The 72,089-nt window shown below is 36.5% G+C and overlaps 1 protein-coding gene and 2 long non-coding RNA genes across 5 annotated transcripts; all 3 read right to left on the bottom strand.

The window, feature by feature from the left end:
* Window positions 1–5,361: 5,361 nt before the first annotated feature.
* Window positions 5,362–9,874, bottom strand: LOC116874437. The gene is made up of 5 exons (XR_004383997.1): window positions 9,795–9,874; window positions 8,991–9,126; window positions 8,393–8,529; window positions 7,083–7,136; window positions 5,362–5,421 (listed from the first exon to the last, which is right to left on the bottom strand). It is a non-coding gene; the product is annotated as an uncharacterized LOC116874437 (long non-coding RNA).
* A 203-nt stretch (window positions 9,875–10,077) lies between these two features.
* On the bottom strand, window positions 10,078–16,979 carry LOC116874438. Of its 2 annotated transcripts, XR_004383998.1 has the most exons (4): window positions 16,905–16,979; window positions 15,594–15,694; window positions 11,469–11,566; window positions 10,078–10,165 (listed from the first exon to the last, which is right to left on the bottom strand). It is a non-coding gene; the product is annotated as an uncharacterized LOC116874438 (long non-coding RNA). The 2 variants fall into 2 exon arrangements; XR_004383999.1 differs by lacking the exon at window positions 15,594–15,694.
* An 8,256-nt stretch (window positions 16,980–25,235) lies between these two features.
* RIPK2 (receptor interacting serine/threonine kinase 2) lies at window positions 25,236–55,966 on the bottom strand. 2 transcript variants are annotated; one of them, XM_032869082.1, is made up of 11 exons: window positions 55,667–55,966; window positions 51,826–51,979; window positions 49,408–49,563; window positions 41,689–41,846; window positions 40,749–40,798; window positions 39,759–39,920; window positions 34,141–34,226; window positions 29,182–29,265; window positions 28,213–28,306; window positions 26,432–26,587; window positions 25,236–25,855 (listed from the first exon to the last, which is right to left on the bottom strand). In XM_032869082.1, the coding sequence occupies exons 1-11, from the start codon at window positions 55,837–55,839 to the stop codon at window positions 25,518–25,520; spliced, it is 1,611 nt and encodes a 536-aa protein (XP_032724973.1). In that variant the 5' UTR covers window positions 55,840–55,966; the 3' UTR covers window positions 25,236–25,517. The 2 variants fall into 2 exon arrangements, with proteins under 2 accessions (XP_032724973.1, XP_032724972.1); XM_032869081.1 differs by having other exon boundaries at window positions 29,182–29,271.
* Between the last annotated feature and the right edge of the window lie 16,123 nt (window positions 55,967–72,089).

A 72,089-nucleotide genomic window follows, 5' to 3' on the forward strand; every position in this document is an offset into this window, starting at 1 on the left:
AAAGAGGCAAAGAATCTGTCATCAGAAACCTATAAAGTACTCATGAAAGCAATTGAGGAAGACACAAAGAAATGGAAAAACATTTCATGCTCATGGATTGGAAGAACAAATATTGTAAAATGTCTATGCTACCTAAAATAATCCACACATTTAATGCACTCCCTATCAAAATACCATTTTTTTTCAAAGAAATGGGACAAACAATCCTAAAATTTATATGGAACCAGAAAAGACCCCAAATAGCCAGAGGAGTGTTGAAAAAGAAAACCAAAGTTGGCAGCATCACAATTCCAGACTTGAAGCTTATTACAAAGCTGTAATCATCAAGACAGTATGGTACTGGCACAAAAACAGAAAATAGATCAATGGAAGAGAATAGAAAGCCCCAAAATAGACCCTCAACTCTATGGTCAAGTAATCTTTGACAAAGCAGGAAAGAATATCCAGTGGAAGAAAGAGTCTGTTCAACAAGTGGTGTTAGGAAAATTGGACAGCCACATGCAGAAGAATGACACTGGACCCCTTCCTTATACCATATACAAAAATGGATTCAAAATGGATTAAAGACCTCAATGTGTGACAGGAATCCATCAAAATCCTTGAGAAGAACACAGGGAGCAACCTCTTGGACCTCAGCTTCAGCAACTTCTTCCTAGAAATATCGCCAAAGGCAAGGGAAGCAAGGGCAAAAATGAACTATTGGAACTTCATCAAGATCAAAAGCTTTTGCACAACAAAGGAAACAGTCAACAAAACCAAAAGGCAACTGACACAATGGGAGAAGATATTTGCAAATGACATATCAGATAAAGGGCTAGTATCCAAAATCTATAAGAACTTATCAAACTCAACACCCAAAGAACAAATAATCCAATCAAGAAATGGACAGAGGACATGAACAGACATTTCTGCAAAGAAGACATAAAATGACCACCAGACACATGAAAAAGTGCTCAACATCACTTGGCATCAGGGAAATGCAAATCAAAACCACAGTGTGATACCACCTCACACCAGTCAGAATGGCTAAAATTAACCAATCAGGAAACAACAGATGTTGGCAAGGTTGTGTAGAAAGGGGAACCCTTCCACACTGTGGGTGGGAATGCAAGCTGGTGTAGCCACTCTGGAAAACAGCACAGAAGTTCCTCAAAAAGTTGAATATAGAGATACCCTATGACCCAGCAATTGCACTATTAGGTATTTACCCTAAAGATACAAATGTAGTGATATGAAGGGTCACGTGGACCTGAATGTTTATAGCAGCAATGTACACATAGCCAAACTATGGAAAAAACCTAGAGGTCCATCAACAGATGAATGGATAAAGAAGATATATATATATGTGTGTGTGTGTGTATACATCTGTATGTATATACATACATACACAGTGGAATACTATGCAGCCATCAAAAAGCCCCAAATCTTGCCATTTGCAACAATGTGGATGGAAATAGAGGGTATTATGCTAAGCAAAATAAGTCAATCGGAGAAAGACAATTATCATGTGATTTCTCTGATATGAGGAATTTGAAAGTGAGGGCAGGGAGTTATAGGGGAAGGGAGGGTAAAAATGAAACAAGATGGGGACATGGATTTAGACAAGCCATAAGAGACTCTTAATCTCAGGAAACAAACTCTGGGTTGCTGGGGGGTGAGTCAGGGGAGGAATAGGGTTGCTGGGATATGGACATTGGGGAGGGCATGTGCTATCATGAGTGCTATGAATTGTGTAAGACTGATGATTTCACAGACCTGTACCCCTGAAACAAATCATATATTATATGTTGATTAAACAAAAAAGATAGGTTAAGCCTCATAGAGAAGAAGGTTTTTAAAAAAAATTTTTATAAACATATAATGTATTTTTATCCCCAGGGGTACAGGTCTGTGAATCGCCAGGTTTACACACTTCACAGCACTCACCATAGCACATACTCTCCCCAGTGTCCATAACCCCACCCGCCTCTCCCGACCGCCCCCCGCCACAACCCTCAGTTTGCTTTATGAGATTAAGAGTCACTTATGATTTGTCTCCCTCCCGATCCCATCTTGTTTCATTTATGAGAAGAAGATATTTGTGCCAAGACATTGAACCCATTTTTTAGGAATATTTGCACATCCTTCTAATTACATTAGCTATACAAGAAACTTGTGAGTTCTTCCTAATGAAAAACTACTTTCAAACTGTATAACTTAATAGGCTATATGAATATAAATCCTGAAATTCTTTACTTGTTATAGATAAAAGTTTTTGTTTTACAGTTAATTAATGTGATGAATAAAATAGCATTATGGGGTCAAGAGATACAAACTTATAGTCATAAAATAAATAAATCATGGGGATGTAATATACATCGAAGAACAATCTCCATGATGTACTCTTGGTTTACTTAGAAAAGTAAGGAAATGTGACAAAACATTTGTTTAAGTGTTCAAGTTCCTCATCTTAAAGAATTTGCTGTATAACACCTAACCCTCAGGTTGGATGACTCATGAAGTTTGTTTAGAATGATTTTTAAAAATGCACTGGAATTGTCATCGAAATTTCTACTTTTCCTCATAGCCTTTTAATTTTGTCATCTTTCTCTTTCTGCTCATATATACATGCAGGTTTTTCTCTTCCTACTGTCTGTACAGAAAGAGGAAAAGTTGAGAGCAAGTTCAAAGAGATACCTAAGTGGAAATTTCAAAATTGATATAAATCAAGAATAGATCATTGATGTGGAAACCAGTGGAACAATGTTATTATTGTTTATATTCAGAAAATATCGGCAAAAAAAATACCTGACCCTGTGGACTAAACTGTGAGCTACTGAATAAGCAATATTTTTGTGGGCACTGGACTTCTGTTAACTTGTTTACTTTATGATTATAAAACTGCTTATTAATGTTCTCTTAATGAACTCCTTAAGATCAATAGTTATATCCTTGATATAGGTATGCATCCTTGTTTTAACAGGAACTTGTGAAGCACATGAGCAACTTGTTACACTGTCACTTTGACTATAAGAAGCAGCCCACACTTCCCTCCTGTATCAATATTGACATCTGTAAACAAGACTAATAGTACATATCAAAATAATAAGTGATTAGTCCTGTGAGTAGGCATGTGGAAATTATTTATTGTTTTTCCCCATTCTAGTTGTTAGCCAGAGTTTGCTTACCTGAAAAAATCACAACTAAAATGTGTGTTCTGTTTCATGGGATAAAAAGAATGTTTTAGGCACAGTGTCATGGGTTAACTCTCACAATACTTCTGTTAGAAAAGCAAGATCATCCCCATTTTTACTGATGAATAAAGTCATTCCCTGGGAGGATAAGCAAGCAGTGGAAAGAGGATTCAAACTCATCATCCTGACACCACTCTACAGGCTTTTTCTGCAATGCTTTCCTCCTTACCTCCTTTTCAAAGCTTTGTGTCCTTCCTCACAACACTTCTTACTTCCAGTTCTGAGCCAAAGCACTTATACAAATACATTCACAGACACTTGCTTATCCATAATGGGTTATTTTCAATGTCTTCTTTTGAGCATCCCCAAAGCTGATGGAAAACGCTGCTTCTGATCAGCCTTTTCTATGTTACATGGCCTTTCCTCTCCTTTTAACCTAAAGTAAGCCCACAAACATATTTATAGCACTGAAGGTCATTCTTTTCTTTACCTCTGTTTCTCCTTTCTACTTCCTATTGTCTCTTCTGGCATTGGAGAAACACTGGAGAGCATATCCTTACAGACACACTCTTTCTTCTTCTTCTTCTTCTTTTTTTTTTTTTTTTAGTATGACTTTTTAAAAAAAATTGATTGTAAAAAGCACATGATGAAAAATTCACCTTCTTAATCATTTTTAAGTATACAGTATCTTTACTATGTTCACATTGTTGTGTAATCTCTAGGAGTTTTATCTTACAAAGCTGAAGCCCAAGACCCATTGAACAACTCCCCATTTCACCCTCCCACCCCAGTCCCTGAAAACTACCCTTCTACTTTCTGTTTTCATAATTTTGACTACTCTAGACATCTCATATATGTGTGATCATACAAAATTAGGGGGTTTTTTTGGTGACTGGCTTATTTCACTTAGCATAATGTCCTCAGGGTTCATCCGTGTCACAGCATGTGATAGAATTTCCTTCTTTCTAAAGGCTATAGTATTCCATTGTATATATTTACATTTTCTTTATTCATCTATCAATGGGCATTTGGCTCCTTCCACCTCTTGGCTACTGTGAATAATGCATTGTGAATGCAATGAATATGGGTGTGTAAATATCACTTTTGCATCCTGCTTTAAGTTCTTTTAGATATATATCTAGAAGTAGGATTGCTAGATCATATGGCAATTCTAATATTTCATTTTTTGAGGACCCTCCCTATTGGTCCTACATCTTTGTCAATACTTGCTATTTTCTATCTATTTTTTAATTTTTTTGATAGTGGCTATCCTAATGGCTCATTGTGATTTGTTTTCCATTTCTCTAATCATATGTAAGTACGCACTACTTTTTTTTAAATTTAAAATGTTTTGTTTTTATAATTAAGTACATACTATGTGCTTGGTATGCTGTTAAATGCTTTGCATGCAATAGCTCATCACTTTTAACAACCATCCTATGGCCTAGTGGTATCCTTACTTTGTGTATGAGGGAACTAAGAATCAGAGTTTGACTAATTTTCCTAAGGACAGAGAACTACTAAATGGTGAAGTCAGTATTCAAAACCAGGTCTGATACCGAAGCTCACATTTCTAACAGCTGAGTTACTCCCTGCTTTTTGCCTTATCCATTATTCCCCAAGGCAATTCTTGGTGATGAACACAGTTCTACACAAAGGAAAGGGAAGGTAACATTTGTTAAGTGCCTGATTTGTGCTAGACACTGCTAAATGCTTTTAGATGCATACGTGTGAGTGTATTTTGGAGGGAAGTGAAAGAGGGAAGTCCTAGCATTTTACACATACAAACTTCTGTTTTGTTTGCATGGGTGTCATTACAAGTCACAGGACACAATGGAAAGAATGTTGAGTTTGTATTTCTTACTATAGCCTTTGTAAATTTGAAGACCATTTTTTACTATTAAATGTATTAAGAAATATGCAGGAATTCAAGATAAATTCCAATTCCAATTAAGGAATTGATTTTATCCCCGATATTGCCAGGAATATTGCCAGGAAGAGTGTACACAAACAATAAACTACAGGAAAGAAGTCTTTTTTTTTTTTTTTAATTTTTTTTTTTTTTTTTATTTTTGAGAGACAGAGAGAGCCCACGAGTTGGGGGAGGAGCAGAAGGAGAAGCAGGGTCCTCACTGAGCAGGGAGACTGACATGGGATTCAATCCTAGGGCTCTGGGATCATGACATGAGCTGAATGCAGGTGCTTAACTGACTGAGACACCCAGGTACCCAGAGAGGAAGAGTCTTAACTACAGGTAAAAGAAAACAAAAATATATGTTATAAAATATATGAGTATATAATATAAACAAAAATATATGAGTATATAAATATAGGAACTACCAATTAGCCTATCCTCTCTAACACTTGCTTTTAATTTCACCAGCCCTATTTTCCTGGTGTAAGTTGCCTACAACTGTTGCCATGTTGTCTCCCATATTCTACTCTACCCCATGGCTGCACTTCATGTTAGAAATAAAAACAGTGGGTCAAGAATTATAGTATTAATTTTGCTAACATAGTGATGAATTCAGAGCCATCTCTGACATTAGAGATGACCCTGAACACAAGAAATTTGAGTCACAGGAATCCATGACTCTTGACTGCCCATGGTAATATCTAATATTTTAACCCAACCTTCATTTGGTCATGAAAAGCATCAAGAGAATGGAAAACTAAAATTATTTTATCTGTGCCTTTCATTTAAGAAACATATTAACTCCCAATGCCGATTTTCTGGATTGAAATGCTTCGGGATGTATTACTGCACTATTTCAAATTGGTAACACCAATCATAAACAAAAACATCTTTAGGTAAAAAAGCACAAATCTTCTAATAAACTTATGAAAGAGGAGATAAAAATATCTCTTGGTATTTATAATATTCATTGAGTGCTGCCAACATTACAGGAATCAATAAGGTAGCTAGTTTTTTAGCCAAATGTGATCACCACAGCCTGTATCACTAATGTGTGGGGGCACTGTTGTACACTCAGTAATGTATTTTGTATCACAGCCTTGAGCGTAAATTCATGAGCCAGAAACAGTATGCCATATTACCTCAACTTTTCTAAATTTTAGAATAGCTGCATTGAAATCAAACTACCAAGTAAAATGCTGCTCATAGATATCCTATCTCATCATCTGGAATCACAGCCATCTGTGAAAAGCATACCCAGATTTATTGCTGCATTTCTACTACCCATTGTGTCTGTTCTCTTTATCAGAGTTCTTTTACTTTCTTTTCTTCTTCTGATTATTTCCTTCTTTCATCTCTATTAATAGTTCAATATCTCTTTAAAAAGATTTATTTATTTATTTACTTATTTTCTTAGTAAGTTATTTGGAGGGGTGGGGTGGGGTAGAGGGAGAGAGTCTTAAGCAGACTCCATGCTAGGAGCAAAGCGTGACTGGGGGCCGATATCACGACCCTGAGATTACGACCTAAGCCAAAACCAAGTTGGATGCTTAACCTACAGACCCACCCAGGCACCCCAATAGTTCAACATCTCTTAATTGTCCCTGAATGAAACTTCATTACCTCTCTTCTGAAGAAAAAGTGGCTTATGATGGTAAATAAGAATATATTTCAAGGGGTGCCTGGGTGGCTCAGTGGGTTAAGCCTCTGCCTTCAGCTCAGGTCATGATCTCAGGGTCCTGGGATCGAGCCCCACTTTGGGCTCTCTGCTCAGCAAGGAGCCTGCTTCCTTTCTCTCTCTGCCTGCCTCTTTGCCTACTTGTGATCTCTCTTTCTCTCTCAATCTCTCTCTCTGTCAAATAAGTAAATAAATAAATAATATTTAAAAAAGAATATAATTCAAGAAAACAAATGAAAACCACAGCTTTGCTAAGCGATTAGTACTTTATTTCTTATTGTTTAGTTTTAGTCCTTAATTTTTATGTATTACTCACCAGCAAGATTGTATAGTAAGCCTGGCAAAGCACTTCATAACACAGCAGCAGGTTCTGTTAATTATTTCAATGAGGAGATACAAAAGTTAAATCTAAAATGTAATGTGTGGGGCACCTGGGTGGCTCAGTGGGTTAAAGCTTCTGCCTTCAGCTCAGGTCATGATCCCAGGGTCCAGGGATTGAGCCCCGCCTCGGGCACCCTGCTCAGCAGGGAGCCTGTTTCCTCCTCTCTCTCTGCCTACCTCTCTGCCTACTTGTGATCTCTGTCTGGCCAATAAATAAATAAAATCTTAAAAAAAAAAAGTAATGTGTGTTGCAAAGAAGGTAACAGTTTTTGAGAGTCAATGACTTTCACATGAATATTTTTAATGAGGCATTTCAATAAAATTTTTATAAATGAATTTTAGTTAACAAAAAATTGCTCCTATGACATAGAATTGGTGCTATTGATATTTCTAGTTTATAAATGAGAAAACAGTAGTAAAGTTAATGGATATACCGAAGGTCATATGGTTTATAAGCAACTACATGCGATTTGGCTATATGAATAAGGATGTCATATTCCAAAGTCCAACATATCATACTACTAATGCTATATATATTTTTTGAGATTATTTATTTATTTGACAGAGATCACAAGTAGGCAGAGAAGCAGGCAGGGAGAGAGGGGGAAGCAGGCTCCCTGCCAAGCAGAGAGCCTGATGCGGGGATCCATCCCAGGACCCTGGGATCATGACCTGAGCTGAAGGCCGAGGCCTTAACCCACTGAGCCACCCAGGCGTCCCTAATGCTATATTTTATTATGTTATTTTCATTTAAATATTTTGTTATACAAATATTTCTTGGTTTTATATAGATATCATTTTTGTTATCCATATAGTTGTCCACCAAGTTAATGGATATTTTCTCTTGTATGTTTTTGGTCTTGCAGATAAAGATATAGTTGACATTGTCACACATATATTTTCATTTTTGTTAAATTTTAATCTTAGAATAAATTCCTAGATATATAGGTATTGGGTCAAGAATGATTTTTTTTTCAAGGGGCGCCTGCATAGCTTAGTTGATAGAGCTTGTGGCTCTTGATCTCAGGGTCATGAATTTGAGGCCCATGTTAGGCATGGAGTCTACTTCAAAAAATTAAGAAAAAAGTTTGGTTTTTTTTTTTTTTTCAAAGATTCTCTCTGCTTTTCTGGGGTTTATTTTAAAAATTTAATAAGAAATCATATAAATAATGCATTAATATATACTAGTTAAAAATTCTCAAGAAATTTAGTAAGGCATTCCTAGATAGTATATATTTTACTCACTCTGATTGGCCTTGGTCTTTCAAGCTGTTACATACATTAATCCTATAATTGAGAGCCTGACATAGAGCCAGTATCTGAAGGAATGATGATGAGTTGGAAAATGTCTTCCACCAGAAGATACATCATAGCTACCATGCCTTACCAACACAAAGAATGAGTAGTGTTATACAGATAAAATTTGAATTTATTGGTATATATTCGCAATGAATATAGTCATGCTTGCTATATTAAGATCCTTTCTTAAGAAACTTTTATAAGGTAGTTACTCATGGATTATTATTTACGTCTTATCAACTCAGACTTTAAGTTTTCTTTTTATTTTTCTTTTTAGAGAAGGAAGTGTGGGCGGAGGGGCAGAGGAAAAGGAAGAAAGGGAATCTTAAGCAGGCTCCATGCCCAGTGCAGAGCCCCATGCGGGGCTTGATCTCACAACCCTGAGATCATGACCTGACCTGAAACCAAGAGTCAAATGCTTAACCAACTGAGCCACCCAGTCACCCCCAGCCTTTAAGTTTTCTCCTCTGGAAAACCCTACCCAGAAAAACCCTTTAAAATAATGTTATTTCTCTTAATCATGAGTACTCCTCAGCTTACTCACCCTCGTGACAGTGATTCTTTCCTTTATTCAATAGATGATTGCCAAGTCTTCTAGATGCTAAGGATAGAGTACTAAGAGACAGACAAGATTTCGCTTTCCACAGAGCTTCTATAAGATTTCTTCTTCTATAACAATTCTATAATTGTTGGAGAAAGCAAATACAAAGCAAACAGACATTTTAGGTTTATTCAATACTATGGGATTATATGTAAAACAGGGAGATGGGACAGAGATAGTCTTGGGCAATGAGTTGGGGAAAGATGGCTTCTATCTCAAGATGCTAAAGAAAGACTTCTCAAAGTATGTGAGGTAAGATCTGAAAGTTGAGGGATAAGCAGGTCAGGAAACAATAAATACAAATGCCCTGGAGAAGCAAAAAGATTTGCCCAGTAAAACAGAAAAAAAAAGCCAGAGGGACTGAAATATAGTGGATGTGGCAGGAGATGCGCTTGTAGAAATTCTCAGGGCTGATCACATTGGGCATTGTGTGACACACTAAGGAATCTGGATTTTATTTTGTTTACAAGGGGAACCTGCCTTTGAAGGAGAACCAAATGATGTGCTTCGTTGTTTTAAAAAACCATCTGGCTGCTCAATGTCTTGTCCCAAGCCAATCTCTACCCCATCTTGTGAAGACATCTAGTGTGTAGCACACAGTAAGCACTGAAAAACTAAGTGCAAGTCATCCATTTTATGTTCAATATCTTCTTATATAATCTCTTTTTTGACTATCCCTTTTTCTCGTGTTTCCCTAACCACAGGGAAATTTCCAATTCAGGACAACTTAGTTAAAGCATTATTTACTGTTTCTGGGAGCCTTCCTATCTTCAGACTCTACAGCTTGTTTATCTCTGCTCAGTCTCTGGCCCAGGCTCGCTCTTAGGTGCCTCACAGAACAGGAATCTTCCCTAAGGTGCTGTTGTCCTTTGGGACTCAGCAAGAACTAGGCCCCTGCATTCCTTCTCTTAAAGCTGGGTGGAGATCAACATTCTCATGTAAATGAATATAGAAAATGAGTGCAACGAGCAAAATATTCTTGACAGTAACAGTTTCTATAAGATGCACATCAGATTTACTCACTTTGAAGAGAAGAGCAGAACAGTATGAATCACTCCACCTGGATCCTGCTTAAACGGCAGAGAAGGTGCCCTTTGATTGGGCCCACATACAAGAGCCTGAAAAATGGATGTGAAGAATGAGAGGTGTTAGCTGTCATCAGATGCTCTGCAAACACAACTGATATTTCTTATGTAAATATGTAAGGCAAGAAAAAGAGAGAAATTCAGATGGCACACATATTGAGGTACTTTTTTTTTCTTCTGAAAAATCAAAGACCACACAGGAACCAGACAGTAGAACTGGAAATCCCCTTGTATTTACCTTTTTTTTTTTTTTTTTTCCAAGTTGCTGAGTAGGAGTGAGAAAAAGGATGGAAAAAGAGCAGATAGGACCAAGTACTGTCTACTGAGATTTAATGCAACCACTAAATAAGACAACCAAAAGAAAATGAAAAATGGGAGCCAAATCCTATCTTACATGGACAGAAGCAGAGCTCAGTCATTACTAGCTAGAGGATGTATGGCAAGGTGGAAAAGACATTAAGACTGGAGTCTGAAAGGTCAGTCCTGAGCTCTACTGTTTACTGATATGACCTTGGATAAATCTGTAGGTCACTTTGAATGTGCTGGTTTACTCAATCTGAAGATAAGGATAATGATACCATTGATAGCAACAATTTCACAAGTTTGTTATAGCATAAGATAAGATTAGGAAAACTAATTTGTTATTATCATTTTAATAAAAATACCCAAGACTCAAATGATGGTGGGAACTGCTCCATCCTTCCTACTCATCATCTAAATTAGAAACATTTTCCCAAAATCTCCTTCCAGCACACCTACACCCTAATCTCCTCTTCTCTCTTTGCAATTACTTTGCTGAGCACCTTTGTGAGGGCCCATCATTATTCTAGCCAGTTGTGGAGTGGCCAAGCAAGAAGGGATCTGATTTTAAGGACACTGGGTAGGTGGTATGTATTAGCATTGATTTTTTACAGCTTGTTTTGCTGTGTTCATCAGTTGGCTCTTCTCCCTGTGGATTCATTCACTCAGCAGTTTTCCACATTTTCACTTTGTTTTGCAATTATCCTGACTGACAACTATTTGCAGTATGTGATGTTACTAAACAGTTTTCATGCAAACCCTGCTTTCCCACATCCTGGAAAAGATTGACTCTTTTAGAGTCCATTTAAAATGGGCCACATTTATGCATTAACTAGGGAAAGACAAACATGACCAAACAGAATCTCTATTTTAACATTTGAAATCCCTGAAATAGATTTATGGTAAAAACAAGACCAAGAGATAATCAAAAGGCTTGGCTATTGTTCATTAGTGACACAAAACATAAGAAGTTATTGATTTTCCTTAGCTGAGCTTTGAAAACACAAATAACCCACAGCGCATTTGATTTTCTTACCTGGATGCTATAATGATTGATGAGTTCAGTTCACTGACACAAGCATGACACTGTAATAGGAGTCTTTGAATGTGGCTTAGGGCCTTATTACCAAATGTCTGGGGGGCAGGGAGGGAATAAGAAAAGAAAGTTATTAGTAAAAAGAAAACTCATTATTGAGAATCTAGTTCATTTTTAGTGCTGATCTCAGGATATAGAGATTTGGAATGAAATGGACCCGATACTAAATAAACTGATGATCCCTATTGTTCATGTAGAGAAGTATTAGTGAACTGTAAGCCAATTAAAACCTAAAAGAAAAATAGTATCCACATCATACATGTTTACAAACATTTCTCTAGATTCTGTTCCCCACAATTATCTAGTGCTGAATTGATAAATGCATACTAGGCCAAACTCTACTCCCACGTGGGTCCTCATAATTTTCTTCTCTATTTTTTTCTAGATTTTATAGGAAATTGGGATCTCTATAAAAATGCAGCAGTTTGGGAATCAGATTTAGGGGTATCTAAGCTAGAATTTTTTCAAAGGCAGAAATAAAAGGTTAAAAAATAAAAATAGTGAAACAAGACTGTATGTTAGTTATTGTAGACAAAATCAATTCCTCATACAAGTCTTAGCAGCCAGCCTCCTCACATGAATTTGATATAGATGCAGTCTTAGCTCTTTGGGCAGGGAATTGGATAATTTAACTCAGGCCCTTGGAAACCATTCAGGTCACCAAAATGGTGACATAACCATGGCTGGAAAATTCCCATCTCAGCTCTGGTGACTACCTTGGCTACAAGCAGATTTGGCAGGGAGATCCCATGCCTGTTTTTGTGGGTCCGCAATAAGTTGCCATAGAAGCTTCTTCAAGGATGGTAGAGGAGACAACCTCTTTCTTCTAGACCCTTTTTTAAAGGGTTCACTTCATTAAGCCAGACCCACCTGGGTCAGTCTCCCTTTTGATCTCAGGGTCCTGGGATTGGGCTCTGTGCTCAGCTTGGAGTCTGCTTGTCCCTCTCCCTCTGTTCTTCCCCCTTCTTGTGCTCTCTCTCTCTTAGATGAATAAATAAAATCTTAAAAAAAAAAAAAAGAAAGAAAAAGAAGAAGAAAAAGGTGAAAACAACTCTCAGAGGACAGCAGAATGAAATGGGGACCTCAGACCTACTACTGCAAAGAACAGAATTCTGGCAATAACCTATATGAGCAAGGAAATGGATTTGCTTCTAGAGTCTCTAAAAAGGAATGTAGCCCTGCCTACATCTAGATTTTAGCCCTGTGAGCTCTGTAACAGGTGTCTTACACATAAACATAAAATACATCCACACATAAAATCATAAAGTCTATTTTCTGCCATAGTGTGCTATGCCAAATGAGTGCTAAATATATCAACGTGGTCATATCTTTTAAAAAGTATGTTGACAGACAACCAGAAACTGCAAGTAGATATGTATAAGGTAGTACTATTTATGAAATGACACAAATGTGGAAATATTCATATGTTGTAAAATTTTCTTAAAATATGCATGAGGCGATTCATGTTTATATCAGGACAGTTATTTATTCTAGGAAGAAAAAGGTGGTGATGAGAGGAAGATGGAAGAATGAAGCTTTAGTTCATTTTATACTGTTTTATTTCTTTAAAAAGAAGTCTGAAACAAATATAGCACCTAGAATGTGTGGGATATGGAGTCCTTGTTATATTCTACACATTTGAGATATTTCATGACTTGAAAAGGGGCAAGTTTTCTGGGAAGAACTAACATATTTAAGGAATGACCAACTGGAAGAAGTGGCAGAAGGTGAGAGAAGTGGTCCTTATTAGGTCCACGGAGGCATTTCTTGGGTGGAAGAGTATTCAGGTCTAAAGCCTTGATTATGGTATCTCTGTTGGGGAAATAACCAGATACCCCTTATTCTGTCTTCTTTTGTTTACCATTTATGTTTCAGTGCAGATCTCACTAGTGGAAGAAAACATGTTTTTCACAAAATCATGGAGGCCCAACAACAGTTCTAGATCTCCTCCTTAGTGAATAACATGGTACTGCATTCTGATTTTATTTATCAGTCTTAGAATCTGTGGGTACCACTTTGATGGAGGGATCCACTCTCAGCTTAATGCCAAGGCCCATGTCTGATTTTATAAATCTGAAGGCAGAACCTGAATTGAGGTAAGGGAATGCCAGAACATCTGCCATGTATCTTGGGAAACAGCCAACTGGCCTTCTCCTGGCTATCCTGTCAGTTCAACTTGTGTCTGTTTCTTCCTAATTTCCACATCATGTTTGGAACAGATTTTCTAGCTCCTAAGGCCTGACTATTTTTGGTAGACATGCACATTTTGGATAGTTGTTTTGGTTTTGGTTTTCTCCTTTATTCCTAATAAGATCTCCTTAAGGGCAAAAATGCTTTTTTCCCCCCACTTTTTTTTCTCTCTGAGAGGAAAATACATGCTTGTTGAAAGATAATTTTGTGAAGGTTTTGACTTAATTGGAGGTATTACTGGTGCTTCTTCGGATAGAACTAATTTTCATGGCTTAAAAGTACATTAGTAATATGTAAAACAAACACTATGGCCAGAAGATTTTTAAAAAGTACATATCTTACAAAAATAGCAAGCTCATAAGAAAAGCTATATTCAGCCCATGATGGTATTAATGTTGACTTTAGACCTGTAAGTACCAATTCAAAATGCTCTACACTTCATTGAATTTTCGGTATTGATAAGTCCTTATGAATTTCACCTGAGAGCCACTCATTTAATGCCTCAGAAAATGAAAGTTGGCATATTTCAGTAATTTTCTCAAATGGCTCCACACTGCTACAGTAGAATTGGAACCTAAATCCAACTTGATATTCAAGTGCCTTTTCCTTAGTCTGTTACTATGGTGTTTTATTTATTTGTTTGTCTTAATACCTATCTAAGATTTTGAAGATTTGCATTCAGGATGGGGTGTGGCTCCTCAAGGACAAGGGTACGCCTTGTTGGTCTTTGTTTAGCTAATGCTTAGCATGTGGCAGGGCCAGAGCCAGCATTTGTCAAATGAAAGGTTTCATGAGTGTCTTTCCTGGGTAACCTTGAGAAATCACTTAATCTTCCCAAGTCTCACTTCCTGATCCATAAAGTGGGCATAAAACTCACCTTATTTATGCTATAGGATGTTTTTGAAGTATATATTTGTTTGCTTATTAAGAACATTTTTATAGTTTTCCAAAATGGTAACTTTACTATAATATGCATAATTACCATTTTGAAAAAGATATATCTATATATTTGAAAAAAATACATGCACTTTGATATATTGATATGTTAATATTTTAAAGCTTTATATGTATCAATTATTATATATTTATATACCTGTATTAGCTAAATACAAACATAAAAAAGTGTATTGTTAAATCTTTTACCGTAAATTGTTACATGAACGAACAAAAGGATAAAGGATTACAATTAGAGCTTGGGTCTTTTTTTCTTTTCTATAAAATGACTGAGTTATTTTATGCCTGGAATAGTAGAAATTCCTTTTAATCACAAACAACTGTTAGTGCTTTTTGATATTCTCTCAAATCATGTTTTCAAAGATCCCTTGCTTTTTAAAAAAATATTTCTAAAAAACCAATTATTTCTAATAAACGTTGTTTATTGTTGTGCATTATGATAATGTTGCCTATAAATATTTCTTATCTTTAGGCATTTATGACTTATATCTTGTCTTCTTAAAAAATATTCTTGTTTTTGCCTATCTGAAATTCACATCCTAGTGTCAAAATTAAAAACAAAAAACAACAAAACCAAAAAACCTGTTAAGATGTCTTTTATGAATAAACAATATTTGGATTTACTTAAATGGTCATTAGGTAACATAGGTTGGTTTTGATGATTAAATGAGATATGCTGAAAAGCTATTGAAAATGTAAAAGCTGGACAGATTTACTTTTTTATGGTCAGAGCACTTAATAGTGGCTACATTTGAGACTCGGTGACGCAACTTGGAACCTACTAAACAGTCTATCTTAGTCTCTGAGAACTATATTGTAGGTTGATATTCATGTAATAGAGTAGTTCATATTTACTTAACTACTTCATGGGTATTTTTTGTTTATTTATTTACTTAGCATAAGCCTAGTTTTTAGTCTTACCTTTAAAAACAAAGTAGCCATTCCTAGATATAACTAAGATGAGCATCAAGATCTTTGCATCCATGAAGGTATCCTGAACTTTGCTTTCCTAGTTCACATTCCTGCAGTGCATAAATATTATGGTTCCAATAGAAAGAAGGAGCACAGTTAAGTGAAAAACAGCCTTATGCTGCTTATGTCACAGGCACAGCTTCTCACAAGAATCAGTATTCAGGAAGGGCTCTGAAAAGCAGAAAAGCCCATTGTTTAAAAAACAAAAATCTTACACTTACCATTTGATAAAGAAACAGTTTTACATAGTAGTTTTAAGACTTTATCCACTTTTGTTTTTCCTACCCTTCTACAACCCACGACTAAAGTGGCTTAGGACACCTGGATGGTTCAGTTTAGTGTCTGACTCTTGATATTGCCCCAGGTCTTGATCTCAGGGTTGTGAGTTCAAGCCCTACACTGGGCTCCATGCTGGCTGTGGAGTCTACTATAAATTAAAAAAAAAAAAAAAAGTGGCTGATGAATTTGGAAAAATGATCCTAAAGTAGAATTTTGTCTCAACACCTCACTGCATCTCACCAGGTTTCTCTTCTGCCTACACGGGGAAAATTAAACGCACCTGTTACACCATTTCAGGGATGACATTCACATAGAATGCTTCTCTTACTTTCTTGTCCTCATACCTTTGCTTGTGCTGTTTTCTACACATGGAATGCTGTACTGTATATGCCCTGCATCAAAATTCAGTCTTTCAAAGTCTATCTTGATAGTCATCTTCTCTAAGAAACTTCTGATCCCCAGTACAAATGTGAATTATCTCACATTTGAAATATTGTAGCACTTGTTTATACTTTTCTGATGGAATATCATTTTTGCTTATGCTATTCTTTATATATGTGTTACACTCTCAATAGAACATATACTAATTTTGGAAGACTTTATTTCAATGTCTCCATCATTTTTAACATACAGAAGATTCTAAGTGAATAGAATGGAACAGAATTAAACTTAGGACTTAGACTCTTAGTCCAGGTTCATAAATTATTAGGGGGTAATGAACCTGAAGTTTCCAGTTATTTTACATAAAATTTGTAAGTAAAAATCAAGATGAAATAAATGAATGTAACTTTCAGGGACATGAAGGCCCTAAGTTTAAACATTTAGTATTATCAGAAATACAAATGACTACTTTCCACAAATAGACTGGCCCTCAGCTAAATTTGAAATATTAGGTTGATAGGGCTTTAAAAATAGCCTATGAAGTCTCCTTGATTCGAGTAAGATTCCAAGAGCCTCTGAAAGGCAAAGTACTATACTCACATATGCAGGCAGTCACGATCCATTTCCCAGCCTCATTTTGGGTATCATAGTTTGTCCAAACAGGTGTGATAACGAGGTGTGGTTGCCTTTATGATCTGTCCTATTGGATCAATGAGTAAAGATGATTAAAATCAGGGGAAGACAGTAGTAAATCTATGAAATGCTTCCAAGATGTATGCACAGTTTGTCCCTGACTACCTGATGGACATTCCCAGCTGTGCATAACATAAAGTCCCAACAGTGAAAAAAGTCCAATGGTAGTCCAAACAATCAGGAAAAGCCTAAAGAAAGCACTATTCTAAGACACTTCTTGGGTGATACGAGTGTGCCTGAGCCTCATATGCCCCACGGTGAGACAGACGTTGTTTAGTACAGGGATGGTGTGCTTCATTTGGACTTTTTCTTCTTGGTCCTTGTCTTGCTTGTCTTCTGCTGGTTTTCCCTTACTGAGTGTGACATGTTTACCACAGCACATAGAAAAATGCCCAGCCACTTTGTGTTAGAAGCATATCTGTGAGGTGATGGGAAGAAAAAGAGATGCTATTCATGAGATGGTGTAAGACAATGGCAAAAACTTCTGGCAACTCTCAAACTAACAATAATGTGAAGAATGTTACTGAAATGCTGTCAATTTTCAACATGATCCACCCATTTATTTATTCATTTCCAAAGCAGTTAAAAAAACTCAGGAGAAATAGGTTCCAGGAATACAAATAACAAAGCATAGTCCTTGCCCTCAGGGATCTCAGTCTGCTGCAGAAATTTGAAACAAAAGATCACTTGGGCTGCAATGAGCTCATGGAGAAGCAGCAACTAACTTGTCTCTGGGACTATGAGAGTTTCCTGAGGGTTGGGAATGATGACTCAGAGTTCTTGGGTTGCATGAGAGAGTAAGTGGCATTCCAGGTGGTGTTCACCGCATGTGCAAGGCAATGACAAAAGAAAAACTGAGTAGTTTGGTGTAACTGAAGTGTAGAAGGTGATGTTAGGAGCAGAGCCTGAAAAGCTATGCAGCTGTTAACTTAAAGGGTTTCTTGCATAAGGAGATTGGCTTTTACCCTGTGGAAGTCTGGGGACCTTTGAAGATTAAACAGATGTGGCATAATACATTCTATTTTAAAAAGATGAAAGAAGTCTGGCATTGACGAACTGGGTATTCCTTTATAGTAATTTTTAAAAAAATGTATTAAGTCCCAACAATTCAATTTTGAAATCTCATTTCTACCCACTGCCATCCAGGCATCATATTATATAGAACAGTCTCTTAAACAGCTCTTGCTGTTCTAGCTCCTCTGCTGTCAACTTAAGTAATCTTCAAACATATAAACTATAGGACATGGTATAATTTCTCGGCTTGAATGTATCCACTGGCTTCCCTTACACTATTGTGACATTCAAACTCTTCCCTAAAGTCCTATGTAATTCTGGCCTCTTCTTACTACTGTGGCTTCAGCTCACAGCTCCCTTGTCCTTAGTCACCACCTCCAGTAGCATTGGTCTCACTCATCCTCCTAATCTTCACCTGGCAGGCTCATCCTCTTTACTGGGGGAAATCCTCAGACCTAGCTTTTTTAAAAAAGTATGCTAATCATTTTTTTTTAACCTAAGGTGGGTCCTTCTCCTCTAATCCCTCTGAAACCCATTATTCTTTGTTTTCTTTACAACACTGTTATTTGATATTCACTTACATAAATTTGTCCAATTCTTGTTTGTGTATTTTCTTCCTCTCCCACTGGAATATAAAATCCCTTGAGGACAGGCTTTTTACTTTTTTCATTGCATCTCTACTACCTGACACATGGTCAGTATTCATTAGTGATTTTGAGAATGAATGAATATAAATTTCCTTGTTACATTCCTTGTCAGGGAGAGGGTACATCATCAAGAAGTCAAGAATTCCACCACTGTGGATGGTGCTGTCTGAGGCAATTGTGCTTTTTTTTTTTTTTTTTTTTTTTTTCCCCTACCTTAGCAGAATGGCCCAGGGTGTCAGCTTAGCTGCTACTTTTAAATCTTTTCTTTCTCTGTTAGCCCACTGGGAATTTCTGCAATGTTTTCCAGTGAAAACCTTTTATAATCTCAAAAGTAGGTTGGGGCTTTTGGTAGAGATTATAGGGCTTTTTATGGCTACTGAGAGGAAATTTCTCCTTAAGAAATACTTTGTTCACTACAATTTATCCATCAGTATTGCATTTTCCATTCTAACACACTAAATATTTATTTCTGAAGTTTAAAGAATATTTAAAAAAACGTTTTTGTATACGTGTTACCAAACTGAAGAACAATTATGCCAAAACCTGAATTTGCCTAGAAGGAAACATACAAAAGGTTTTCTCTGAGTCTCTGAAAACAGTCTCTATTTATTAGCCTCTAAAATGCTTTTGTCCAGACCAGACATGCCATATGAATCACTGAGAACTCATCAAACATCAGGTTAGTGGGAAGCAAATCACAGCAGTAACAAGGGATAGAAACAGTAAAGAAATAGTACAGAAAATGGCATCATTTTTATTCTTTTTTAAAAGGAATATTTTATCTACAATAGCCAAGATATAGAAAAAACTTATATGTCCCTCAAGGGATGAATGGATAAAAAAGATGTCACACACACACACACACACACACACACACACACACACAGGAGTATTACTCAGCCATGAAAAAGAAGGAAATCCTGCCATTTGCAACAATATGGATGGACTTTGAGGGCATTATGCTAAGTTAAATAAGCCAGATAGAGAAAGATAAATGCTGCAAAATATTACTTACGTGTGGAAGCTAAAAAGAAAAAATAAATTACACTCACAGAAACAGAGTAGAAAAGTTGTTGCCAGGGGCTGGGGAGTAGGAGAAATAGGAAAACGCTGGCAAGAGGGTACAAACTTCCAGCTATAACATGAGTAAGGTCTGAGGATCTAATGTTAAACATGGTGATTATAACTGGCATGACTATATTGTTTGACTGAAATATGCTAAGAGACTAGAACTTAAATTTTCTCACAAAAAAAAAAAAGAAAAGAAAAAAATAAAGAGAAAAATTAAAATGTGACAGCCTATGCAAAGTAGTTTCTCCCTATGGTACAACAGAACAATCCAGAGCATGATTTTATCTTAATAAATTATATAAGAATGTAAGGTCCCCAGGTTGAAACTTAATTTCTCATTGGTAAAAGCTCAGAAAGTAAATCACATTCCATCCAGTCTCTTTATGTCCTTTCTGAACAAGCACGTATCTATTCATTTAAGTCATAATCTCATTTAACCACATAAATCAATAAAGAACCAATTACTTTTTTCTTCTTTGTATTCTTAATGAAGGGAAGAGACTTCAAACTGGAAATGAAAAGCACTTGCACTATTTTGTTGGTACTTCTCCATTTGCTCAGGGTCTCCAAATATCCTCATAAAGCAATCAAGCATAGAGTCTGGATGTTGAAGCTTTGGACTATCTACCATAACAAACTCCCTAGGTCAGTAGTAGAGTGAGAAATACGACCATTTTTAAGAATGAACAGTTTTGGGGGTGCCTGCGTGGCCCTGTCAGTTAAGCATCTGCCTTCAGCTCTGGTCATGACCTCAGGGTCCTGGAATAGAGCCCTGTATCCAGCTCTCTGCTCAGTGGGGAGTCTGCTTCTCCCTCTCCCCCTCATCACTCCACCCCCTGCCTAGCTCCTGTATACATGCTCTTTCTCTCAAATAAATAAATAAATATTGGAAATAAAATGAATAAACAGCTTCTGGGTTACTATTTTTGAGAATCATAGTTTGAATTTTGTCTAGATTTTTGTTTCTATTTCATAGCAACTTATAATTTTAAAGATTTATCCACTCAAATCTCTCTAAGAGATTATTTATGCTTAAAGTTGTTTTCTGTTTAATCTTTAATTTTCTTAGTTTTTGTCTTCAGATGTTGAATTTGGGGATTCTTTATACAGTTGGTATCCTTAAATCATGAGATTTTGGTGGACACAGTGCCTTGCATCTAGACTTCATAAGCAGATTCTGAGCAATACCATATTATTTATACTTAAGGACAGGGGACATGTTCCTTTTTAATATTTTAATGTACTCACCTCCCAAATCCCCCCCCAAAACTGTGCTTACATTGAAACACACATTTTAGATGAAAAAATAAGCCAATGCTTTAAAAATTGACCTGGAAATAGAAATTATTTGGTGCAATTTATAGATTACATAGTCTTTTGCAATATTGTATAACATTTTAAAAGTATTTCAATTACATTCATCAGTGAGTAGGGGCATGGTTCTATCTAAATAGTGATGATTAGCTGAGCTTTGTCAAGTTGAAGGGAGGAAGCCTGTGGCATTCTTTAGACTTTTCCTTGGCCCAGTACCATTCAACATTTTAATTAGTAACTTGGATGAAATTACAAAAAGAAACTTTGTCAAGTTTGTGGACGACAAGCTGGGAAATTCCAGATTTAGGAATCAAAACTATACTGAGTGGTTGGAACTATAATGAATTTCAAAAAATTAAGAGGGATAAAGGAGTAGTGTTATATATGGACCAAAAACCCAACTCAGCTTCAAGTATAAAAAAGGAGAGATAAGGCAAAACAGCAGAGTTACAAAAGAGAGAGGATTTTTAGCTCACTTTAGTTAAATATCAACTACGTAATGTCATGTGATTGTTAAAAAATAGGCTTTTAATATATTACTTACAAGGGAGGAAGTATCCCAATTGTGCTGATAAGACCTAAATGGATTAGAAGTATTACATGCAGTTATGGGTACCATACTTTGAAAGAAATACAGACCATACCTATAAATAGCAACTGAGGGAAGAAGGGATTATTTCAAAGTAAAAAAAAAGAAAAAAAAAAGCCATCAGGAATAGAAGAGTTGTCTTGTGAGGGAGGGCATAGATGTACTTTACAGACTATCCCAATGTTTGGAACAAGGACCAATAGACACATACAATAGGGAAATAGATTTTTAAAGCAATGTAGGAAAACCTGAATTGTCTAGACATGAAGAACACTGCCTGAATAGGTAATAGACTCCTCTAATATCAAGAGAAGTTTTTGATCATGAGATACTTGTCTATCTAATGTTTTTAAGGAGTTTGAGGCATAACCATGCATAATTACTCCTTGCAACTTAGAGATCAGAGATTCATTAATTCTGTGACATCAAATTTTAAAAGGCGGGGTTGCCTGGGTGGCTCAGTTGGTTGAGTGTCTGTCTGCCTTCGGCTCAGGTTGTGATCCCAGAGTCCTGGGATGGTCTTGCATGCGGCTCCCTGCTCCATGGGCAGTCTGTCCCTCTCCCTAGCTCATGTGCACACATGCTCTTTCTCTCTTGCAAAAATAAAAATAAAACCTTAAAAAACATTTTAAAGTTTAGGGACACCTGGGTGGTTCAGTTGGTTAAGCAACCAAATCTTGATTTTGGCCCACGTCATGATCTCAGGGTCCTGGAATTGAGCCCTGCATTAGACTCTGAGCTTGGCAGAGAGTCTGCTTGGGCACTTTCTCCCTCTGCTTCTCCCCCGATTGTGCTCTCTGTCTCTAAAAATTTACTTATTTATTTTAGGGAGGGTGGGGACAGAGGGAGAGGGAAAGAGAGATTCCTCAAGTAGACTCCCCACCAAGCTTGATGAAGGGCTCAATTCCAAGATCCTGAGGTCATGACCTGAGCAGAAATCAAGAGTCGGATGCTTAACTGACTGAGCCACCCAACTGTCCCTTTAAAAATTTTAAAAGATTAAGAATGAAATTGGTAACAAGAGTAAAGGCAGCACAATTTTCGAGGAAAAGGATAAGAAGGGACAGACAAGTCAAGCAAAGGAATTTCGTTTTTAAAAGAAATCTGGGTGTTTGTAATTGGGGAAAAATAAAAAGGGTCCAGGGAAGGAGTGGAAAAGAGGAGATTGGTAACTGGGCTCGAGAAATGGAATTGAGACTATAGAGAAGAAACATTTCTAAAACCAATGACATGTTTGTGAGGATGGCTTAATGCGAAAGATTACTGATTCTCCTGTTATTCTAATTGATCATAATTTTTCTTCACAAATTAGGAAATTAAGTATTTAGGGTGGGGGAGGGTGAGCGGAGGATTAATGACAGACAAAGAAGATAAAAACCAGCTCCTACTGCTGGATACTGCCATTGTTACTCCCCAGTCTTTCATAGTGATGCCAATTTCTTCAGTATAACTTTCAGCAAATTTAGTCTTGTTTCTTGTCCCACATCAGCTCTGCTCTTCTGCTGTCATAATTCGAGTGTTTGTCCTTTCTTAAGTACTTCTTTAAAAAGCTGAGTGGTAGATTCAATCTACTGATCTGATTATCATGTCTAAATAATCTTTCCAAATTGTAAAACATGTCTATAATTGTTTTGGAAATTCAAGTAAGTACAAAAGAAAGAAAAGTTAAATTTCCTAATTAAACCTCAATTCTGAACTATCCATCCTGAAGACAAATGTAGCAAATGGACATAAGGAAAACAGTGTGAACCCAGAGGGAAATTATTTTATGCATAATTCTATTGCATTTTTAAAAAAAAAAAAGAGTCTCAAACTTTAGCATATATAATGGCCTGGATGGTTTGTTAAAACAGATTTCTGAACCTTACTCCCTTTAATTCAGGTTTGAGATAGAGGCCATGAATCTGCATTTCTCACAAGTTCCAGGTGATGCTAATGCAGCTGCTCTCTGGCCTACACTTATGGGTAAGATTTTATGTATTTCATTCTTTTGGATCCTACTGTAAATTAAACCAATATGTTAATTTCCTTCTCAGATTGTTCGCTGCTGATATACAGAAACATGACTGATTTTTGTGTTTATTTTGAACCCTGTAAATTCCTATGAATTAAACTTTGTTGAATTAAAAAAAAACAAACACTGCAAAGAATGACATTTTCAGATTATCCAGTACTATCTAGTTAAAAAAACCTCAATAACTATAGGTTATTAGGTTTCTTCCTTGAGTGACAATCTTAATGTCATCCTTATACTACTTCTATGATTGCTGTCACACTCATGTACTACCTATATTTCAATTTAGTATTTCTAATTGTCTTTTTATTTGAATATTATAAAATAAAACATATTATAAGTACAAAACTAGTACCACTTGACATATGTAGGTCATTTTCAAATAAAATACTATTTAAAAAACAATAAAATTCTTGCTAAATATTGTTTCTGAAGTTCTGAAGCCTATTCTTTTTCTTAACAAGAGGGATTAAAAGATGACAGCACAACCATGACATTCTCCTTTACTTAATTAGAAGGTTCAAGGAAGAACTGAAAAGAACTTCCTTTTTGACTTAAATGTTACTTAGTGCTGTGTCTATGTACTACCTAAAAACAAACCCAACTTCTCAACTTATTTCCCAAATTAAAACTTTATTCTAACACTTTAAAAATAAGAGATATAATAGATAACTCATATACTTAATTGGTTTCCATTTTTCCCTACTAATTTCCATATTTCTCAAAGACATGGTAATGAGGTTCCAAAGGTTACTGTCAAGTTCCAAGTGAAGATTAAAATACTTATTTTATAATTTTAATAAAATATTTAATTGCTCTAATCTCCTTTTTTCATACTGTGCATCTGGTGCTTCTTGAAAGTTTGTTTAGAATTTATCCTGCATCACACTTATTGCTGACATTACTAATAAACATTTTCAGAAGAGGAATTATGCCTTGTATGTTTTCATTTAGTGACATAAGCTGTTAAGCAAAAAATAACTCATGCTATATTGCTTTGGCTAAACTTGGTGAATAAATTAAAAAAATTTAAAAAACAGCCTTGATATTATGCAGCAATTAAAAAGAATGAGTTAGATTTATACATGATCTGGAAGGCTGCACATGATGCAATACTGAGTGCAAAAATTAGGTTGTAGTATGATGTATTATAATAATATTAATGAAAGACCCTATCCCACATGAGTGTATACATATGAGTAGGAAGAAGGGATAGAAAGATAAACATTGTGCTGTTAAGTTTTGGTTTACTGTGGTTGCTAGTTGAGGTCAGAAATGAAGGTAGAAACATATATTGAAAGATTAATTTTTTCTTCATATACTTTGCATCATTTTACTTTCAAAACATTTTTTTAAAAGAAGAATTCAGTGAATAAGATTTAAAAATGTAATCTGGATAACAAAGTTTAATGAACAACCTTTTGGAGAAGATCTGAACTAGCAGTATAGGTTAGAAATGCTGTACTAGCTCTAATTTAAATATAAAGGCTACATTTCCAAAAGCCCAACTGCATCTTAGACATGTAATAAATAACTCATAAGAAAGTGAATACGAAAATGGCTTCCATGAGAAATGCATGACACCTTAAGACATTGTTATATACCAGAATATAATTATTACAGTTAAAAAATAATTTTAATTAACCAGAGACAAACAATTGAACTCTTGTAGCAAAATGCAGACTTTCCAATATATTAATTAAAAAAAAAATACTACAATGTCATGGAAGAAGAGTAATATTTACCTGAAGAAGAAACTTCATTAAAACTTCTAATACTCATGTGGATTTTATAAAAAACAACATGATAAAGGCAACAGAAATAAAAAATACCCTTTTATAGAATGATTTTTCTTCTTGAAAAAGAGTCACTTATAAGCTTTTATTTTGAAATAAATATAAAGATTGTGATCGAGAAACCACAAGTATTTCCGGGTAAGGTTGAAGACCCATTTGCTTGTTATCTTTCAACTTTTGTACTATAACTTTGGCAAATTCTTCTCCTTGGATGTCAGTGGTGTCCAGTAACTGTCTGACTTTTGAAGTCCTTGTAGGTTTGGTACTAATGAGTTCATAGTCCTCCTTCATGATCAAGTCCCTGGACAGAAGAGCGTCTAGTGACTGGTTAAGGCAGGCTTCTGTCATTTGGCTCACAATGTCTTCCCTTTTACTCTGGATCCACTGTTGGGCTATGCCAGGCTGTAATCGCTCTGCAGAAGAGCAAGGCATGACAAATCAGTTGAGGACAGATATATAGCTATGAGTAAAATTGGATGAACAAAGAAATAATAAGGAATAAAACCCTTAATTTTCTATGATTGTGCAATATGAATGCAAGTATTTTGGGGGATACTGTTAATATTCAGGAAACACTCAGATATTTGGGTTATCTCTTCTTTTCCCTTCAGTTTCCTTCCCAGAAAAATCCTTTTTATATGCTATAAATCCACAGGGGCAAAACCCAATCTATGTTATAGATATATATTTTTTAATATAAAGGATACCTGCATAATTTTTAAATAAACATAACTTCACCTTTAGTAACATATTAAGTCATACCTCCTTTTAACATTCCCTCCCTAGATAGATGTTGATGGAATACCATGTGGACCTTTTATCGCATGTCAGCCCTCAATCTCCTAGGACTGGAAGTGCCTTCCTACTTAAGAAGGTATATATTTATCACGTTGAAGAAATAAAAACAAATAAAACTTATTGCATGGCAAATCTACTGAACATATAGTTGCAAGATAAACAGCATCATTTACAAAGTGTTAAATATTTACCTGAATTTCCCTCAGCTGAGAGTGGAGTTATCACTGCTAAAGAGCCTGGGGTGGTCTTGTGATCACAAAATGTCCTCTTCTGAACTGCAGAAATGTTACTATTGCAACTGTGATTTACTGGATAGTGACACAGTGTAGAAAAGTCTTGAGTTTTTCCTATAAAACACAGTATCTTCATTAGGGGTAGAACAGTCCTTAGCTATTCCTATTAGCTAAAATATCAACATCTGGATCACACAGAGGATAGTATTCAGTGTCTTTAAATTTTCATTGTTATTAAAGCTGGTTCATAAATCTAATTCCACAATATATTTTAGAATAAAAATGCATTTATAATGAACGTTTTTACCATACTTCTGTCTGCGCTTGTCTGTTTTATGTATATTATAAATTGTGAAATTTTACTTCTTCACATAATCCTGTATTTCTTCTGTGTCTTCTTCCTCCTTCTGTACTTTAAATGTGTCTTCTAAATCTATTTATTATGTGTCTTTCTTCACTCTTCCTTGGTAATCCTATTCAATCTCAGGGCCTCAACTGTCACCTCTCTTCCCAAATCTATGTAATTAAATTTCCTGTCTTCATTGAGCTTTAGTCTTACATTTTCAACAGTCCACTAGACAGCAACCTCATATGTGCTGCTAAGCACCTCAAATTTGAAAAAAAAATTAAAAACTTAATTATTCACCTAACTCTAAAACCTATTTCAACTATTTCTGTTAATAGCACCAATGTTCTCCCAATCATCAAGCTTGACAACTTGATTAGCTCCTTTTTTTCCTCTTCTTCCTCCAGGTAGAATGCTATACATTCCTTCAGTGTGTCCTCCATTACATCTCTCTCGCCATTTCTCCCTTCTTGCACTCAGGATCAGGTCTCATAACCTCTCATGTATATTATAGAAACAGACTAACAGTCTACTCATTGGTTTTCCCACCTCCATTCTCCTTTTCCTTCCAAAATAGTCTACATATTCTAGCCAGGATGAATCTTCCTAAAGCAAAAAATTTTTATCATGTCACACCCTTGCTCAAATAATTTGCAACAGCTGCTCCCTAAACAAGTGAGGAGCCCAAATAGTTCAGCCAAGTGTTAGAATCTGTGATGGTATTGACCTTTTATCTCCTTTCATTCATCCTCTTTACCGGCTAAACCCAACTACTCACTGTTCTCTGTGTTTTCTTGCTTCTGTGCCTCTATGTTGTTCCTTTTGCCTGGAATGCCCATCTTTATAACTATAGGTCCAACCTTCAGTCAGAAACAATTTCTTCATGATGACAACATGGTGTAGTGGAGTGACATGAAAATATTTATCAAAAGACCTGGCTTCGAGTCTTGGGTTTGCCAGCTACTAACTATGTGATCCAGGAAGTCTTGATCTTAAAAATCTGTAAAATGAGGAATATCTCCCTCACAAGGTTGTTGTGAAATGCTTTGTAAAAAATGTTACTTTTCCAAGTGTATTACCATAGCTCTACATCCATCTCTTCTACAATATATCACTTCTATCTTATACTATGGTTACTTAGAAACATTTCTCTTCTCTTAGATATTTTTTAAAATATCTTTTCACAGAGTCTAACACAATGCCTTCAATATTTTAATGTATTTGTGGAACATCCCACTACTATTTTCACAAGTTAAGATTCTAACACTTTTAAAAAATGAATTATGGCTGCAGATCAAAGACATGTTCCAAACAAACCATGACTGTTTATCCATAATACAGTCTTAAAAAAAGGGAAAACTTGCAAGTAATACTGACTGAAAAATTTACATACTAGATAAAAAATCATTTTCTTGAGGAGCTGACAGGGACTTTGAGGCTATAGTAGAATCGCGACTTTCATGGAGCTGAGAGGATCCACATGATTCCTAAAGTAAATAGAAGATAAATGATTTAGGTTAATAGAAAATCATTCTTAAAGTTATATAGCCTTAATTTCTAAATAGTTCTTTCTTTTTTCCTCTGTATTTTTTTTTTTTAAAGATTTTATTTATTTATTTGACAGAGATCACAAGTAGGCAGAGAGGCAGGCGGCGTGGGGGAGGGAAGCAGGCTCCCTGCCAAGCAGAGGGCCTGATGTGGGGCTCGATCCCAGGACCCTGAGATCATGACCTAAGGCGAAGACAGAGGCTTTAACCCACTGAGCCACCCAGGCACCCCAATTTCTAAATAGTTCTTGATTTTGGTCTACTATAAAAAAAGAATAAAAATGGTTACAACTTATACCTTACAAAATTAAAGAAACATATATAACATAGCAAGTCTTATATATTCTTAGAAGAAATTATTAATTTAAATGTGAAAGAATGCTACTAAAGAAATCTTTCTTTTTAGATAGCCATAGAAATGGCATTTTCCTTTCATTAATCATTGTTCAGAGGAAGGACAAAGCAGTACTATAACTAGTTCCCATTTGGGTAAGAAGGCATACATATAATGGTAAAAATGTAATCAGTGATTTGCCTAAGAACCATATTGGAACACCACTCGTTATATGAAATATTGACAGGGACTAAAGTTAATGGCAAACAAAGGAGCACGGACTATGTATGATTCAATGAGATGAACAGTGGTGTGAAAATTAGAGGAGTGTTGGATTTTGAAATGGAGATTGCTACTGGCCACCTAATAAATCCTAAAATATCCTGGGGCTTTAGCTTCCACATGTAAAGGAAGGAATTAAGACTAAATTATTTTTCATTTTCTTCTCACATTTTGAGTTTGTCAACATAATTTTTTTTACCTCCTGTGGTCCATGAGTTATAGGTGTGTTCAGAGATGAGTCCATTTTCTTCTTGTCACATAAGTGAATAGTGCTCGAAGTACTCTGTAACTGGAATTAATACATTTAAGTCCTTTAGTTGGAGGTGATTAGGAAATTATGTGAGTAAAATACAACCTGCTTAACATACTTTATATGTTTATATAAAATCAATGAAAAGAAAAGTTAAATCATTTGAGAATATAATATATAACCTAAAGGTAGAAGCAGTATACAACAGGGGTAATAACTTTAGAGAAACTGACTTTGAATCCTGCCTCCTATTAATTGGTTACCTTGAACAAATTTATCTTTAAAGATGGACTAATACTGGGATGCCTGGTGGCTCAGCTGGTTAAGCATCTGCCCTTGGCTCAGGTCACAATCCCAGAGTTCTGGGATCGAGCCCTTCGTCGAGCTCCCTGCCCAGCTGGCAGTCTATTCCTCATTCTTCCTCTGGCACCCCCCGCCCCCAGCTCCTGCTCTCTCTCTTGCTCTCAAATAAATAAAGTCTTAAAAAAATAAAAAAAGATGGACATGCAGGATTGTTTTAGAGATTAAGTGAGATAATGAATATACTGTGTCTGGTACAAACTAAGTACTTAATAAATTTCAATTTGTGTAAGTATATGTGTCTATCCTAATTTTTAAGTATTTACTATATTTTGGGCACTGTGCTGGTAAGTACAGGTATTATTCCTTTTTATAGATAAGAAACTGAGGGCTAAACTAAAGGATACAGAGTCTCCTTATGGAATGATGGGGATCATGTAACCAATCAGGTCTGGTTTAGAATCCCAGGATACCTAACTATTGGATTTTAGGCACAAGACTTACTCTCAGTTTACTGATTTGTAAACTGGAGATAAGAATACCTATTTTGCAGGATCACTGTAAGGAGAATTATAAACCAGAAAGTCCTAAGATTACTTAGTAAGCATTCAATAAATGCTAGCTATTAAAGCAGATGATTTATTTATATACTATAGCTCTATTAAAATCATTTAGTGATATACTCCCATCTCTATAAACCAGTCAGATTAAGCTGCCATCACTAGTGAGTGATTTAAAAAACAAACCTGTCAGTATGCTTTTCGTCTCCAAACCAACATGTCATCCAGTTTACAGAACTTTAGAAATTGGTGGGTGCTACACCAGCCCTCCATTATTCATACTTATGACTGTCTGCTCCATTACATGGGTAAGGAATTTTAGAAGAAAAAAACCACTATTCATTTGTATATATAATCTACCTAGCACAGTACTTTGTACAAAGCTGTCCAATAAGCATTTGTTAAATACATTTTTATGTGAACCTTTAGAATTATTCTTTGGATCTGTCTCTGTTAGATACAGTTTTTCTGTGCTTTTAAATTTATTGAAACATTTCTGATAATGCGATATCCTTAAATAAGTAACATCGTTTTTATAACTGATGTTATGATAAATGAAATTATTTATGAACTAGTAAATCAGCCCCTAGAAAGAAGTGAAATGGAATATTACAGAAAAACTTTTGCTTCAGGTTTTACTTTTTAAGATACAGGAAACGCTATCTGTGAGAACATGAATTATGCGACCTGGTTCAAAGAACTGAAAAAAACGTAGGAACCTCAAACAAAACAAGTCACCCAAACTGGTGATCTGTTTTCAGAAATTCCTTCTTTCTTCCTCCCTCCCTCTCTCCCCCCTCCCTTTCTTTTTTAAAAAGCTTTTATCTATTTATTTGACAGAGAGCAGGAGCAGGGGTGAGGGGCAGTAAGAGTAAAGGGAGGAGAAGCAGGCTCCCTACTAGGCAGAGGGCCTGAGGCCATCTCCATCTCAGGACCCTGGGATCATGATCTGAGCTGAAGAGGACACTTAACCGACTGAACCACCCAGGAGCCCTGGGTTTTTGGAAATTTCTTTCCCCCCACCTTTTTTTTTTTTTTAAGATTTTATTTATTTATATCTTTGAGAGAGAGAGAGAGAGAGAGAGAGAACCCGGAGCAGACTCCGCAATGAGTGCGGAGCCCAATGTGGGGCTTGATCTCATGACCCTGAGATCATGACCTGAGCCAAAAGCAAGAGTTAGGTGCCCCCAGAAACTTCTTGATGAAAAATCTTATTATATCTGTATTCTACTCCTGGCCCTGACATTAGCTAGTTGTGTAGAGTGTTATGTAACTTTCCTATACCTCAGCTGTCTTATTTATAAATAGAGATGATATTCTTCCCTACCAGTTTCACAGAATTGATATGGAATTTTTTTAATAGAAAAAAGATTAAAATTCTGAGTAAAGGGGCGCCTGGGTGGCTCAGTGGGTTAAGCCTCTGCCTTCGGCTCAGGTTGTGATCTCAGGGTCCTGGGATCGAGCCCCGCATCGGGCTCTCTGCTCGGCAGTGAGCCTGCTTCCTCCTCTCTCTCTCTGCCTGCCTCTCTGCATACTTGTGGTCTCTGTCTGTCAAATAAATAAATAAAATCTTTAAAAAAAAAATAAAATAAAATTCTGAGTAAAAACAATACAGCTACTTAAGAACAACAAAGAAAGTAATTTTTTTTAGTAATTTAGCAATGCTATTATTAAATGGTATTCAGGTATTTGAAAATATGTACTTTAAGCTATTTTATTTAAAAAGCACTGGGTGTTATACGCAATCAATAAATCATGGAACACTACATCGATAACTAATGATGTACTGTATGGTGACTAACATAACATAATAAAATAAAATTAAAAAAATAAAATTCTACTACAAAAAAAAAAGAAAAATTAAGAAGCCTAAATTTCTCCTAAAAAAACAAGTTTTATTTATTTATTTATTAAAAGATTTTGTTTATTTATTTGACAGAGAGAGAGATCATAAGTAGGCAGAGAGGCAGGCAGAGAGAGAGGGGGAAGCAGGCTCCCTGCTGAGCAGAGAGCCCGATGCGGGCCTCCATCTGAGGACCCTGAGATCATGACCTGAGCTGAAGGCAGAGGCTTAACCCACTGAGCCACCCAGGTGCCCCCAAATTAACAATTTTAAATATAGATCCTAGTTTTTTGCAATGATGTGGATAGAACAAGAAGGTATTATGTTAAGCAAAATAAGTCAATTAGAGAAAGACAATTATCATATGATTTTACTGATAGAGGGAATTTGAGAAACAAGGCAGAAGACCATAGCGGAAGAGAACTAAAAATAAAACAAGATGAAACCAGGGAGGGAGATAAACCATAAGAGACTCTTAGTTAGAGGAAACCAACTGAGGGTTGCTGGAAGGGAGAGGGGTGAGGGGATGGGGTAACTGAATGATGGACATCAAGGAAGATGTGATGTAATGAGCACTGGGTATTATATAAGACTGATGAATCACAGACCTGCCCCTCTGAAACCAATAATAAATTTTATGTTAATTAAATGAATTAAAATTTTAAAAACTGGGGCAGCTGGGTGACTCAGTCCTTAAGCATCTGCCTTCGGCTCAGGTCATGATCCCAGGATCCTGGGATCCAGACCCACGTCAGGCTCCCCGCTCAGTGGGAAGCCTGCTTCTCTCTCTGCCACTCTGCCTGCTTCTCTCTCTGCCACTCCGCCTGCTTGTGTTCCCTCTCTCGCTCTCTCTGTCAAATAAATAAATAAAATCTTTAAAAAAAATTTTTAAAACAATAAAAAAAATATAGATCCTAGTGTTAAAAGTTGTTTGGGGACAAAAAAAAAAAAGGAACTGGAATGGTTCTCTTCCATTTTATAACCAAGAAAACAAATTCTTCTATCCACCTTTGTCTGGGCAGAAGAAGAGATAGTTGTTAAGGAGAGAAGAGAGAACGGAAAGATAAAGCAAAACAAAAGCAAAAACAAAAACAACCATACCTATATGAATACATATAGATATATATGTGTGTATATATATATTACAGAAGTTTGTAGCTACTAAGAATTGGAGAGATTGATGTTCTAGAAAAGACTACCTACTCAGAAGCAGGGAGGTCAGTGAAAAGTTATCAAAAGAATTAAAACACAGTTCTCTAGTTCTTAAAAAATAGGCACTAATACTGACACCATCAATTTTTAGTTTGGCTAAAGGTGGTTGTTTCTTCATGCATTTCCCTTTTAAACTACAGGTCATGTCAAAAGATCTATTACACTGCAAGATGCAATCAATGTCATTTAATGATACATAAATTGTAGACTATGCTTGTTCACAACTTAAGACTTTGGTTAATCAGTGGTTATTTTTATTATTATATCTCAGATATAATTTAATGAAACTCAGCAAATGTTCAACTATGCTTACTTTGTCCCTCAAGGACAGTAGTTGCTTTTTAAACAAATTTGTGATAATATTAAGAAAAACCTTGCAGTAATAGGTCCCTTCAATTGTTCTAATCTACAAAAGCCAGAACGAGTAAATAAGACAATTTTTCTAAGTAAGTCACATAAACTGTTACTTTGATTTAATTGTAACATAGAGAGTTTTTGAGCAGGAAAATAAAACAAAATAAAATAAAGCATTAAAATTATACATCTTGGCCTCAATTATTAATACAATTTGACAGCTTAACTTGGCAATAAATCTTAAAAAACCCCAAGAACATTGAATAAGAAGAAGTGTAAGAACCTAGACTTCTATTACTCTGTATATATGAAAACTTTAGGTTAAGAAATATAGGTTAAAAAACCCTAGTGATTTAGGGCATTCATCATACATAACGGGCATTCATTACACATTTTAAACTTATGTTTAACATATGGCAGTTTGGGAAATGCCTCTGAAATCTACAAGTGGCCATCGGAATGAAATGGAAAAGCTCTTTGGTGACAGAGAAAACAGTATTCATAGTCTCTGTTAAACTCTATCACCCTGTATGTGTGGAAAATATTTAGATAAAAACTAAATTAAACTACGCCAAAAATCTCCATGAATAAAAACGATTGTTTTAAGTTCAATTTCTACTATTTCAGTTAGCAATTTACCTTTGTTTTCTTTAGTTGAATAACAGCTTCAAGAAAAGTTATCTCTTCAAATGTCCTCAGAACTGGTTCAAGTTCTATTAAACATTCTAAATAAGAAAAAAAAAGTTCTTTGAGTTTGGATCACTCTAATCATTAAATTGCAAAATATAAGTGCTAATAGTTCCCTGATAAGGCCCTTGGTCAATTTTTCCCCAAACTGATGACATTCAACCCTCTTAGGAGCCTTTATTATATGAATAAAAATAGAAACATACCTCATGGAATACACTTGAGAGTCTAAAAATATACCCTTATAGTTATGGTCAATTACTTTTTGACAAAGTTGCTGAGGCAATTCAATAGGAAAAGGATCATCTTTTCAACAAATTGTGCTAGGACAGCTAGATAGCCAATAAAAAAAGATAAACTTAGATTCTTACCTAACACCATACATTGAATTAACTTGAAATGGATCATCACTGAAATGTAAATACAGGAGAAAATATTCATGGCCTTGGGTTAGGCAAAGAATTTTTAGACATGATATTAAAAACAGGATCCACAAAGAATTTTGAAAATGCACTTCAAAAAAATTGAGAACTCTTACACTTCAAAAAGCTGCTATCAAGAAAAATGAAAAGACAAGCCCCAGACTGTGAGGACACTTTTCATATCATGTATCTGCTAAAGGACTTATATCTAGAATATATAAAGAATAATTAGACCACCAAATTTAAGAATGGGAATGTAACATGATGTAGCCATTTTGGAAAACATTTGAGAGTTTCTCAAAAATGAAAGATAAGGGCGCCTAGGTGGCTTAGTGGGTTAAACCTCTGCCTTTAGCTCAGGTCATGATCTCAGGGTCTTGGGATCGAGCCCGGCATAGGCCTCTCTGCTCAGCAGGGAGCCTGCTTCCCCCCTCTCTCTGCCTGCCTCTCTGCCTACTTGTGATCTCTCTCTCTCTCTGTCAAATAAATAAATAAAATCTTAAAAAAAAATTGGTATAATTAAAAAAAAAAAAGATAAATTTAGCATACAACCCAGCAATTCAACTCATTGGTAGCAATCTGAGAGAAATGAAAACATGTTCACACAAAGACTTGTATATGAATAGCCAGAGCAGCATTATTCATAATAGTCAACAAATAGAAATAATCATAACTACTACTACAACTACTATAATAATCTATGAACTTACTGCTGAAAGGAGAGGTCAGGGTTCCGTATATAAAAATGAGCATGACTAACATATGGATGGTATACAAAGCCATGGTCTGGACTGGATTGTCTAGGGGTTGAATAAAGATAGGATACAGAGAGTTAAAGGCCCATGTTAGAGCTCTAAGGCACTCCAACAGTTCAAAATTGAGTAGAGGAAGAGAAAGAGATTGAGGAAGAGAGAATACTAAATCGTGTAGCCTCTTGTATCTTGAAGCCACCAGAAAGAAAATTTCAAGGAAGGAATCATTAGTCATGTCTAATCTTTTGAGAAGCCAAGTAAGATAAGCAGGCCCATTCTTTATGGTCCCAAAGTAAAGATGAAATTCCATTTTAGGGGGTGCCTGGATGGCTCAGTGGGTTAAAGCCTCTGCCTTCGGCTCAGGTCATGATCCCAGGGTCCTGGGATAGAGCCCCGCATCGGACTCTCTGCTCAGTGGGGAGCCTGCTTCCCCTCCTCTCTCTCTGCCTGCCTCTCTGCCTACTTGTGATCTCGGTCTGTCAAATAAATAAATAAAATCTTTAAAAAAAAAATAAATTCCATTTCAGTCCCCAAGAAGGAAAGTATAGGAATATTGCCATTCTTGGTAATCCCAACAATGTAGCTTTAGTGGAGATATGAAAACAGAAGACTGATAAAAGTTTGTTAAAACCTGAATTAGAGGGAAAGCAGCAGAGACAAGAAGTATGGACAATTCCTATAGGGTGTTTAGATTTGAATGGGAGCTCAAAAATGAGGTGGAACCTGAAGTCAACATAAGAAGTCATGTCTCCCTGCCCCGTATAAAGATAGGGGATAATAATGGAATACATCTGTATGATAGCTGAATAATCCAGTAGACAGGCTGAGACTGGTACTATAAGAGTAGAGAAATACAAAGGAACAGAAGCTAGAGAGGGTTTGGGAATGGGATTCAGAGCACAAGTAGTATGTTTACATTTATGTAAATATATGGACACTTTTTCCCCTGTAAATGAGATAAGGCAAAAAAGATGGTTACAAGTACAACTAAGATTATAGATCTGGTGGTGGATCTATGAGATAGCAGTACTCTCTCATGGTTTCTATTTTCTTAATGTAGTGTGAAAACAGGTGATCAGCTCAAAGGAAAGATGAAGCGTGGGGTGCAGCAGGCTTAAGAAGGGAAGGTAAGTTATTACCCCTGTCTTCTTTTCCTAAGCTTAGAATCTATCAAAAGCCACAAATAATGATAAATAATGATCAAAGTACCAACATTTATTACTGATAATGATAATGTTAATTTACCATTAGATCTGTAGCCAATTGGCTTGGAAAGAGTTCACAGCTTTACTCAGCCACAGGCCTCATCTACTTCCACATGGGGAAGCAGAAAATATGCATCCTTTAGACAGGCTGATTTCTAAAAGAAGGAAAAAACTGAGAAGGGGGACCAGATAAGCATGCTCAGTTTTTCTCTAAAATTAACAAATGAGGTAGGTCTGAGGAAGAGTGCTGAAGGGCACATAGAAGCTGGAAATGTTCTTCCTATACTTTCCTTCTTGAGGACTGAAATGGAATTTCATCTTTACTTTGGGACCCTAAAGAATGGGCCTTAGGTATCTCCTACAATAGTACAAGATGATCACTGACACAAGGAAGCCAATTCTCAAACTTTTAGGTCTCGGGATTTTCTGAAATTATTGACTATCCCAAATAGCTTTGGTATATGTGTGTCATATCTACTGACACTATATTACAAATTAAAACTGAGAAAAATTTAAAACATCAGAATACATGAGAACACATTCCATTATTTGTTGAAGCAATGAAACCATTATACCTCATTTAGTCTTTGGAAAAATCTACTACAGACTCATGAGAGAATGAGAATTTAAAAAAATAATCTTACTATTTATTACTTTGAAGAGTTTTTGATTTTGTGAATTCTTCTGAAGTCACAGGGATCAACCACCCCAGGGATCCTTATACCATACCTTCAGCTGATATATAAAAATGGAATAGTACATGCATTTGAGAAGCATAACAGAATTGCTAAGTAGTGTTTAGTGTCCAGTTCTGGCCATTATTTATTTATTTTAAAGTTTTTATTTATTTGATAGAGAGAACATGCAGGAGCATGGGGAGGGCCAGAGGGAGAAGCAGACTCCCCACTGAACGGGGAGTCTGTGTGCACCAGGCTTGATCCCAGGACTCTGGATCATGACCTGAGCCAAAGGCAGATACTTAATGCTTAACCCACTGAGCCACCTAGGCACCATGGCCATTAGTTTAAAGAGAAACCAATAAATAACTCCCACTTCTGGCCAAGATGTAGCAACAGGGTTTGATTTGCCACTCTGCCTAAAACAACCAAAAAAGCCAGACAAAATACATGAAACAGTGGTCTTCAAAATACAAGATACCAGGCAACAAAGGACAATGATCACTGAGAGATGGGAAACAAATCAGGTGAGCCCTATGCCTGCCCACAGTTATTGTGTTGACAGTTTTTAGCTGCAGCTTAAGAGGGAAGTGAGGTGGAGCCTCACTTCTCAAGTGAGTGGAAACTTAACTGAAGAGATGAGGCTGGGAGGCTGGGTAGACCAAGGCAGACAGAGTTCATAGGGCAGTATCAGAGAGGGAAGTCATACACAGAGAGAGAGCTCTGTGATCTGCAGAAGGCTTCTTTTAAGTATTTAGCGGTCAAAGCAGTGTAAAGTCAGAAAGCCAAAAGTCAAAGTCTTAATCAAAACCACAGTGAGATGCCACCTCACACCAGTCAGAATGGCTAAAATTAACCAGTCAGGAAATGACAGGTGTTGGCGAGGATGTAGAGAAAGGGGAACCCTCCTACATTGTTGGTGAGAATGCAAGCTGGTGCAGCCACTCTGGAAAACACTATGGAGGCTCCTCAAAAAGTTGAAAATGGAGCTACCCTATAACCCGGCAATTGTACTACTGGGTATTCACCCTAAAGATACAAATGTAATTATCAGAAGGGGCTTGTGCACCTGAATGTTTATAGCAGCAATGTCCACAATAGCCAAACTATGGAAAGAACCTAGATGTCCATCAACAGATGAATGGATAAAGAAGATGTGGTATATATACACAATGGAATACTATGCAGCCATCAAAACCCCCAAAATCTTGCCATTTGCAATGATGTGGATAGAACTAGAGGGTATTATGCTAAGTGAAATAAGTCAATTAGAGAAAGACAATTATCATATGATCTCACGGATATGAGCAATTTGAGAAACAAGACAGGGAAAAATGGAAGGTAAAGAAGGGAAAGGAAGGGAAAAATGAAACAAGACGAAAGAGGGAGACAAACCATAAGAGATTCTTAATCTCAGGAAACAAACTGAGGGTTGCTGGAGGGGAGGGTTGTGGGAGGGATGGGATGGCTGGGGGATGGGATTGGGGAGGGTATGTGCTATGGTGAGTGCTGTGGATTGTGTAGGACTGATGAATCACAGACCTGTACCCCTGAAACAAATAATAGATTAAATGTCAATTAAAAAAAGAAAAGAAAAGAAAAAAAAGAACAATAGGGAAAAACCTGGAAGTCTGTAGAAAAGTAAGTATGGCCCAATGGTATGATCTTCAGGGAAGCTAGAATTTTTAGAGAATGGAAAAGAAATGAATATTTGGAAGTGGCACTAGGTACAAAGGAGATAGATACCCTCCCACATAGCTCTGAGAAATAAGAAATAAAATGTGAATCCATTATAAGCAACTTTTGATTTTTTAATACAGAACTAATGAGGATTGGACACAAATTTTGAATAAAATGTACATTTCATTGTTTTTTTAGTTAGAAAGATAATTCCCCAGTTTGTGGCTTATCTTTTCACTTTTTCTTAATAGAATCTTTTGAAGTGCAAAAATTTTCAGTTTTTTCAAAGCTCAATTACCATTTTTTTTCATGGATCTTGTTTTTGATGTCACATGTAAGAGTTCTTTGATTAACGCAAAGTCTCAAAAACTTTCTCCTGTGTTTACATTTAGATGATGATCTGTTCTGCCTCTGAAATAGATCTTAATTCTATCTAATTTTTCTATCTCAGATTACCACCTTAATTAGTAAACATTTGCTAGAGTCTCCTAGGTGGTCTCTTTGCTTCCACTCCTATCCTTCTCCAGTCAATTTTCCACACAGCAACAAAAGTGATTTCTCCAAAACAAATTAGATGTCATTTCCATAGAAACACACTTTAGTGATGTTCCACTATACTTGGAATAAATTTCTAACCTTTTTATGATAGCCAACAGCCCCTCCTTATCTCTCCAATCTCATCTCATAAAATAAAAACAGGAACTTAATTAAAAAAAAACAAACAAATTTTAAGCTTGCCATTTAACTTGTGTAATTTTTCAAGGACTATTTTATTCACAGTATATTCACTTTTTTGTGTAATTCTAAAGGTCCAGACTAAAACTGTACACTCACTTAAGAAAGATGGTCTTTCATCTGGATTTTGCGCCCATCCACTTTCTATTAGAGAGATCATAAGTGTTCGATGAGGTATATCAAGTGGCAAACTTTCTTCATTAGTGTTAGGTCGATGTCCTTGTGATACACTATACATGATCTGCAAAGGATTGGTGACTTCTGTCAAAACAAATATATTCCATTCATTAGAAATATATTACGATTTAATACATTACTTAAATATATTCTAGAGTCAACCAAATGAAAATGAGGGAAACTTAAAATCTTAGGAATAATGCATTACCCCCCTTTTTGTTAAAGACATATATATACACATATATAACCCAGCAGACTTGTATGCCTCCTGTGGTGGAGTTTATAGCCTCACCTCACCTCATTAATTTTAAGCTTGGTCATGTATCTGATTTGGCCAGTGAAACATGAATAGAGCACAGCTCAGCAGAACTGAGTGGAACCCAGCACAGCCAAGAATGGCCGTTCACATCTAACGTGAATGAGAAACATATGTTTATTTTGTAAGCTACTGAGCTTCTGAGGTTATTACACAGCAAACTGACCTATATAATCCTCAAAATAAAGAAATGGACAGTGTTATCAGAGAACTTAAAAATTATTCTTGTTTGTTATAGATGAAACATTAAATTTTCAAATAAAGAGTTTTATAGCTGGAACAAATCTAAGAAATAAAAATTTAAAATTTTCATTTTGCAAATAAAAAAGAAATGACTCAAGAGATTTAGTAGCTTGATCACAGTGCTAATTACTGTCAGAACAAGAATTAGAATCTACATTTTTCTAACCCTTACTCTAGTAAAGTTTCCAATATACAGTGGATTCAGAATTGATAAATTGTTATGTTTTTATAGTGTGTTTTCCACAAAATGCATGGTAGGCATTTTTAAAACAAGATGGGCTTTATTTAGGTAGTTCTGGAAATGGCCTACCAACATGGTATCATCTAGAGTAAGGAAGTGAAAGTAAATTTACCTTCAAAAGGCTGTTTTCTGGATAAGACTTCCCACATGATCACTGCATAGCTGTTGAAGATAAAAATATACATACAGGATAGTATAAACTAACTATACATAATAAACTAAAAGAGCACTGATTTTAAAAGGTGACTGCGGAGATATCATTTTTTGCAAGTAATAAGGCAGCAAAATGCTGTATAAAGAATCACCATACACAATCAAAGTGATTAATGTATATATACAATTTTGTTCTGAAAGGGAATTAATTCAATTTGAAAAATTAGCAAATTACTGTAATAAAAATTTGAAGTTATAGGCAAGGATAACTTCTTTTGGATGATTCTTAATGACCTCTAATTATATGATTCTATGATTCATACAAAACAAAGAGCAAATAGGTCTCATGTAGCCCTATTCTGTTAACTTTTTTTTTGGTCTAAGTATTGTCTCCTTTGGTATTGTTAAATGTTAACCACACTATTTTCCTTCCTCCTCCATCAATGTCACATAAGATAAAAACCTTTTAGTCCTATATTATAAATTGACAGGACAATAAGATATGCTTCAAATTTTTTCAAGGATGTAGAAGTGGCTTAAAGCAAGTCATCTTTAATTTGAAAAATATTAACCACTGTGGTCTCTACTTTATTTTACCACACTTATGAGAGAAGACTAAAAATTATACATTAAAATGTAGCTTTGGGGCACCTGGGTGGCTCAGTCAGTTAAGCATTTGCTTGCAGCTCAGGTCATGATCCCAGGGTCCTGGGATGGAGCCCCACATCCAACTCCCTATTCAGTGGGGACTCTGTTTATCCTTCTCCCTCTGCCTCTCCTCCCACTTGTGCTCTATCTCAAATAAATAAAACTTAAAAGAAAATAAAATGAAGCTTCAAAATTCCAATCAATCTTGTTTTTAGACAAGGTTAACTCTGAGCAAAAGTAACATATCATACCTATAGATATCATGCTTGACGCTGGCTCTTGATTTCTGTCCAGGTTCATAGTTCTCAGGTGGCATATAGATAATTGTCCCTCCTTCTGGTGAAGATTTACTAGTTCGTGATTGTGAGAGGGACATCATACGCCATTTTGATAAACCAAAATCTGCAATCTGTAAGGGAAAAGAGTAAATAATTGAATTTTAAAATTTTTTCTTTAAAAAAAAAAAAAACCAAGAACTGTCTTTGTTTATATTCATTGTATTTAGGTATGAGACCAGAGGAAATGTTCTATATAAATATTTAATTTCTACATATTCTATCAGTTTCTTAATACATTAAACTCTAGAGTACTGAACCCAGTAACTCTTGAAGCAACGCATACTGACTTGAAGTTAGCATAATGTCACAAATTTTGAAATGGAGACTGAGTTTTGAAAAATTAAACCGGAGTATTTTTTGTCTTAAATTCTGAATGAGCATATATGTCAAACATTACTTTTTAAGATAAGTAGTTTTACAGCATGTGCTTTCAAAATTCTCCTACACCCCACAGAAGTGCGAAACTACTGGTATCCAATATGATTGCAACTGGGCATTGCTTGCAACTTCAGGTTTATATGTTCTTATTTACAATGCCCTAAAAATAGCAACCTTAAATTCTGAAGCAAGTAAAATTCCAATATAGTATAGGTCATTATTATATGATTTATGCCTACCACTAAAAGAATCATATCTGTTGTTTATTTAGCATATAAATCATATTTAAGTCCATGATAAGGAATGCCTAAGAATTATTGGTGACATTCTATAGTTTTGATATATCGCTTACAGTTTTGCTTCACTTGTAAATTTTGTGTAGATGTTATACAATATCTTATAACTCCCTATTTAAAAGGTTCCTTATTTTTAAAAAAATAGAATGCAACATATAAGAACAGAAACAGTATTTAATGGACAAAGGGTGTAGTAAATCTTTAAATTAAAAACACTTAATTTAAATTACTTCGATCTTCACACTGCATAAGTTAGAGTCAACAGAGGGAAATGAACTCTATTTAGCACACCATTTGTGTTTCAATTATTTAACTCTTACATTTTTACTAGTTTTAATAGGAGAAAATTTGTTTAGTGTTTAGATGAATTTGATATTAAAAAATATTACTCTAAGGGAGGGGACAGACTATATACATACATTTTTCCATACATTATTAAAATAAAAGGGTAAGTCTAAAAAAAAAAATAGAAAAGACCAAGAGAAAACATGGTGCCAATACATGAAAAGCTAAGCTGGATTCTCAAAGGCAATATACCACATGGCTAAGAACACAGGTTGTAGAGCCTAAAGTTGTATTATATTTATATTCCAATTCTACCACTTAATTAACTGTGTGTGAACTTGAGGAAGTTTTAAATTTTTCTGTGCCTCTGTGTGATCACCCACCTGCAAACTGGGGATAATAACACTGTCTATATTGCAGGGTTGCAGTGAGAAAATTAATGACTGATTGTAAGCAAAGCATTCAGAACATTATCACATAATAAGTGATCTATATGTGTTAATATTATTAATGTTTTGTATACAAGTTGCTCTTATTCAATACTATCAGTTCTTCCCACCTACCCTCTAAAACCAAAAACCAGCACTCCAATTGCACATTTAATAGAATAGTAAGCATTATTATGATAAGTAGAGTTTACTTTTATGCCACAAGTGAAAAATGCTAAAAAAAAAAAAAATTGAGATGTGGTCTCACCTTATACCTGAACCATAATTTGCAAATTCCTGGGCTAAATGTTGGTTTAAATACAGTACTGTAGAAAATGTGTTCCTGAGCTTGTTTCCTTATGTGCTCCTTCACCAACATTTTCATCTTTATTCTCAAACCTGACCTAAAAACCTTAATCAGAAATCTATGAGCTGATTTTGTTTGGTTTTCACATGGTACTTTATTTCTCCCCTTTCTTCTTCTTCTTTTTTTTTTTTTTGAAGATTTTATTTATCTGACAGAGATCACAAGTAGGCAGAGAGGCAGGCAGAGAGAGAGGGGGAAGCAGGCTCCCCGCTGAGCAGAGAGCCAGATGTGGGGCTTGATACCAGGACCCCGGGGATCATGGCCTGAGCTGAAGGCAGAGGCTTTAACCCACTGAGCCACCCAGGTGCCCCTATTTCTCCCCTTTCTCTGTTATAAATAATACCATTATAAAAGGCATGACTTATTAAATCTGGATTTTCAACAGAAGGATAAAAGTGGATAAAGTGAGGGAAGGAAAAAGAATTCCATGATTTCTTGAAGGTCTTGATAAATTTATCATTCAGCCATGAAGACAGAGAATAAGAACCTTCCCATTCTACACAAGATCTTAACATGCATTTTGAAGCTAAGGGCTTTCTTTTTAACTAAAAAGATGATTTTATAAAATCAGAGGAAATTAAAACACACTACTCATAAAAATCATCCATGATCCTCTCACCCTATTAGAATAGCTATTTTCATTTACATATACTATCCTTATCTACAAAACTATAAAGTTATCATGTAAGGGGTTATGAAGAATAAACCTGAAGTATTCTGGTTCCCACACCGGCCTGAGAATAGCAGAGAAAGTGAATATGGCACATATAAATATTTTCATTCCAAAAAAGCCTATCACTAGTTCATTGGTATCTAAGGTGCACTAATGGACACTTGATAGATAACCAAACTGAATGTATTCTTTTTAAAGTAGAAAAGTCTCAGTTGACCTTAATCAGAGTAATTATTTCTCTTTCAGATACTATGATTCTGGTCAGCATTCCAGTGAGAAAACTTATTTCAGAAAATGGGAGCAAGATGTAAACTTCCATTTAATTTTGTTAAGTATTTTAATTTATTTTTATTTTTTATTTTTTTAAAGATTTTATTTATTTATTTGACAGACAGAGATCACAAGTAGGCAAAGAGGCAGGCAGAGAGAGAGAGGGGGAAGTAGGCTCCCCGCTGAGCAGGGAGCCCGACGCGGGGCTCGATCCCAGGACCCCAGGATCATGACCTGAGCCTAAGGCAGAGGCTTTAACTCAGGAGCCCCACGTTAAGTATTTTTAAAGATATTTTGCACTTCATTTAAAGGCCTTTCCAAGAAGATAGGTAGATTAAATAACCATTACTTTTTCATGGTTGGTGATAAACTTTGACTTTAAAGGGACATTTATAAATTATAGTAAAAAATAGAGACACATAGGATGCATGTAAAAGAATGTTGCTTATTTATAAGAATAGTATTAGAAAGGTCACAGCTCTGTATAAATGAAAATTAATAAAAATTACAAAAACTAAACAAAGTCAAACTATTCTAAATTCTGTTCATATCAAAGACCAAGGATACCTTGTTGGTCGGTGAAAAGAAGAAAGTAGGAATCATTACCTATTACTTTGCCACTGTTTACTCTGTTAACTATAGTTTCCAGACTGAGATGAAGAAAGTAAAGTCCAAGGACACTGAAAGGTTTAAAAAGTGCAAATCTCAGGTTATTTTATATATACTTCAGGTTATTGAGAATACTTAGAAATACCTCCACGGTGCTATTAGTGTTCTTTGTGGGACAGAATGGAGAGGCACTATAGGATATGAGAAGAGTAAATGCCATTTTAACTTTCAAAAAGGAAAAAAAATGTTGATTTTGCATAACTACTTATTGGTAAATACTATTGGTAGACACTTTAATCCCTGCTTAAAAAATTTAGAAAATTTAATATAAGGGATGCCAGCAAGAATTCATGAAAAACAAATAATACCTGACCAGTGATTAATTTCAGGTCTCATGTGCTATATCTCAAGAGTTTGGCACAATGTCATGGCTGCTCCATAAATATTTACTGACTAAAATTATGACCAATTTCATTTCCTTTTTTAACAGTTGTAGTACTGTCAAAAATTAAATGTTAAAACAGTTTGCATAGTATTCCATTGTATATATACTATGCAGCCATCAAAAGAAATGAAATCTTGCCATTTGCGACAACATGGATGGAACTAGAGGGTATCATGCTTAGCGAAATAAGTCAATCGGAGAAAGACAACTATCATATGATCTCCCTGATATGAGGGAGAGGAGATGCAACATGGGGGGTTAATGTGGTAGGAGAAGAGTAAATGAAACAAGTTGGGATTGGGAGGGAGACAAACCATAAGTGACTCTTAATCTCACAAAACAAACTGAGGGTTGCTGGGCAGAGGGGGGTTGGGGGGGGTTATGGACATTGGGTAGGGTATGTGCTATGGTGAGTGCTGTGAAGTTTGTAAACGTGGAGATTCACAGACCTGTACCCCTGGGGGAAAAAATATATATATATATATATGTTTATAAAAAATAAAATTATTAAAAAAAAACAGTTTGCATATTATAAAACACTTTGTTATTTTATAATAACATGCTTGACTATTACATTATCAGGCCTATCTGGTATATATAGAAGATATGGAATTCACTCATTTGTTTATTCAACAAATACTTAGTTAATGCTTCAGTATGGCATGTGCTAAGCAGGTGTCAGTTAATAAAATAGATTAAATTTCAGTCTTCATGGAGTTTATATTCTAATTGGGGGAGAGAGTCAATAAACACATTAATAAAAATATTATGATGGATGGTGAAAAATAATATGAAGAAGCATAAATCAAGGTACAAAGACACAGAGGAACTGGGTGGGTCATCAGGGAAAGCCACTCTGAAGATGAGGGAATAAGCCAGGAGGAGAACTGGAAAAGTAGTCAAGCAAGGTCTCCTGATTACATTTTTTTCTTTTTTCTGATGATATTCTTAAGAACAAAATGGAGAAATACGGGCAGTATAACAGTTCTTTCATAAGTATTCCACACAAAGTTAGTGATTATTCTCCAAAAGTGCTAATTAAGGATTGATATTGACCTGGAGGGAGGTTCTAAGCACCATGTTGTGTGGCTCTGATCCGAGTACTGGTTAATATTTAATCATGACTTAAAGATACAAAAACTAGCTAATTAAATCTGAGGATGACACAAAGCTGGGAGACAAGTTAAAACTCTTGATCTACAGAAATAATTCTGAAAAAGATCTTAAGAGGCTGAAGTGATCACTCAAATCTAACAAAATAAAATCTGATCATGTTCAAAAAGTATTCTGCAAAGTACATGATAAGGAGATGTGGCTTAAGTAATAAAACCTGAATAAAAGAACCTCTCAGGGCTTGTTGATGCTAAGCCTAATTTAAATGTTGTGATATGATCACCATGCCCCCCCTCCCCAAGCCAATGAATCATTAAGTATTAAAGTGTTTAGGGACCAGGGAAATGACACTTCCATTCAAGTCTATATTCATAAGGTCATATTAGGAGTATTTTTTTTTCATTGTGAGGATAAAAGTTGAACAGAGGTTTAACACTGAAGCATCTGGATAGCACCTGCGATTAAAACCAATATAATAAGGAAACTGGCTGAAGAACTAAGGATGTTCAAAAGAGAGAAGGACAAAACACAAGTGTATGTGAGGGACAGGGAGATTAGAGCCATCTGCAAACACTGACAGGACCGTCATATGGGAAGTAGAATTGGACTTATTCAGTTTATCACAAAGAATAGAACTAGGACCCATGGATGAAAACAAAGGGAAGGCGTTTCAACTGATCATATAAGAAAATGTCACAATAATTTAAGTATGGATATTAAGACTCCCCTGTCATAGACTAACTGCCTTGGGAGACAAGGGACTATTATAGTGAGCATCCAGGGACTTACTGACCATTAAGGCACTTCCACCTATGTGGCTATAGCTGATATAATATATTGATCAGTTTCTTTTTTTAGTATTATTGAGATGGCAGCTTGCTTTTTTCCCTTTCCCCTCCCATTTTATTCTAGGGAGATGAAGTGCTTTTAACAGAGGTTTTTTTTTTATTTAACTTTTCTCACATTTTTTGTATTAATTTTTCTATTGTTCCAACTTCCCGGTTATATTTTCTTTGAACATTTTTTGGCATTTACAGTAATCTCCAATTACATATATTATTATAAGAAGTATAGCAAAATAACATAAAAATAAAGTGAGTTATATTTAGTATTAGTTACTTATCAACTACTTTTTATTTGCTGTCGTTAGTTAGATACAGGGTAAACTATGAAATCACTACTACATCTGGTGCCTTTAGGCACCTAAATCTTATGCTTTCTACAAAAGTTAATTCAAAGTGGATCCTAGATTTAAATGTAAAACATAAGACTCTAAAACTTTTAGAAGATAACACAGAAGAAAATCTTCAATACCTATGGCTTGTTGAAGGCTACTTAGATATGACAGCAATGAATCACCATAAAGGAAAAAAACCTGATAATTTGCACTTCATCAAAATTAAAACTTTTCTTTGTGAAAGATCCCGTTGAAAGGATGAAAAGAACAAACCACCAAAGGGGGAAAAAATATCTGTGAACTGCATATCTGATGAAGAACTTGTATCTAAAAATTTTAAAGAACCCTAAAAACCCAATAATAAAAATCCAAAGGGTCCAATTAGGAAATGGGCTTAAGACATGAAGAGATATTTCACTGAAAAGGATATATAGGTAGCAAATGAGAAAGTGTTCAACATCATTAGCCATTAGGAAATGGAATTAAGACTTCAATGAGCTATCACTATACACCTATTACAGTGCTAAAATAAAAAACTGTGAAATACCAAATGCTGGTCAGGATATGGAAAATACAGGTCAATCATACATTGCTGGTAGGATGTACAAAGGTATAGTCCCTCAAAAATAGTTTGGCAGTTTCCTAAAAAACTAAACAAACCCTCATCCAGCAGTTGCACTCTTGGACATTTAGCTAATGGAACAAAAACTTATGTTCATTTCAAGAAGCTGCACAGGACTGTCTGTAGGAGTTTTATTGTAACTGCCAAAGACTGGAAAAAATACAAATACCTTTCAGTTGGTCAATGATTAAACAACTTTGGTATACACATACCATGAAATACCATTTACCAATAAAAAAGAACCACTATTGATATAAGCAACAACTTGGATGGATCTCAAAGGTATTATGCTAAGTAGACAATGCTAATCTCAAAATACCACATACATGGTATGATTCCACTTATACAGCATTTTCCAAATGACAGAATCATAGAGATGGAGAACAGATCAGTGGTTGTCATTGGTTAGGGATAGTGGAAGGGGAGGAGATGAGTGTGAACATAAAGGGGTAGTATAAGTGATATATTTATGATGACAGAGCAGTGCTGTATCTTGTTTGCTGTGATGGTCACATATGTGCTAAAGCAACACAGAAACTATATACATGCATTGTACCAATGTCAAATTCCTGGACTTGAAATTGTACTGTGTGATTGTAATTGTACATGTAATTGAATTGTAATTGTACGTGTAAGTGAAATTGTACGTGTGATGTAATCACTGGTAGAAACTGAGCCACAGGTTCATGAACCTTCTTGTGTATTACCTCTGCAACTTCCTGTGAATCTATAATAACTGCAAAATAAAAAAAAAAAAGGCTTATTTGATAATTTCAGTTAAGGACATAATGACTTTGTATTTTGTACCATAATTCTATCTATCTCTGGAGCCTAGGAATAAATAAGCCTCTGAAGATGAAAGAAAGGACAATGAAGAAAAGAATTATAGGCTATGGAAAACAGAGAGGATATTAAATTGGTTAGGTAGAGAAAAAAACACAAAAAGTCTTTAAAACCATAAGTAATTACCTTAACATGAAATTCATTATCCAATAAGATATTTTGAGTCTTCAAGTCATGATGAAGTAGAGGAGGATTCATATTGTGCAGGTAGTTTACACCCAGTGCAATTTCATGCAGGATGCGAAATCTCAGTGGCCAAGCAACATCGGGATATTCTGTTTTCTTCATATACATGAAAATAAACAAAATGAAAATAAGTGACCATATTCACAAAATTTCCACTTAGAAAATTAAATATTCCATGTGGAAATACAGTATAAAAAAAGGTCAAGACATATGTTCATTTTTATTACACAGTATCATGGTATCAATTTGACATTATTTAACATTCATGTATATTTTAATTTCCTCAATTTTAGAAAAGATAATAATGACTTTATAGTACTGATATTTTCTTTTAGTTTATGTTAGTAATACAACTACATGGTATTGGCTCTTCTTTCTTCATTTAACAGTTTTCAATTTTTTTCTTTTTCTGTGTAATACCCAAACTCTTGTCTATATTCACACCTATCTCTTATTCTATGGTTCATATGAAGTAACTTACCTGCACGCACGCACGCACACACACACACAGAAAATTTCTTTCTAGTACATACCAAGCCATCAATTCAAAATTCATAATTTAAGTTTCCTATTGATATAAAATCATACCTTATTATAATAATCATTACATCAATTACAATTATGACATTATATTCATTTACTAAGCATGAATATCCTATACTTCTTATCATATAATTTTTATATTCTAGCTTGAAAAATTAGTCTTTGGGAGTTTTGCCTTTGTGAAAGAGAAAAAGATCATCTTCATTTTTAAGTGTATACAATACAGATATATTTAAAATATAATGTTTTACATATCCTGGTACTTACAGGTGATATTCATCTGAACTATCTGAACATAGAAGTCAGTGTACCTTCCCAGGAAAATGAACATACTTAGAACAATTTCTTCTGAAAATTATGTAGTTCAAAAGAGTCATAAGACCTCTGTGCAGTATAGTATCACATAGAGGCTTTTGATTGTGGAGACAGAGGTAGAAGAACACTCACTCTATATATTATGATTCCTTCTTGGGGTTGGGAGTCCCTTGAAGGAGGCTCTTTAATTTCTAATGGGCTCCAATTTTGGGCATCAGAGTATCTAATGGGTACTGGGGTGTGAGAAGAAAATATCAGAATTTATATTTATATTCATTTTTTAAAAAATGAAATTTTGCTTAAGTAATATTTGTATCTTGATTGTTGTTTTAGTTATACAAATCTTATACACAAACATCAGTTACTATAATCTCTCCTTGTCTCAGGTGGTCTATCATAAATAGTGATATACTTTGAAATAAAGAGGAAGTCACTACATGAGTGGCTGACAGTGGCACCCATTCTCTCTTATTGCTTACAGAACACTGTGATGGATCAGAATTTAGGAGCATCCACTAACTGGATTTTACAGATCACGTTACCAGGTTTTAACTAAACTAACACTCACAAAACAGACCAAGTGATTTAAAAAAGATTTCTGGAGAAACTGCAGGTTGCATATATTATTAATAATATAAGCTCAAGCAAACAACAATAGATGAATACACACAATTTGAGACTAAGGATCCACAAATTTCCTTACTGATAAGAATGAGGGCCCATCCCTCCAGTTTGGTCACTGATGGGATTCACAGTCAAATCCAGAATAACTAGTACCTGGATAAAAAGGTAAATGGCTCATGCCATTGTCTATCATTGGAAAAACCAATATATTTGGTATTCAGAGACAGACTTACTTGGCCTATTCAGAACTTTATGAACTGGTATTATAAACATTTAATTTGAATCCTAAATTTTTTTTTTTTTTTTAAAGATTTTATTTATTTATTTGACAGAGATCACAAGTTGGCAGAGAGGCAGGCAGAGAGAGAGGAGGAAGCAGGCTCCCGGCTGAGCAGAGAGCCCGATGTGGGGCTCGATCTCAGGACCCTGAGATTATGACCTGAGCTGAAGGCAGAGGATTTAACCCACTGAGCCACCCAGGCGCCCCCTAAATTGTTTTTAATATAAAATAAAATCTAGCTTAACTAATAGGACAGTGTACAGAGTTTATCTCTGTAGTGTACAGAGTTTGTCTCTTCTCTCTGCCTCCCCTACCTCTGTATATATACATGCAGTTACTGGAATTCAGTTTAAACCTCAGGATCAGTAACCTAAGCAAAATAACCTCAGTCCTACAGAATGCAGGGCCTGAATCCCTGGTATTTTTAACAACACAAAAGAAGCCATAAATTGTCCAACTTTACCACTGTAATTGTTTTCCATTATTCTTCTTTTGAGTCATCTACATCTCTCCAAATAATTTGATCATATGTAAAACCAAAACATCAGACAGCTTGAATAACAGAATTATAGCTACTAAAAATGCACAATACTTACCCTATGTAGGAGTTCATTTAATGATCCATTTGGCATGTATTCTGTAACTATTCCCAAAAATTCAGGCTCATTGCAAATTCCCAAAATTGGAAGAATGTAACTAAATCTAGCTTTGTGTAAAATTTCAGCTTCTCTTAAAACACCATTTCTTTCACTAAAGAAAGAAAATGTATAATTATTTCAAAGTAATGAAAAATATACAATAATCATGCCTATAACATTAAGACTAGATTTTTTCCTATTAATTGACCTCATGTAAATTATGCAACTTCTCTGTCCCTTAGTTTCTTCATATTTAAAGTAGATAATATCCACCCTATATACATTCCACAGGTCTGTTTAGAGATTATAGTAACTTCTCTGAGCCACTGACAGAAAAAAGTGCTGTATACACAGGTTATTATTATACTTTCCTGGGAACGGGAAAGGATACAATATTTGAGTAAGTTTATAAAGTACATCGATATTAGAATTATTGCTGTTTGAACTAATTACAGTTTATGTTGTACTAGATTATATTTGATTAGAGTATTATACTAAATTTCATGGTTGCATACCTTGTGCATTTTTTCCAGACATTTAAATAATAAACTTAAATGTTATAGATTTAAATGACTAGATGATAATAGTTGCATAAGGGTCAAGAATGCTTAGAAATTATATAATGGAACTCGGGAAAAGACTTCACCTTTCTCTCTCATCTGCATGTCCTTAGGACTTGAAACAGTACCCGGTACCTGGTAGATATCTAAGAGATATCTATCAAATGTATTCTAGGAAGTTACTAGTGAAGGTTGTGTTTGGAAAACTGCAGATTGTTTAATATGAATCAGGATACCTAACAGAGCATGTGAAAGGAATGAAGGTGAATAGGGTAGGCTAGAGCCTCATCTCAGAGCCCTAAAGTCAGGTAAGGATATTTACACTCTATTTGGTAGTTACCAAATTGTGATTGCAGGTTTTTGAGAAGGGTAATGATATGAGCAGAATAAACTTTTAGGATTATTAACTTAGCAGAAGGATGTTGGATCAGCAGAAATGGGCAGAGTTTGAAAGTCAGGTATTAGAATATTACAATACTAATTAAAGATGTGAAGCAATGAGAATCTAAAACTATAAAGGTCACAGTGAAAATGGAAAGAAAAACAATAGCTGAATAGAATGCCCAGGTGGTGGTAACTAAGATAGACATATTAAAAAAAAAAAAAAAAGCAAGGGAATTGGAGATATCACTGGTTTTTACCATGGATGGATGTGTTGGTAGCAGCAATAACAGAACAGAAAGTTTATTCAGTAAGCAATGATATTTATTGGGCAAACAATGATGATTAGTTGGTGCTTAAACCACTCAAGCTCTGGATGAATGGCTGTTGAAATAGGAAAACAACAGACATTCCACACCAGTCTATGAGGTTTGCTCTAAAAGCAAACAAAAGGCAAAATAAAGCAAAAATCTTAGTTACTTATGTTCTAAATAGATCATATATTTATGTTTTGAAATTCAAGAGTTACAAGCAGACATAAACAGCTTTTTCCTTCTCCCTGTTCTTCAGCCACTTAATACTTCAACTGTGAGGCCACCTATTATTCAGTTTATGAGACCTGTTTTAATTAAATTTATCTTCCCTAAATTGAAACAGTAAGAGATGGAGGTCAATAAGAACTACATCTTATTGTTAGCACTTACAGGGAGACAGAGAGTGGACTTAAAGATTTCTGGATACACTGAAAAAAAAAAAAAAAAAACCACCATAGAGAGAGCATGCTGGTGAAGTCTCAGTGATATTTAATATACTTGTGCTATCTGTCATTAAGAATATCAGGCATTCTTCCTTCTACTGTGATCCCATTATGTGTCAGCGACTTTATAAGTACTATCATCTGAAGACCAACCCTCTAAAGTTGGTTACCTTAACGCACTCTATATGAGGGCACTGAAGCTCAAATAAATAATTTTCTAATAGGCCAACATTAAGTGGCAGGGTTGGAGTCAGATTTGAACTGTAGTTGTGACACTCCAAAGCTTGTGTTTTTTCCATTCCACTGCTTCATCAAAGAAAGGAAAGGATCAAGGAAACTTCTTGAATTCAGATTTCAGGAAGACTGAGTGAGTGGCAAAACAGAAAAAGCCAAAAATAAATAGGTCTAAAATGGATTTTATATTTTTTAAAACAAAGAAGTTAAATTCAGCTTTCACAGATATATCACCAAAATACCCAAATCAAAATTTCAGTCACAAAACAGTTATGTCATCCACACCGTGTTTGAAAAACCAATCAGACACATCTACACATAAAGAGGAGACTGCTGGGGAAGGGCCACTCATTGGGCAGAAGTCAGATTACAGGGAATGACTCACTGATCACTAAAATAAGAACGTGTAACTGCACATAAACTTATTTTCATCCAGATGGTGTCAAAGAACAATGCAAACCTTTTCCACACCAGAGCCCAAGTACATGCATTTATTATTCCCACTTTATAAGTGAGGAAACGGACACCCTGTGAGTCAACTGCATAGCCTAGTTCTATGTTCAGATTCCATGAATACTGCTAATGTTAACATCTTAGGTAACGGGTGGGAGAAAGAACCTGATGCAGTAATGCCAGAGGGTTTAGCTTGTCCTTATGACATCTCTGACAACAGAATTTCCACCAATTACCTTAAGAATTTTAGGTTATGAATATTGTTAATGAGAATAGAAAGGGTTAGAGGAGCAGCATCCAAAATGGGAAGATCAACTTGCTTTAGAATACCTAAAGGGTCCATTAGGGTTAGATATCCATAAATTTACATAGCTGATGCTAAAATATTTTCAGCCTTTCTAACCAACCACCACCCTTCAAACTGGACTACATATACATTTGCACATTCGCCCAGCACTTGCTCCACAGAACTCAAGGCCCATGTGAAACAGACACCACATCTTCTCTATCAGTAGATCTGGATTATGATGTGCAAAAAGTGGGAACACTCTCCAGGGGTGTCCCAAACGTACTGTGAGATCTGGCCCACCCAAGCCTGATAGCGAGACAGCAAAGGAAAGCTACAGGCAGATGAAAGTCCAGTAACATTGGCAGGGCTGAAGCTGAAGGATTTATCTGACACTGGATACTAACAGCCTCTGATCAATCAGGCACCCAGCATGATGAATTCTGACATTAGATATAGGGGGAGGAGAGGAGAGTGTTGCAATCATGGATGTTAACTCGCCAAGGATTAAATGCAGGGCCTAGTTAAACCTCTACTGGAAGGCAAATACGCAAGACTAATGACTAGACCCACTGACTGATACATTCGATCACAGGTCAATCAATGGGACAGGACTGAAAATGTTTTTCTGGAAAGAGAAACTAATACTAACTTTCCCTTAAAACCCAGACAGTGCACGGAAATTGTTCAGGACGTGAGAGACATTAAAAAATTTCTGGTCTTGTCTTCTGATTCACTGTATTGTTAGCAAAATAATACACTTCTCTGGGGACAGGCTTCGCTGGGAGAGAGGGAGGAGAAACTAGACCAAATTGAGTTTGGTATCTACACTTTCATGACCATACGTAATAAACCACAAACAAAACAAAAACAATCAAAGGCCCACACCGAAACACCCTGACTTTTGTGTCGGGAGAGAGGAAGCCCAGGAATAAGAGGGACGGAGAAGGCGAGGGCAGTGGAGAGAAGAGATGAGCAGAGGAATGCGAAGGGTGCATCTTCAGAGAAGCCAGTTCTCCCCACCATGCAAGCCCCCAGGCTTGAAGGGCTGCCCAGAGGTGACGAGAGGCGGGGCCGACCCCCAAGCGTAGCCGCCGTTTGAGATCCAGACTTCGAGGGGTGTCCTACCTGTCGAGCAGCGGGGTGTGGATGTGCAGCTGCTTCACCGCCACCTGAACGCGCCAGTCTGCGTGGCGGGCGGACGACACGGTGCCTGACGCGCCGCGGCTCAGGAAGCGCAGGTCGGCGAGCTTGTGGCAAGGAATGGTAGGCAGGGCGCTGCAGATACCCTCCCGGTTCATGGTCGCGAACCGCGCGGGCGCTCAGGCCGCAGGCCCGCTCTGGGTGTGCCCGCCGCTTCGGCGGTTTCCGGGGCTCGTCGGCTGCGCTCGGGCGCCCGCACCCGCCCCCCTGTGCGGGAACTGGAGCGGCCAGGCACTTCCCGCGGCGGGACGCTAGGTCACGAGGCAGCCCATGCCGCGCGCCAGCTGCTGCTTTTCTGGAGCCGGAGCGGACTTTTCTTTCCTGGGGAACGAAGTTTACTCTACCCGGGCTACGCGGAGAGGAGGAGCTTCCTCCCCAGACCTGGCCCTCCCACCCGAGCCGGACGGTCCGGGCTCCTCCCTCCCGAAACTTCTCAGGCGACGAAAGCGGCGGACGCTGGGGCGGGGAGAGGGGTCCCGGCCGGCGGCCCTCCTCACTGGCTCTCGGCTGTGCCCGGGTTTGCCCGCCTCGCGGGCACCCACGCTCTGGGCGACACCCGCGGAGCTGAGGCGGGATTTAGGGATGGAGAAGGGAGTCAGGGACGCTCACTTTCTCTTCTCTCCCCCCAACTTCCAGGTTTGGAAAAGTTTTCTCTGAGGGGAAAAAAAAAAATCCTGTCAGCAGCCTGCTGTCCGATTTTGGTCAACGTGTTCTCACACCACAGAGGAATCTCCTCTGAGCCGCTAGCGGTGGAGGAGTCGCCAGAGCCAGAGATGGAGGGCCGTGGGTGGGGGCTTGGGATTACCGACTCCGCGCCTGCGCGAGATGCGCTGTGAGGGGTGGGTGTGGTGGCGATTTTGAGAGCCCGGCGCCCAGGTGCCTAGCGAGTCAGGTAGGGTGTAAATTACCTGCCTACCTGGACTTCAATCATCCCTCACTTCCAGGTGAGTAGGAGTGAGAGGTGGGTGATAAACCCTGTCAGAGTCTGACTCTGTTAAGAAGTGTTGGTGTTTAGCTCCTGTTCGTGCTCCTCTGCTCTTCCCTTTTGTGTCTTTAACTATTTGGAGACTGAAAAATAAACTTGAAAGGAATCAGTCCCTCTGATTCCAGGTAAGACTGAAAAAATTTAGTTTCTCATAGGTCTGTGGGGAATGCATTTCATTTTTAACCACAAACAACCAAACATCTTCCTGTTTTTTACCTTAGAACAAACACCTTTCTACTTGATTATTTTGTAGAATGAGTGCAGACAATGTATACAATACCAAGTCCATACTAGGCATTTTAATGAATTCTAAAGCCACAGTAATAAGGAATGCCTGACATAAGTGGGGGATTTCTGTAAGCAGAGAAAAAAATGTTTCCTCTATTTTTGTGTTGCCTGAAATGAGAGTGGCAGTGTTACTTTTACAATACTGGGAAGTTGTGACGAAACACTGTATTTTAAAATTTTGATCAATTAAAATAAAATATTTAGTTTTAAAGATATGGTCTGATACTCTGTACTTTATTGCTTAATAAACTTTTTGCTACAAAAAGTGCTCAGAAAACTTTTCCCTTTCATTCATTTAATTTTCCAGTTTTAATAAACTAAAGAGTTCCAGAAAAGAACTAAAAATAGGAGGGGAGGAAATGACCAAAAGAATAATTCAAGAAATTTTGGCATGATCAAAACATAGGGGTCTCCATATTGAAAGGGCCACCAAGTATCTTCAGTGAATGAAAAAACACCTATATGTAAGCACATCATCAAAAAGGTCAGAACCCTAAGAACAAGTAGAAGATTCTACAGGTTTTCAGAAAGAAGAAACAAGAATAAAGGGATGGGATTAGAATGGCATTAGATTTCTCAACAATAACACTTCTTTGTTAAAACACAGTGAAATGAAATTTCTTCAAATTCTAAAGGGCAGTAGCTTTCAACCTACAATTCTATAGTCAGCCAAACTGTTAAGTATAAGGGCAGAATAAAAATGTTTTCACATATACAAAGATGCAAATGTTTCCATTCCTTCCATCCACCTTTTTCCTTTTCTTTCTTTCTTTTTTTTTTTTTTTTTTTTAAAGAAAGATACTGGAGGATGTTCTCCAACAAAACATGGGAATAAATCAAGAAAGAGAAATACATGGGATCCAGAAAACAGGACCAGAGTGTGGGAAGGTAAACCCCAGGAAGTGGCAGAATTGGAGAGCAACCTTTTTTCATTGGAGCAGGGAAATGCCAGATTCCAAGGGAAAGGCTAAAGTAATTGATTTTATAGATTATCTAATTTTGAGTTTTTGGGCAAATTATATTGATGTTTGATAGATCTAATGAAATATGTGATAAAATTGTAGAGAGAACTTACAAAAATCTAAGTGAAGAGCAATTATTAATTCTATGAGAAATAAAAATTATACAAAACCAGAAACAACATTTCTACAAACTGGTGATGGTGAAAAAGGTGACTTTTCAGAGCTCTTGTAATATTAGTATATTACAAATTTCCAAGAAGGAAAGAGGATGAAGCATAGAACTCTATAAAAGTCATATTTTAATTACAGTGCTTAAAAAATAAGTAATATATGCACATGGTTCAACATTTAAAACTATAAAACGGATGATCCCATGGGAAACTAGGCAGAAGACCTAGATACCTCACAAAAGGGGCTATCTAAATAGCAAATAGCAAATGAAGGAGTTAAAGTGCTCAACACTGTTAGTTATCAGGGAACTACAAGTTAAAACCACAGTGTGATACCACTATACAAATATTAACTAAAAATTAAAAAGACAGATTATACCAAGTGTGGGTGAGGATTTGTAGCAATTGGAACTCTCCTACACTGCTGGTGGGAGTGTCAGTTGGTAGAACCAATTTTGCAAACTGTAAAGCAGTTTCTATTAAAATTGTGGCTAGGCAGATTCTATGACACATCAATTCCTCCTCTAGGCATGTGAACATGTATATGCAAATGCTAGAGTGTTCATAGCCATGCTCTCTATAATAGCTGCAAACTGGAAATTATCCAAATACCCATCAACTGTAGATTGGGTAAATAAATTGTGGCACATTTATACAATGTAACACCAAACAGCCATGAGATTAGACAATGTACAACAATTTTGATGATTCACACAAATATAATGTTGGATGGAAAAATCAGACAAAACAGTATATATTTTTATGAGTCTATTTCTATTAAGTACAAAAATAAAACTATGCTTTTAGAAATCAGGATACTGTCTTCTGTCATAGGGAGAAGGGTAGTGACTAGGAAGTGGCATGAGGAGACTTTTGGGGTGATAATGTTCTGTTTCTTGATCTAGAACCTAGACTCTAGGTGCCATTTACATGGGTGTGTTCACTTCATATACAGTCTTTGAGGTTACACTTACCATGCACTTTTCTGTATATTGGTATACTTCAGTAAAAAGCTAATAGGTTTAAATATAAAATATATATGTGGCTGTATATTATGTTTCTCACTTTATATAATTAGTTTCATACTATACTCTGTTCACCTTGCTTGTTTTTTTCTAACTATCTATGTTAGATGTTTGGAATTATACATATCCAACTTCAGTTTTCTGCTTCTTTGTTTATGAACTGCATAAGTTTGGGCAGTAACGTTTAAATTCTTTAAGGCTTCTTCTCTCCCTTTGTGCAATTATTGCTCTAACAAATTTTATGAATATGAAGTAAGATAATGAATATAAAATGGTTAGGGGCACCTGGGTGGCTCAGTGGTTAAAGCCTCTGCCTTCGGCTCAGGTCATGATCTCAGGGTCCTGGGATTGAGTCCCGCGTCGGGCTCTCTGCTCAGCGGGGAGCCTGCCTCCTCCTGTCTCTCTCTGCTTGCCTCTCTGCCTGCTTGTGATCGGTCAAATAAATTAAAAAAAAAAAAAAATAAAATGGTTAGTATGTGGCATATCCTCAATAAATGCTATTTTCATTCCCCTCTGTGTTTTCAATTCAACAAAATGTGGACCAGAACAAATCAAGTTCAGAATCTAGAGGTAATTACTAGAAACCGCTCTTCATTCATTAACCAAATAAATTACTACATAGAAAATGTTTTTCACTTAGATTGTAAAGCTTTAGGAATTTTTATTTTTTCACATTTTAGATTATAGCCTCGATTATAGCTTTTTTATTTGCTCATTGAAACAAATCATATTAGTAAGATTTATTTTATTTTTTGTTATTTATTTTATTTATTTTTAAAAGATTTTATTTATTTGAGAGAGACAATATGAAGTGGGGGGCAGTGGGTAGGAGCAGAGAAAGAAGCAGACTCCCCGCTGAGCAGCGAGCCCAAGGCAGGGCTCCATCCCAGGACCTTGAGAGCATGACCTGAGCCCAAGGCAGATGCTTAACTGACTGAGCCACTCAAGTGCCCCTTTTTGTTAAGTTTTTAAAAGTGCAAATAGGGGCGTCTGGGTGGCTCAGTGTGTTAAGTGGCTGCCTTCGGCTTGGGTCATGATCCCAGTGTCCTGGGATCAAGCCCCGCATTGGCCTCCCTGCTCAGCTGGGAGTCTGGTTCTCGCTCTCCCTCTTGCTCTGCCTACTTGTACTCTCTATTTGTCAAATAAATAAATAAAATATTTTTTAAAAAAGTGCAAATAAAGCATAATTTGGCAGAAAACATTCAATTAGTATGTTAAATCTGACTCAGATTTTTCCATATCAGCATGATCTGAGTTATGTGGCTAAAGAAACAGTAGTCCTTTAGAAAGACTGAAGGATTTATTGTGATCATTCAGAGTAAGTTGATCAGCAACCCAAATCTTTGGAAGTATTCCATGCAAGGAAACTTGTTTGCCAAAAAGTGCAAATTGCTAGTGGGTGGAGTTAGGGATTTTGGTGCTATTTCATAGCATTTGGACAAGGGACCGAGGAGTAGATATATCATGCCTCAAGTCCCTTGCTATCATGTTCCATGAGGTAGAATATCCAAGGTATTCTCAAGTAATAGAGGAGAGAAGAATGCATGGTAACTTATTGAAAAAGATGTTAGATGAATTGCCCAGAGTCACTGACTTTGTGTATTACTGTGACAGGATTTCCTGAGCAAATCTGAGTCAGAGCCTGCAGTCTTTCCGGGAACTGCCTGTTTGTATCAGTAGAGTATTCCATTTTCGGTTTCAGTTTATATAATGTTTCAGGAGAAAAATTTAGTAGCAAGAGGGAATTTCCCAGTTTCAAAAAAGATGGTCCTGGACAAAAAAGTTCACTATTAAGGGACACTTCATGGGGAATTCCACTTTCCTTTGACATTTTACTTGGTAGGTTTCCAAGACTGTGGAAAGATAATGTTATTAGCACTTCAGTTTGCATTTAAAAATTTCAGCCTCTGCATTTAGTAGGATATTCTGCTTTTTAAAATTTCTTCAGAACTCAAAATCGTTTTTCCATCTGCCATTCTGACATTGCAAGCAACATATACTATGGTATATTAACTTTTTAGGCAACTCATAGACACACACACAACACGCACACACACTCCCCCCTCCCCTCTTGCTCTCTAGGAAGTGATTGTGTTTTATGTTAGTCACCTTTTTATCATCCTGTTTTGGGAAGGCACAGACAAAGTTGTAGAAGAAGGAGAAGATTTTTTTTATTTGGTAGCCAGTATAGTCTAGGTTATAACAGAACAGGCTGAAGAAATTATCTGGGAGTGGAAACTATGACTGAATCAAGGATCAACGTCAGCAGCTGAGCAGGTTGCCAGAGAGAACTCTAGGGTTTATTAGGAAATAAAGAATACTCAAGAAGCTTCTCTGACTCAATTTTCATAAATTATAAAGAAGAATGCAGCAGCCTTATTGCACAACTCCAAAAGTCACTCGTCACTTTGGGGCGGTGCCAGTCACATGGAATACATTATGAATTGGGCCCTTACAGTTGTGCATTCTCCCAGGATTGTTCTGAGAGGCTCAAATTATACAATGCCTAAAAGGGACTTTATAAACTAGAAACCTGTCAATATGTATAAGTAATAATTATATTTTTTCTTTTCCTGGCCAGCCCTGCCCTTCAAGCAAAACATTCTCATCTAGTTCAAGAAAATGAAAGGCAGCCCCTATTAGCTGGGAGCTGGCCAGACACTCTCAGGGAATCTGCAAAGTTCTTATGTTGAGTATAAGCACTTTCATTTAACAACAACCTCAGACAAGACTGCTTTGTGACTGTAACGGAGCAAGACAAATAATAAGACAGTTTCCCAATCATGTCTGAATAAACAGAAGTAAGAACATTGTCCAAATCAGAAAAGAGTAAATATCCCCTTTCCTGGCTAGTAATGAGTGACTGCAACTTTTTTACTTATTACTTTAGCTCAACTTCATTCCTCTCACAGATAAGAATTATTAAGAGCCTTAATCAGAGAATTACTCTTCCAGACAGCATCCAATGTGGGAAAGATGTCTGTTTTCTTCAATGTTCTCCTAAATAACCTAACACAAGGTCAAGTCCTGCAATATGTTTTTTTCTAACATCATTGAGAGATACCCCATGGTTCCCCATGGTATACATTTCTTTTCCTTGCAATGAGTCAATACACCCAGTGTTATAGAACTGTAGATGTGCTCCTGGTGGTTTTTGACTAGAGGACCTTAACAAGTTCATAGAGCAATTATTACCCAGCCAGAAGTCCTCACTATCTGCATCTCAGAGAGCTGGCTCCTCTGACTTCCCTAGTGACTTGTCTATGGTGTTGGTGTTATTTCAGAGCTCAGAACTCGGGAGGAAGAGACTCTGGCTGGCCATAATCTCCATAATGTTATCTTTCAAGTTCTTTGTGGATTATGTGGGTATGGACATCAGGTACTGAATTTCTAAAACAACAACAACAACAATAGCTATAACAGAACATTATTAATGTTTCCTATGTGTCGGACACCCTTCTAAACAATTTTTTAAAAAGATTTTCTATTTTTTTATTTGACAGACACAGAGAGAGAAAACACAAGCAGGGGGAGTGGGAGAGGGTGATGCAGGTTTCCCCCTGAGCAGGGAGCCCAATACAGGGCCCCATCCCAGGACCCTGGGATCATGACCTGAGCTAAATAATTTACATATAATTTACATATAATAACTCATTCAGTACAATAGTACTATGCATTAGATGATGTTGTTTTTCTCATTTTGTTGTAGAAACTGAGGTACAGAGATGTTAATTACTTGTGTAAGGTCCCACAGCTATTAAGTGGCAGAGCCAGGATCTGAAACAAGAAAATTATATGGTTGCATTCTGAATCTGTTCAACTGTTCTCACAAAGTGCTATTAGATTGCTGAGAGATGGAGTGTGAATGATATGGTAAAGTCAACATACTGTTATATGAAGAATTATTTTATATGTGAGCAAGAATATCTTTTAAAGCAGTTCAATCTAGTAATTGTAAAGTGTCGATATATCTCTTTAATAACAGTTTACTGTTAGGAATAACTTCAGGTTTGTGGAACTAATTCCATTGAGTATAATTTGATTTTTCTTTTACATACTAACAATTTAATCCAACATGTATTGAATGTCTATGATGTGAATGGATCTTTGATATATGATATGGGACACACAAAGATAAATTCTCCACATTGCTACTGAAAAAGGTGATGATAATGTTTTAATTATTATCCCTACTGATAGATATAATGGGACTAATAAATGATATTCTTTACTCAAAGATCAGGGCCAACTGAGAAGCAAGCAAAAGAGCAGTGGGGATGGAGACCAAAATACCTATTTTATTCTAAAATTGGAGAACACTTTCTAGAGATAATGGGCAAGTGGGCTTGCTAATCTTGTACCCACTTAATCATAGGAAGAACAAACTGAGGCCTGCCCCCATCTAGGCAGTATTACAGTAGGAGTTAGGCAGAATGTATTCTCTCTGAAGGCAGGTAGATTCCAAAGAGAAAAGGAAGAGAAAGGGGAATGAGCTACTATATTCCTAAACTCACCAATCAAGCAAGATACTCTTATTCCTCTAGGAAGCAGTACTGGGGATAGATGGTACAGCAAGAGGTCAGATATGTTATTCCAATAAAAGAACTCTTCTCCTGGAAGTAAATACTGGGATGGGGGAGTGGTGGTAAGTGTCTTACTCAACAATTCCCAGTTTAAAGATGGAAAAACTGAGCCTAAGAGTAGAGTTCCTGCCTCAAGTATTACAAGTAGAAGGTGATAGAACTGGGTTAAGCAGACAGTTTAACTCAAGTTCATTGCATCAGAAAGCTCTCTTTAATTAAGTCTTTGATATATATCGCAGAATTACAGTAAAGCTATGACCTACAAATATAACAAGCCAAATATCAGAAATTTTCATCTTTCTTCATATAATTTGTTATTAGTTGATGAACACTAGAAAAAAATGCATTGTGTATATTTTTACTTAGTACTCAAATGGCACATCTGAACTAAATGCCTGAGATACCTCAGTTATTAAATGTTACATTGGAGACATAGCAGAGTGTACATATATATAAACATACAAATATTTAACAGAAATACTTAAGGATATTCAGTAATATTCATTCTAAAATGTGGCGGTTGCTAGACAGGTAATGAATGATGAATCACTATTATTTTGCAGAATATAAATGATTGGGAAAAGATGGAAAGAGGTGATCTGAAGGTGCAGTTCAAAGGGAGGGATCATTTTTGGTATTACAGATAGGAAAAATGTGGTTCCTAGAAGTTTTTTGGTACATTTAGAGAAGACTACAAGGTCTGGGAATGAAAACCATGTCTTTCAGGACCACTCATGGACCTGCATGATATAAGGGAGCAAAAGCCATTAGTGAGTCAAGTCTGTACTCTGCTACACTCTGGGGCAATAAAATGTTTTAAGAATTGAGTTCCATAATATGAGTGTGTTATGTCTTATTTATAATTTGTGGGTGAATGGCCAAGGGCTTTAATTTTGCATAATTGTGACTGGCCTTAACCACATATAAAGACATGCTAATAATATGTGCTTGGTTTCAAGCTCTGTCTCTCTTTTACTACCCACATTGTATACCTTTCCTGAAACTTGCTGCTGTTGTTCATAGGAGTTATAAGAGGAATGAGTGAGGTAACAGATGTGGAAATGCTTCATGAATTGGGACACATTAATTAATTTCAGTTTTGAATCAAGGCTCTGCTTTAAGAATTTCTTTATTCTAGTTTAGTGTCATTTGAGGGGAAGCACTGTGCTAGGCACATATAAAAAAACATGGAGTATTTCCTACCTTCCAGAAGTTCCAAGAGAAGAAGTAACAGTTTTTTAGAGGCTTAGCAATTATTCACTTTAAATGTTTTCCTGTTAACACAATTTCTAAAATTACTCATCCGTGGGGAGCTCAATAAAGATTTCTCCATTGACTAACATAAAGGAGAGGGATCAGGTAATCGATGTAACACTTTCATTCATATAGTAAAGCACTTAATCTTATACATGGAAATTGGGAAAATGGGCAAAGAGTAACCAGATTGCCTTTGGGGATCTAGCTGTGCCAGTCAGTTTTGTTTTATTATATCTCCTATGCCTGCTGTAACTTATTTGTTTATATAATCTCATTTGTAATATCTAAGCTCTTAGCAAGAGTTTAGCAAGAGCTTAGTACTATGCAGGTAAATCACAACCTGATTAAGGAATAGTTTTCTTTCTTTCCTTTTTTATTTTTTAACTTTTTATTTTTTTTAATTAGAAAGAGAGAGGGAGGGAGGGAGGGGGAGAGGATCAATGCCCAACACAGAGCCTGATGTGGAGCTTGATCCCACTACCCTGATATCATTACCTGAACCAAAACCAGGAGTGAAACACCCTACCAACTGAGCCACTCAGGTGCCCCCAAGGAATTTTTTTCTAATGCAGCTCTTTCCCTAAATGTCAAACCATTTAAAGAATTCCAAAGGCCTCATATTGCCTCAGTTACCACATAGCACTAATGCAGCAGGTTGGCTGCCTTGGCATTTATTTATTTATTTATTTAAAAAATATTTTATTTATTTATTTGTCAGAGAGAGAGAGAGAGTGTGAGTGCAAAAGCAGGTGGAGCAGCAGAGGGAGAGGGAGAAGCAGGCTCCCCAATGAGCAGGGAGCCTGATGTGGGATTTGATCCCAGGGTCCTGGGATCATAACCTGAGCTGAAGGCAGACACTTAACCAACTGAGCCACCCAGGTGTCCCTGCCTCAGCATTTATAAGGTGCTTGCTTTGACTGTTGAGCTTTCCAATGCTACAAAAAAAGCATGGATTTAGAAAGTGCAAAGGTTCAATATCTTCCCACAAAAATAGTGGTGGAGTTCTTTCTTTTTTTTTTTTTTAAAGATTTTATTTATTTATTTGACAGAGAGAGAGATCACAAGTAGACAGAGAGGCAGGCGGAGAGAGAGGAGGGAGCAGGCTCCCCGCTGAGCAGAGAGCCCGACGCGGGACTCGATCCCAGGACCCTGAGATCACGAACTGAGCCGAAGGCAGCGGCCCAACCCACTGAGCCACCCAGGCGCCCCCGAGTTCTTTCTTTTTTTATTTTTTAAGATTTTGTTTATTTATTTGAGAGAGAGAGAGAAAGTGAGAACAGATGGGCGGAGGTACAGAGGGAGAGGGAGAAGCAGGGTCCCTGCTGAGCAGGGAGCTGATACCTGAGCCAAAGGCAGAGCTTAACCAACTGAGCCACCTAGGTGTCCCAGTGACAGAATTATTTCATTAGTTAACTCTTAAAAACAAGATAACAGTAGGATACCTGTTGATCTAGGGTGTGAGGATGAGGCCAGTTTTCAGGTGTTGTCTGAGCCTGGACTCTGGGCAGGTCAGAATGTGTAGGCCTTGTTATTCTATTACTGATCCTGGATCCTGGGGTTAAATGACACAATCCTGTGAGATTTCTGAGTCATTTCTGAAGTAGATTTTCATTCAAGTTGGACAAACATATAAAAGTAATGCAAAATACCTGGGTACTAGCCCAACGTTGAGTTGATGCCTAGCATGAAGTTGGTAAACAAGAGACCCAGTTTTTTTTTAAGCCAATGAGAAAATTGCTGAAATTGTTTTACTCAGGGACAGGGATGGGCAGAATGACTGAGTAGTTTATCCTGAGCTCTTAAGTGTACAAAGAGTAGATGCCTAGCTTTACCTATATGGCACTTTGAATCTATAAAGATAGTCTTATATAAATATATCAATATAGTTCAGATATATGATGTATTTATAATGTATGTATCCATATATTACTAGCTAATATATGTATATTACATCAAATTTAGAGGAATCAAAAGGGGATATAGTGAAAAGTTAATCCCCACCCCCTTCCATGCCACCCAGCCACCCAATATCCCTCCTGGAAGGCGAATTACAATTGCCAGTTTCTTCCTTCCTTCTTTCTTTCTCTTTGTTCTACCTGATTAACCTCTCCAAGCCCAACAATTCCTACTCAGAAACTTTCCAGCCTCTGCATTATCCTTCCTGGTTAAATTTAACCTTATTTACCTCTTTCAAAGCATTGGTGCTTTATTTATTCTCCTTTAGTCTCTTTTTCCAATTCTCCCTAACAGGGTGCCTGCATTTCATCTTTACATATATATTTTCCCATTTCCTGGACATCACTCATGTTCTTTGTTCTTCTCTGGTCTGTCTGAAATATCTACTTCTCTGAGACTCAAGTCAGACCCCATTTTTTCTGACAGTTCTCAATCTCATTGATTTACTTCTTCTCTGAACTCCTAGGCATCTACAAAGGGAGTTATTTGAGTTCCCATTTTTAGTATTCCAAAATGATACCAAAACATATTAAATAAAATATTATGTTGCATTATTTTGGCTGGAACTGTATAAATCCAAAAAGAGGCAAAGAGACTAGCTCAGAGCTACCAGATGTTACAATTAGAAATTTGCCTTTGATTAATGAAGAAAGATACTTACTATACAAAATCTTTCAAAATAATGTCCCTGGAGAAAAAGAGTAAAAGGAGTTCATGATGGGGAGAAGTTGCAAACCACTAAATGTATACACATTTAATATTTATTCGTATGTAGTGAAGGGGTGGACAGCATGCTCTTTGAAGTCAAGCAGTTCTGGGTTTGACACTATCTATACAACTATGGGCAATTTGCATTATCTCCTGGTTTCTCTACGAGGAAATGAGTCAAGGCAAGTAAAGCACCGAGAACAATGCCTAGTAAATGCTCAGTTAATGTTATGTGTTGTTATTGTTGTTATATCTTATTGTGGGTGGTTTTTCTCCTCTGTTAAGCAGAATAGTTGTCCCTCCTCCACCTCCAAATGTCTACATCCTAATCTCCAGAACTTTTGAAGGATACCTTACATGGCAATAGGGAGATTATTCTGTATTATTCCAGTGGATCCAATGTAATCACTAGGTTACTTAAAGGGTGGACAAAGGTAGGTGTAGAGAAGGAGAGGAGACAACAAGTTATTGTCAGAGTGATTTGATGTGATATTTCAACCTGCTGTTTCAGTCCTTGAAGCTATGTAGAGGAAGGGGCCAGGGGCTAGGAGCCAAGGAATGCAAATAACCCTAAAAGGGGCTGGAAAATATATAGAAATAGATTCTCCCCTAGAGACTCCAGAGAGGAATAACCCTGCCAACACCTTGCTTTTGGCATAAGGAGACCCAGTTCAGACTTCTGACCTCTTGATCTGGAAGATAATCAATTTGTGTTGCTTTAGGCCACTAAGTGAGTGGTAATTTATAAAGCATCAGTAGGAAATGAATACATCTCTTCAGCTAGATTCTTCATGGAGACCAATTTTGTATAGCTCATAGTGCCCAGAATAGTGTTGGATATAAACATAGATCGATGAGTCTGATATACTGAGGGTTCCAGCAGAGAGGCATAGCAATTTGTAAATTGCTCTTTCTAGTGGAGAAGAGGAAATCAGAGTTAGCCACCAGTCAGCTCTCTGAATATGGATTTCTATAACAGTACAAGTTAAAAATACTGGGGAAATTCCCAGTCTCACTGCCAGGGATAGATGCTAACTGGCAATAAAATTCATCTACAGTCCAGTCATGGTTTTCCCCCTCAGTGTCTCTGCCTCCCATAATTAGAGCTAGTTTACAAGCTCAATAATAATTACTACCATCTATTGAGCACACAGGATGCACCAGGCCTTATACTAAATGTTCTATACACATTAGCCTATGCAATTGTCACAGAATTCTTATGGTGGTGAAAAGAATGTAGTGCCTTGTTTTTTAAATTTCAAGTTATGACTTTTAGTGGATCCTGAAATCAGTTTGATGAAGAGTGATCAGCAGTTTAAAAAAAAAAAAGTATAATAGAAAATATCAATGCTTTATTTGAAGTAAGAGTAAGAATGGTTTCATAAAATGGTTTCAATTGTATATGTATTTATATATAATACATATTTATGCATGTACTGGGTTGTGTTATAGAATATATTTCTTACTTTCTATGAGTTATAGTAAAAATATTTCTTATATTAGGTTATATTTAAATATTTTTTAAAAATCACCAATGGGGGTGCCTGGGTGGCTCAGTTGGTTGATCCTCTGGCTCTGATTTCATCTCAGGTCATGATCTCAGGGCTGCGAGATCCAGCCCTCTGTCAGGCTGGGCACTGGGCATGGAACCTGCTTAAGTTTCTCTTTCTCTTTCTCTCTCCCTCTGCCCTCCTCCTGTAGCAATAAGGCTACATGGGTTTAATCTTAATTCATTATTTTATCATCTCTGTGATCTTGAGCATGTTACTTATTGTTACCTCATCTTACAGGATCCCATCTCATAAGAGTTTTTTTTTTAAGATTTTATTAACTCATTTGACAGAGATCACAAGTAGGCAGAGAGGCAGGCAGAGAGAGGGGGAAGCAGCTTCCCCGCCGAGCAGAGAGCCCGACTCGGGGCTCGATCCCAGGACTCTGGGATCATGACCTGAGCCGAAGGCAGAGGCCCCAACCCACTGAGTCACCCAGGCGCCCCTCTCATAAGGTCTTTTTGAGGGTTGAGTGGGTTAATCCAAGAAAAGCACTTGAACAATGTCTTAGTAAGTAATGGTTGGTTTACATTATTTCCCCAGCTCTGATAGTTAGTAAGCAGGGAACTGGGCAGATTCCTGTTTTGTCTGACACAGTCTAGTCTTGAGTTTGAAATCCAAGGCAATTTCTTGCTATCTTAGGTGTCTCCTCAAAACAAACAAACAGACAAACAAACAAAAATAAGTCTCCCTTTACAATGTTACCAACAAGTTAAAAATAATTGTCTCCTCGGGAAATTGGCTTAGTTGACAGTCTTGTCTCTGAGGGAAAACAAGCTTTTGTGACCTGTTCTCTGTTTTAAGAGAAGAATCTGTAGAATATATTCAATGGCATATATAACAAATGAATGTTTCACTTAAACCATTACAGTAGGGGAACCGTATATTAAGGGAGTCAGATCAAGTAAGAAATCCTACAGGAATCTGGAGGGAGGTCAACTATCTAAAAGCATATCAAGTGGCTAGAATTCTGGTTTTGTTTAGCAGTTTTATTTTTGTCTTTTTTTTTTCTTTGTTTCCTCCTCTGCTCTAGCAGGCAACTCAAGCATTTTATCAATCTCTTAGAAATATTTTGACCCTACCTAGTGTTGAGAGCTTTGAGTATTGATTGAAATATATTGTCAGGCTGTATTGCTTTTATAGTCTCTGAAATTTTAAGAATTTAAGACACTAATGACTCTCAGGTTATAGATAAGTTTTTTTTTTTTTTTTTAAGATTTTTACTTACTTATTTGTCAGAGAGAGAGAGTACAAGCAAGGGGAACAGCAGGCAGAGGGAGAAGCAGACTCCCCACCCACTGAGCAGGGAGCCCAACATGGGGCTGGATTCTAGGACTCTGGGATCTTGACTTGAGCCTAAGGCAGATGCTTAATTGACTGAGCCACTTAGGTGTTCCAAGTTATAGGTAAGTGCTTTTTTGTTTATTTATTTTTTTAAATAAAGATTTTATTTATTTATTTGACACAGAGAGAGATCACAAGTAGGCAGAGAGGCAGGTAGAGAGAGAGGGGGAAGCAGGCTCCCCGCTGAGCAGAGAGCCTGATGGGATGCAGGGCTCAATCCCAGGACCCTGAGATCATGACCTGAGCTGAAGGCAGAGGCTTAACCCACTGAGCCACCCAGGCACCCCCCAAGTTATAGGTAATTCTTAATTTATAAAATTATTCTGGGCCTCTAAACTGTTAATTTTAATATTCAGCCAATATTCAATTTAAGATGAATTCCATACCCTTTCATACCCATACAGTTGTTTGACTGTAGAGTTATTTTGTTGCTACTTAAGGTTTTGCTGGAAGAAGTGTTTCTAGGCTTTAAGATTGAGGAAGGTATGAATCTAAACTGTGTACATAGGATCTGGCAAGAAGACAGCTGTGTTTTGAACCAGCATGGAAAGGAAGGAGGTATATTCAACACCCCTGCCCCATTTCAACATATCCACCCTTTCACCTTAACATTTGTTTTGTTGGTTTAAATGTCATTTGCAAGCATATGGCCCTGCTGCCTTAGAATGCTAGGTAGAAGGGAAAATAATGCCAATAATTCTGTGATAGGAATGTGCCTCTCTTTCAGTTTTTTCTTCCTTGAGGAATATGATCTCCCCTTCTTTCTTTTCCTTCCTTTTTTCTCTTTTCTTTTCTTGCCTTGCCTTGCCTTTCCTTCCTTTTCTTTCTTGATTTAAGTTTTTAAAGCAGTTTCAGGTTCATAGCAAAATTAAGGGGAAGGTGCAGAGATTTCCCATATATCCTTACCCCAACACATGCATAATAATCTCACCCATTATCAGTATCCCTCACCAGAGTAGTACATTGAGTATAACTGATAAATATACATAACCACTCAGACTCCATAGTTTATATTACAGTTTGTTCTTAGAGTTGAACATTCTGCAGGTTTGGACATATTTGTCATATATTATGCCATATAGCCATCATTTATAGTGTCATACGTAATAGTTTTACCGCTCTAAAAATTGTCTATGTTATGCCCATGATCCCCACCCCCCACCATGGTAACCACTGATCCTTTATTGTCTCCATAGTTTTGCCTTTTCCAGAATATCATATAGCTGGAATCATATAATATGTAATATTTTCAGTCTGGCTTCTTTTACTTAATAATATGTATTTCTGTTTCCTCCATGTCTTTTCATGGCTTTCTAGTTCATTTCTTTTTAACCAAATACTATTGTCTTGCCTGGATGTACCACAGTTATTTTTATCCATTCACTTACTGAAGGGCATCTTGATTGCTTCTAAGTTTTGTAAATTGTGAGTAAAACTGCTATAAACACCTATGTGCAGATATTTGTGTGGACATGAGTTTTCAGCTCCTTTGGGTAAATATGAAGGAGCTCATTTGCTCT

The sequence above is a fragment of the Lontra canadensis genome, unplaced genomic scaffold, assembly GCF_010015895.1.
Source record: "Lontra canadensis isolate GAN:19392208 unplaced genomic scaffold, GSC_riverotter_1.0 scaffold37, whole genome shotgun sequence".
NCBI lineage: Eukaryota > Metazoa > Chordata > Mammalia > Carnivora > Mustelidae > Lontra > Lontra canadensis.

Excerpts from the sequence above, each read along its gene's own strand:
- RIPK2 (XM_032869081.1), bottom strand. The coding sequence starts at position 55,839 with ATGAACCGGGAGGGTATCTGCAGCGCCCTGCCTACCATTCCTTGCCAC. Across the intron at positions 41,847-49,407 it reads ATAATGAATTTCATGTTAAG|ATTGCAGATTTTGGTTTATC; the intron begins GTAATTACTTAT and ends TTTCCCTTACAG. Across the intron at positions 25,856-26,431 it reads CTCAGCTGAGGGAAATTCAG|AGCGATTACAGCCTGGCATA; the intron begins GTAAATATTTAA and ends GCTCTTCTGCAG.